Source organism: Nipponia nippon, unplaced genomic scaffold (genome assembly GCF_047370975.1).
Source record: "Nipponia nippon isolate SJK-2023a ecotype South Korea unplaced genomic scaffold, ASM4737097v1 scaffold_5, whole genome shotgun sequence".
NCBI lineage: Eukaryota > Metazoa > Chordata > Aves > Pelecaniformes > Threskiornithidae > Nipponia > Nipponia nippon.
In genome coordinates this window covers 63,298,573-63,355,007 of record NW_028262369.1, presented here as the reverse complement: position 1 = coordinate 63,355,007, position 56,435 = coordinate 63,298,573, and the positions used below count along the sequence as shown (strand labels likewise).

Sequence of the window (56,435 nt, the reverse complement as noted above, 5' to 3'; positions counted from 1 at the left end):
TTGAATTTACACTAGACCGTAGGAAAAACAAGAGAGTAAGATTATGTTTCCGTGAGTTCTGTATCAAAACCAAAAGACTGCTCTTGATTTCCTAGGTCTTTTTTGGATACTGATTAAAAATGGATTAAATAAGAGGTTCAGTATTATCTCATTATCTCATTAATAGTTTTTCAAAAGTACAGAATTTTGTTTGACATTGGCATTGTGCCCATGGACATAAAAACTCAGAAGAAATTTTAGTGACTTAAAATCATTAAGCTAACACCTGAAAGAGTCCTACGGGAGGTGTTTGACAGTTTGAGGTGTGCTGATAGTGATGGATAACCATGGACCAGACCTTCTAGAGTGAATTATCACTCTCTCAGAGAAGTCACGGTTAGCGGAAGGTGAGCGTGGAAAGTCAAATCCCTGCAGACGAGTTCAGCCCTCCTTCTCGGTGGAAGCACAGCCGCCTGTCGGGGAGCGGGAAGTCCTGTTGTACCTGATGGGACTTTCCTTCGAAGAACGGCGTTTTGCCTTTCTGGGACCTGGCGCTGATCTGTTACTTAGACATCAAAAAGGGCAGATATTTTTAGGCTGATACAGTTAATCCTACCAGCAACACACACCTAAGGCAAAAAAACTGAGTTGGCTGTGTATTGAATGGATGTGTCACCAAACATGTCTTCCTGTAATTAGGAAGGTATATAGACCGACAGTTGGGTTTTTTTTAGTTTAACACATCATTAACAAGAAACAAGCTTTGATTTGAAAGAAAAAAGAGAGAAGACAAACTTAAACATTAACATTGTTTTCAATCATTTAGGTTACATAGTTCTCACTCCAGAAGCTTTGATCATGTATAATCCTGTTGAAAGGCTGAATTGTAATCAGCCTCACATACATTAATGTTGCAATGCTGTGGCACTAGTGCATGGCAGGATTTTATTTTCCATTAGTTCATTCTTTGCTGGAAATATAAACACTCTATATGCTTAATAGTCCAAAAAATGAATGTTACTGCAATTTAAAATTGCCTGTTATTGAGAATTTTGCTTGCTATTTAAAAAATCTGAGTGCCTTAGGACCGTCTTTCGAATGCTGACATATCTATCTTCAACACCAACAGCATTGAACAATCAAAACAAAATCATCGCAGAGACTGCTTTTAGTAAAAGCAACCATGTTTTTTAACTTATCAAAATGGGTGTTTATAGCATCTGTGCAACCAGGACTGATTTTAAAATAGCTTTTCACTGAACTATGAACAATTTCGTATCTACTTCAGTGCAGCAGTGATGGCTGTGCAAACACGTATGTGGAACAAAGACAGTTATTTTCTAAGGAAAAAGCCCACTGTTCTAAAAACGCTGTTTTTAAGTAGCAAAAAAAGATGGTAGGAAAGGTTGCATTGACCTGAGTCATAGAATCCATGCAAATACGCAAGAAGTGAAAGGCACAAATAGACATCACTTTGCTTTCTCTTCTGAGCTTGTGCAGGGTCTGCTTTTCTGCAGCCCCATAGACCTCTGTTGGAATTAAGGATGGCTGTCGTTTCTAAAAATCAGGACCGCACATTGTAACTCTCTTCACAGACCCGTTGAAACAGCATGCTTTCATTGCCTAACAGCCCATATCTGATAGGAGAGAGACCATCGGTGGAAGCAAGACAAAGTGAAGAGAAGGATGATTGGAAGACTTCCAGCACATTGCGTGTACTGTTAAATTGGTGGCCTGTATGTGTGACACACTGACAGGGTCTGGCAGAGCTGTCGGCACTTGCAGGAAGAATCATTTACCCAGGGAACAGGCACTCTTGACTGCAGGAGAGGGCTGAATGCATGCTGGTGTGTATGAAAGGCTCCTACAAATCCCAGTCATACCCAGTATATCTGGTTCTGCCAGCAGAGAGGAGATACTTGTAAGGGCTTCTGCATACTAACGAACCACTTAATTAGTAATAACTATGAGAGGAACTGTGTACTCCGACAAAAGAATGGAATTCATACTGTTGTTAGTTTTACAGAATATAAATTAATGGTCCTGTTTTCCATCATATTGGGGAAAAGAGATCATATGCACACGGGCACACTCAAATATAAAGTATGATTCAATAATATTCGTTAGAAATAATCTTTTCATAATATTCTCGTAGGATACAGAAATACTACATCTGAAAATTTTTCATTTTATCCTTCTGATATCCTACGGTGGCGTTCTGAGAGGGAGCCAGAGAGATATACACAGCCATGAGTATTTTTCTAATTATTATGTTCTAATTCTGTGTTAAAATGGAAAAATAAAAGCAGGAACAGAAATTAAGTTTAGGGGGGAAAAAAAAAAAAAAAAAGAGTTTACCTCCACTCAGTTGTAAGTAAAAATGTGTTCACATCACAAAACCTTCTTTGATGCCAGCGGATGTAGTGACCGAGAGAAAGGTGTCTTTGTTGGACAACTCAGAAAGGAAGTCACGGGCTGAGTGGGTCTGATTAATGGGTTGAGATGACATACTTCCGAGTGATCACTTCTGTTTCTAGTTGAAGCATCGGAACAGGCAGGTATCTACTAGTGTTTTGGCCCGTGCAGTGTTACATTTTGTCTCCAGGGCTGTCAATTTGGCATACTTCATAGGTAGGTAATTGTGATGAGGGAGGCAGGGGGAGAGGGAGAGAGAAAAAAATCTCCTGCATTTATCACTTGATAATGCATTTTAATTCTTTGGCAACATATTGGGATACTTTTTTTTCAGCCATTTGCATTTATTTTGTAACAAGGCTTTCTTTTCTTAAATCAATACTGGGCAAAAGAATAGAAATAAAACATTTTTTGAAACTCACTTGTCTTAAATGAAGAAAAACGTTCAGTCTGAGAAAAAAAAAATCTGCAGGCAAATGTATCATCTACTTTACTTCTACCAAATCCTGCTGAAAGTATTGTACATAGCTAACTAGTGTGCTTACAAGGAAGGAGTATTTTTTTGTTGTTGTTTTTTTTGTTTTCTCCTCTTCCCATGATGCTGGCTTGGTTGTTTGTCTGAAAGAGGAAGCTAACAAAAGAAAAGTGATATTAAAGAAGACAATGTTTTCTTTATTATTATTATTTATACTGAAAACTGAAAATAAATTGAAAATAATGCAACATAAAAGTGTGTTGCCTTTTTAAAAAAGTTCACTGAAGCTGCATTTTTGGTGATACATCCTGAGTTTTCCCGCAGACACTGAAGTTCTATATGAAACATCTCAATGTACCTATTGGAGGTGCCCAAGTATAATTTAGGAAACTGTATATTCCCAGTACACCACTGAGAATAGTGTAAAGAAATACTTGCTTTCAGGGTTTAATTTCCAGCATATCTGGTTGTACAAACTGTATACTACTGCATTATGTATAAAAATACATTTTTTCCCTACAAGTAATGACCACAAAACACACACAGGGTGCAAACCTTATCTATACATAAATAAATAGTCCCAGAAGGGCTTGCTACTGAGGCTTTATTTTCTGATATTCAAAAATACATTCTCAGGCTCTTTTGTTAGATCTCTAATGTCATCATGCACCTAAAAGATATGGGACAAGGAACCAAGCCAGATCCTTATACATTAGGAAATCTGTACATGAACTCCACAGCACATGGAATTAATGGCTCAGAAGGTCACTAGAAAGGTGTCCAGTCACTAACACTTCATTTGTTGTACCAGTATTTGATACCAATTCATGTGTATCAGGCATGAATTGTAACTACAGTGCAGGTCTTTACTGCACTGCTTAATATTTTGTCCTCAGTATCACAAGGTTAGTTCAAAAACCAAGAATTAAATCAGTTCAATCTGAAACAAATATATTTGATCCATTTTCCTAGCTTAAGCAAAAAGGTCATTTACACACAAAATATTTTAGTTGAGCTGGAACAAACCAGACGGCTTTCAAAGACTGAAATGTGAGATTAGATTTCACAAAATAGCAGGAGGAGGAACCACTACCACCTCTTTCATCATTTGATAGCTCACACTATAAATCTTCAATCTCATCTCCTACAAGATGTGAAACTACTTGTCTAAATTTCCAGGCATTCTGGTATGAGGATGATGAAGGAACTAGGCGGAAGAAGGGCTCTTAAGCTCCTCTGTAGTAATTGATGAACTTGCTATGAATAGTTCAATGCATTCACCAGGACAAGCAGAGCAGATGCTGGCTGGGCTCAGCTGCCAGGTGAGTGAACCAGTTACTGTGCTTGATAGCTGTAACCCTTTGCACTCTGCCTGTGCACGAGTAGCACAGTGTCGCTGCAAGGTGGGGATGCCCCAGCCCCTTGTTCTGAACCCCGCTCTGGTAAATAGCAGCCCCCCAGAAATGGAGAAAGGGCAAAACAAAGTCCTGTCGGACAGGGGGTGCTTATGACCCTAAGAGGTACACTGGAGACCTGCTCTGAACCAAGCCCAGAATTTTATTTTCTTTCAGTGGAAAACTGTTGTTTTGTACATTGTACGATTATGATCACAAATTGATGTATGATATAAACTGCTGACATCAAGGAGGGAAGATAAGCCCTGTATGAAAAGAGTTTACAATTACTTTGCTCGTCTGCTATACTGGTGCCTGGAATAAAGATGAAGTACCGAGTATTAAAGACTAAGAGTCTGAAAGAATGAGAAGGAATATGTCTCCCTCATACCTGGGGCCCTGTTTCTAAAGGTAAGGAAATTGAAATCTATCTGCTGAATTCTGTCCTCGTAACCTGGTTGTCTAATAGCGTCCTGCAGCACTGTAAAGCGGTACAGATGTTAATAAGCTGGAACCTCAGATTCAAAATATGTACAATATGAGAAGACACCATACAAATTGGAACTACATCATCTTAAAATGATCTGAGGAGGAAGGCAGTGATGTAATTAAAGTATTTCAATTTTTGAATAGAATAAATGAGGTCAACTCAAGTTGCTATGTTCACTGCAAAAAAAAAAGGCATTAATTGTTAATTAAATAAAAAACAAATTCAGAGCAGATGTTTCTAAGTACTTTTTCGTGTACGGAGTTATAATGAAATAGTAGCCTTACCGAACACAGAATAAAATTACTAAGTTATTCAAGAAAGAACTAAAAAGAAACCACACAAACAATAGGCTATAGAAATAACCTGGATGTATTATTTTTAGATGCCTGAATTACAGCCATTAAAAAATGCTTTTCCAGATCTCACTCTGCCTTTAGTTTCCATAAATTAATAACACACATTCTGGCAGAAATAGAACTATATTGTACACTTGCCTCAGAAAACATAGGTAAAACATGTCTCCTCAACTGCACAAATTCAGGCTCTCGGTATACCGGTTCTAATAAAAGTCTGTGAAAGCAGATGTTTTTTTCAAGCATTCCTAACCAAGATAGTTATTAGTCTTCTCTGTGTGCTATACTTCTCTCTCAAAATGAGTTTCTGAAATAGATATCGTAACTTCTCTGATCAAACTTTTGGAAGCTAAATCATTGTAAGCTTCAGTTCATTTCCTGTGCCAAACTATGGCATTTCTCTATTTATTTTATATTAAAGTCATATAATGCCATTCATGTCCACTTAGAAAGGTTTAGAAGACTAGATATAGTCCTCTCCAGAAGCAATGGCAGTTTCCATGAGAACAGTGTCATTTTCAGTACAGAAGAAAGAACAAATCAGTGCCTCAATGACAGAGTAGATACTGAGATTACACACAGTGGGTTAGCAAAACCTGCTTGGATTTCAAAAGGGTAGTGCATGAACTGAGATTTTAAGAGTAGAGTGGACTTTCTCTGACTTCCTTATTGTCCCTGCATCAAGCATCATAAAACATTCTCTTTGGCTCACATACCCTACTTCGTACGTCTAGTACCCAACAGAAACACTAAACAACAAATTCAGCAAGTACTAAACAACATCAAACACTGTCATACAACCGTTTTCCAGTTTTACCTGAGCCTAGGTCAGCCCCTCTTCCATGCAATTAGGTCGTGTAAGAAAGGAAGTGATGCCAATGGCATCACCTTCATGTAACTCACTTCAGATCTTTCCCAAGGTCAACAATTTTTGTCATTCATGCTTCACAGAACAGACAGTGCTGCTTCTTGCAACACTTTGGGTCCTGTGGTGCAGACAGACACATAATCCCATTCTATAGCATTGCCTCTGTCATCATTGGCCTTCCGTATCATACCCAACCCTGCTGGAATACAGAAAATTTTCAAATGACAACTAACTTCCTATAGCCCTTCTCTGAAAAGGAGTCCTCTTTCCCAAGATCAGCGATGATATTCTGACATGCAGAATACTTCACTTGGCATACACATAGTGCATATATTAGTACCTATGCCAAAAGAAAAATTCAAACTATTAATTTGAAAATTAAGTTCTTAAACTTTCCAATTTTCCCTCAGAGATGCAAGCCAAAATGTTCTGTTGCCTGAAGGAGATCAAGAGCATCATTGTGATTTCTTTATTTTATTCCTCTAAACAATTATCATCTGAAAGGTTTTGAAAGTAGTTTCAAACAGAACCTGAGTACCCAAAGGCACAGCTGTGTTACTGTGCCAGAGAGCTATGCTCAGGCCATGCCCTTGCAGACTACTAACTGGACTTTTTCGGCAGCTCAGGAAAAAATGAGCATTGATATGATTGATACCTGGTTCAAAAAGTTTCACCATAGTGTAACCGTTGCAGAGTCTCCATCCCTGGTGATACTCAAAAGCCGTCTGGACATGGTCCTGGGCAACCAGCTCTAGGTGGCCCTGCTTGAGCAGGGGGGTTGGACAAGATGACCTCCAGAGGTCCCTTCCAGCCTCAACCATTCAGTGATTCTGTAAGGGCCCACAGTGTAATTATTAAAGGCTTAATAGACTTTAGTAGGCAACATGAAGTATTTTCTACTCGATTTTTCCCCTGTAGGTTGCATGTTTCTTCATTTATCAGGCCTTAAACTGTGTCTTTCTTCTCCCTTTGAATCTTCATGATTGCACCCAGACTGCCTGCGAGGCACATTTGGGTTGTATGAATGAAACTATTCAGCAGATTGAGACCATTTCAAATTTAAGATTCCCCATATGGAACTTGGTATCTTGACTCCTTGAGTGGTAATTTAAAAGTAATTATTCTGATGGATATTATTCTTCACGTTTCTTTGTGATAATTTTTCTATGTGTAAGTGATTTCCTCCTTATTTACTATATTTTACTGAAAGTTGCTAAGAACAGCAAGAAGCCAAACAAGAATAAAGGTCCAGTGGTACCTTCACCTACAATTACAGGAACTGATTATGTGCCATGTGACCCTTAAATGGGATCTTTTTCTAGCTCTCCAGAAGAATCAAAAAAACTCCCCTTTGCCTGCCAAAGCAACTTGGTGAACCAAGATTTCCAAAACCATTAAGATTTGATTCAAAAAAAATGTAAGTTCATATAATCATCAACTATGCAAAGTCTATATCCTGATTCTCTATATGAATACGTGCTAATTAAAGATGAAAGGCTCATAATATGGCTTTCAGGTAGGCATGGAAACACGATTTACTTTCTCTGCAATCCTTCAAGAAAACATAATGTCCACATTTGCTGTTGGCACCTGTCAAATGTGCCGCAGATATGAGCCCCTCACTTTTGATTGCCTTCATCATGTTGTGTTGCAGGAATGCAATTCTGAAACAGCATGGCACAGCAACAATCAGTGCAACACATCTCGAGCAAGTGCTTTTTGAAAACAGGCAAGTGAACATGCAGGCCAAAGGAAAGCCATGAACTAGCAGTGGTTCTTTCGCAGGGTCCAAAATGTTTCTGTTCAGATGAAAACTGAAACACTGGCAGTGTTTTCTTGCCCTAAAGTAACTGATTTCATCTAAACCGCATTACACAGTCCTACAGGAATTGGAAGGGTGAAAGCAGGAGGCAACTTCAAAGAAAAAAAAGATTTAGGATTTTCAGGGTAGGGTTTATCGCTTTGTTCTATGGCATTAATTATACATATCATGCATCTGATCTGACAGTTTTACAGTGCTTTGTATCTTTAATGAATCCTTTCCCTGGGAGGGAGGAAAGAGAAATTAAAAACTTGCCAGGGTTAAAACTCTGGAGGAGAACTCCCTTGTCAGGATAATTTTTTTTAAGTCTATATAGTTGCTGACCACAATTTTCAAAGCAAAAATTTGTGTCTAAAACTAGGACCCTAACCTCACACTTCAGAAACTTAAATAAGAGGCTTGATGTAGTGCTGAGGAGCTAGTAATCCCAGAAATGCCAGAGAACTGCTGAATGCTATGCAGTTTGAAAAATCAAGCCAGCTAACTGCAGATATTACATTTTCAGGTTTTCATGAAGAGTTAGTTGTTGAAAATTCTGATTAGTTGGAGAATAGAGCTCTGGTTATCTTACAGGAGGAAAAGGAAAATGGATAATTTCGATTTAGGTGCTAAAACTGAGGTCAGGAAAACTTGCTTCCCACCCAACTCTCAGTCTGTCTAAGTTTTGAAACTTCACCTGTAAAATGGTAATAACATTTTTTCCTACCTTTTCTGCTACACTCAGAAGGACTCCAGAGACCCGGTTCCCTTATTACATTTGTGAAACTTACATGCCCAGACACTATTTCAGTGTACACCAGAATAATACAACACCAGGTTAAGGGAACATAGATGAGTGCTAAATGCCTACTTCTTCATCAGACCTGATTACTAGAATAAAAATCCATCTTAGTTCATCATCTCCTTAGCCCTCCCTCTGCCCCTCCCTGCAGTCTGTCTCTGTTGGGTGTTCAGCCTGCAGAACTGGACCTGTAGATTTCCCCCAGGCTGTATGTTACACTGCCTTCTTCCATCTACACAAACAATAAGTGAAATAACGTGGCTCCGTGATTTTTGGTGAAAGCATGGCTGTGGGCTTTGGTTCCTTTGTTTGGTTTAGGACCTTAAAATTGAGGAGAATTTAACATTAGGAGCTGGCTGAGCACCTTCCTAGTGCATCACAGAAAGGTCCTGTCTCATCTGGTTTCGAGCTTAGTGATTTATGGGAGAGATTTTAGGCTTCTTAACTCACCTCCCAGATGTGCCATCTATTAATAGGAAGCTTGACCATCCACAGGCTCTTGCCCTATAATTTTGATTTAAGTGTATCTATCTCCGTCATCTGTGTTCCACCTCTACTGAAGAGCAGCGTGGGAGCTGCCGAGCACTGTTACCACACTCCTGGTTTGCAAAGCACGCGAGTAGGCAGGGGCAGCAGTCACTCCTAGTAAGAGTTTGCACTTCTTCCATGCACCTTGAAGCCTTGTTTTTGAAGCATCTAGCATCAACCTTCTGTAGTTGACCCTTGCTGTATTTAACAAGTATCTTTTGTTTCAGCGGCTTCTCTGCTAATCTCACACTTGTGTGAAATTGTTGTTGACGAGGTGAGACCCTTTGTGGAGCTGACTGCTGCAGAGGACCTTTAGCTTAAATGAAAATGACAGCACTTCAGCAAGGCCTAACGTAAAGTCTTTGACAGAATATAGATTCACAAAGAGAAGTAATTCTTGCTGCTGTCATAAAACATTGCTTTTTTCAAATGTCAGTACCGTATGGCACCGTCGTGAATAGAGCAATTGCTAGCACCATCTACCGGTAAACGCATCGAAGTGAAAACAATAGAGGGGGCTTTTATTTCCTTAGAGTCGATCTCAAAAAAAAAAACAAAACAAAAAAAACCCAAACAGTATATGATCATCTTTCAGATGTGCACTAGTCAGTGCCACACTAATGACAGCTCTCCAGTTGCATTGGTAGGGAAGGAGCCTGAAGAATGAACTACGAGGTAAAGCCTATTTGTTCCCTCGAGCCCATGGATGATACTTTACTTTTCAGCTGGCTATTCTGCTCTCCACACCTCTTTTCCTCTTACTGGGAAAACTGCATTAGGATGTGGTGCCCCAGGAGAGTAGCAAGAGTACCACATCCAAGTGCTAGAAATTTAGAGTCCTGGCAGAGGACTTGCCTGTCTGAGAGAATTCATGATAGATGCAGCTGTGTCAATGTTACAAAGGAACTGGGAATTATAAAAGAATTAAAAAAAAAAAAAAGACTGTGCTGTAGTACTGTGATTCATTGTAAGTCTGATTCAAATATTATCAAATAAGAACACCTTAATTTACTCTTTTGGGAATTAAAGCAAGCACTAGGCAAAGTATATTGACAGGGATGTTTGATACTTTGTAAAAACTTTTCTGATTTAACTTCCTCAGAGTGATGGTGGTGTAGTTGACTTAGAGATCTTAAGCACAGCCTCCTGTTTTTTTTTGAGCTGAGACATAATTTGAGTCAAAGCAACATGCAGATATATAGCAGATATATATTTCTTAGTTTAAGAAATCACAGTGGATACCCCCATTTTTCATTGATACTGATTGAAAGATAATTGTGAGTCTTGGATTAGGTTCTAACATCAGAAGAATAGGTTAACACTATTGTATTTGATCAATTTTGGTTGTGTTCTCTGCATAAATCAAGTCCAGAAGAGGTTTTAGCTAAGACATTTAATTCTGATCCTTTCACCTGACAGTAAAAACAGAGCCAGATCAAGATGATTTTATGCTCATTTATAGATTGTTGAAGCGCATCATAAAGACATTCACCAACACCTATGTCAGAATGAGAATGAAGTATTCAGACTCACAACCAGACAAATCGGGAAGTCCCAAAGCCCTTGCCCCACGTTTCTTCCTGAACAGTGCATGGGTCATCTCCACTCCAACCTACAAGACAAATGACAGCCTGAATCTGGTCTTCTACCTAAACGTGAAGATACATGACAACCAGTTACTCTCTTAAAGAGACTATCCTGTTTGAGGCAGTGGTCAGCAACTTTCAAGCTTCAATGATGCTGATTCATTACCACTTAAATCTTCACAATTTCTTGCTATCCTTTACCGGATAGAGGGCAGAAACTACAGCTAAATGCCAAAAAGCAAGAGCTGGTACAAACATGATGTAACACAGCAAAGTGCTGAGCCAAGTTCTGTTGAACCAGCCAAATTGCATCCCAGTGAACTATTTGAAACCATAAAACCATCAGTTCTGAGAAGCTGCATTCTACATCAGTGCCCAACACCAAATACTGCCAAGAAGTCTTACTATATTTCACTTTAAGTAACCCGGACATTTGGGAAGCTTCCTCAGGCAGCATGGACCCCCTCTGCCTGTTTCCATCAGCTGAGAACCCAGCTGTGCTCCCACAGTTCATTGTACTCACTCCTTGAGAGATTATGATACCTTGAAGAAATTTTGACAAAAAGGAGGTGATCCAGTCTATGGTTCTGTACTGCCTCAAGAAACAGCCCCTTGAAGTGTCATTCTGCTTCATTCAGGAGACAGTTCTCCTTTTCTTTCCTCAAGTTGATGTTTCTTGATGATGTTTCTTGAAGAAACCCACCTTTCATGCAATAGTTGTGTTGTAAATAGCTACTGGTTTAGGACTCATGATGAAATGACCACTAAAATCTAAGATCATAAAACTTCCCATCATATTTTACATGCAAAGTATGTATCTGTGTCATTGTCCTAAGACATATATGGAGTCCCGCTGCTGAGATCCAAATGTCAACAAGATCCAGGCTTGAATTTGGAGAGTTCACAAGTAAAATGATTTAAGCTGCCACAGAGCTTGTGTTGTGAAGTGCTTCCACTGCCTGTGCCTCGCTCTCCTTTGCTCCACCAGCCCCTCTTGGCTTGCCACTGGCTTTTGAGCCTAGTCCTGACAGCTTTGTAACCAGTTTGTGTTTGGTCAGTGCTTCCACATGTGTAAAACAACCATGCTCCACATCTGCCTATCAATCCTTTCGTTTACTCCTTTTTCCCTTCACCAAATATCAACACACCTCTCTGTTTCCAAGTTGCCCTCCCCTGGCATTCACTGGGGACATTGCCTTTGTTTTAGGCCATAGCCACCAGGATTATAGATGAATTTTCATTTAAAAGAAAATCTTTAAACTTTGTTTGATGAACACATACAACTGACCTGTTTCTTCCCATGCAAGAGGGCAAAAGACAATCTCATGACAGTTCTGGCAGTTCTCAAAGTCCTCCAGGAAATATCTAAGAAACAAGTAAACAAAAGAAAGTAAAATGGTTTGATCCTCTCTCCACCGAGATAATGCAATTTCTCCTATGTTTTGTAATTAATTTATATCAGAATTAAGGTTAGAAAACAAAGTAAATAATTCTGGCTTTTTCTCCTTTTTTCACTTCCTTTTACAATACTGTTGCAAACACTATTATTTCTTGACAATACCTGTATTTCTGCTTCAGTCTTTTTGGCTTTTTACATGGACAGGTATTCCAAGTAATGTTGGTTGTCTGCATGAAAAAGCCTAGATAGCCCAAGTTTTGTATTTGGTTTCTTCACTTATCCTTAAAAGCTAATTGGTTTGTTGTTTTTCTCCAAGTCCTACCCTGGATTTTATTAATCTGTGACTGCAAGAAGATAGTTTTCTGGTAAAAGAATAGGCATGGTTATAGTCTTGATTCTCTGTCACAATTACATGACTTCCTGTACCTCGTATTTCTGGGCCTGATTCTGACCATATAAATCCTGTAAGATGCTGGAGGTACAAGATGTCTCCATTTCCTACTGATTATTTTATGAAGACATTCAGCACATCACAGATTTAAGCTTTGTTGGTGCCAACAGCTCCCAGCTGGGTGACAGAACAGAACCATGCTCTCTGTGCTTGTATCTTCTTTAATATTATAATAATAATAATAATAATAATAATAATAATAATAATAATAATAATAATAATAATAAAATTGGGAGGCATTGAAAGCATCTAAACGCTTTTAAATTCATCAAAATGCAGGTGTTGGAAGTCTTCTTTTCTAAGGTGACTTGGTCATTAGATGCCTAGTTACTACACCACATCAGCAGGACTTACATACTCCTGAGAATTTTATGCAATAACTTTTTCTTCTGTTGCAGCAGTGCAGCAATGTTTATAAATTGCTGCAAAAGCCTTAGATGAAAGGACTTGTAAATGTAGAATACATTCTTAACTCTCATTAATTCATTTCATAAACTACCTCTATGACCCCCTCCTGATGTCCTTCTTATGTTGCTGCTGCATCTGGAACTGTCTCCAGTTACAGTTGGGATTAGTGTTAGATGAAGTGCAAATTTGAATAACCTGGCTATGAAAGGAAAGGAACAGGCTGTTCACAGGATTTCTGTTTGTGTTATTATGTATTTTTATATATCCTGTAAACATTAATGAACAAACAGGGGTTGACTGTCGGTCTACCTTCTTTCTGATTAATGAGGTTGCTCATTTCAAGCTATGATCTTTTACTTTTTCCTTCAAACCCTATTGCCTGAACTATTCATTAATTTTCCAACTAAAAAAATTCTTCAATTAACTCTTCTGCATCTTTTTTGCTTCTTTAACTATCCAAAGAGTGCTGGACAAGTACCAAAGAAACAACTCCCATTTCAGAAATGGGAAATTCATATTTATTTGCTATGAAGTAGAATACGTCATCTTAAAATTAAGTAATGCCAACAAAAATAATGCCATAGGATTCAAGTGTGATTGACCGGTTGCAGCTGCTTTAAAAACATGATCTTCTTCAAAACATGGTTTTTTCTTCAAGGAAAAAACCCAAAATCTTGAGGATAAGTTTATCCCTTATTTGATGTAAAAGAAAATAGTTCACTGTAATCAGTTTTCTTCATCTCACTAATGACTGAGTCAAATTCATTTCAGGAACAGATTAGACTTTCTCGTGATGTGACATACTCTGGAACGCTATTAATGTTTTGTGCTGTGCATACGGTGTTCATTTTGAACTACCTATACGCTGTTCACACCACTTTAAATGATTACATAGTAGGTATGTGTTTATATATAGTATGTAATCATCTCAAATGCTAGGATTGCAATATGAATAGGTAATAAGAAATAAACTACTTTGATTACATAGGTCTGTGATTAATTGTTTGAACTTTGGTAAATGAAAAAGACTTAATTAGTTAAAAAAAAAAAAAAAGAAAAAACACAACTCCTGAAAGTGGGCTGTTGTTATTTAAGGTGAATATATATTTTATGGGGTTTATGTGCAGAGTACAGCACTTTTTTGGGTTTTGTTTCATTTTTTATTCAATTTGGTTTATTACTTTATTCATTGATTTCCCATAATAATGTTTATGCTTATATACTGCCTTTCATCTGAGGCTCATGAAGTACTTTACAAACATTAATATATTATTCTCACCACTTTTATTTACATTGCCCTTCTAATGAAACTATCATAGACTAGCTGTATATAAATTACACTGAGGTAGCAACAGAAGTAGAAGCCAGGACATGCACCAGAAAAAAAAAAATAAAAGTTACTGGAATGAAAGCCCAAAATCGTACATCCCAGGTAGCTGTTCCGACTTCTACTCTGCCCTCCACAAAGAGAAGTAGGATTGTGGACAGTATGGCTGCTTTAGGGCTGAGTCAACTATACTCAGACATTAGTCTACCCTGTTCTTAAAAATTTCCAATTATGGATATTGCCTGCGGAGAGCACAGAATCTGTTCTCACACTGAACTACCCCTACTGTTAGAAACTTTTTCTTAATATCTAATCTAAATTAGTTGCTTCGGGTTTAGCTCATTACTTCATGTCTCATTCACTTGGACACGGAGAAAAATTATTCCCTTTCTTTGCAGCAGTCTCTTCTGAATTTGAAGGCAATTATTATGTAGCACCTTTCTCTTATTTTCTCTTCAGACGAAATAACACCAGTTCATTAAATCTTCACTAGTACAGTCATTCTCATTGCCTTACACTTGCCGTTCTCCAGTCTCATCCTCCATGAAATGTAGTGTTGAAAATGGACATAGGATTTCACCAGGGTGCCTTCACTTATCCTGCAGGGCATGTTTCTTCTTGTGCATCCAGGGGATGCTTGTATTTTGCACAACAGCTTGACAGTGTTTAAGTGTTTCTGCTAGAGATGCTCAATAAGACCCCAGATCTCCCCTTGCAGATCTGCCACCCTGCTTATTCTGAACTGGCACAGCTGGTTATCGTTGTACATGTTCAGCACCTCATATTTGTCCTTATTCAACTCCACTCTATTTTTCAGACCATTTCTCCAAATTATCAAGTTCTTTGAAATTTTTTCTTATTTTTGCCACAAGCCTGAAGCTGCCTAAGGTGGTATTGTCTGCATATTTACTAAGCATAGCTTTTGTTTCGTCATCCAGGTCATTGATGAAAACGTTGAGTACTGCTGCAACCAGAGTACATGGGATCCTGCTTGATAGTTTGGCAGTGAATCATTAATAACTTCTCTGTGAACATGGCTTTTCAGACAGTCTCATACCAACTTAGGGCAGTTTAATTACAGACACACTTTTCCCAGTTTACTTTTGAAGCTGCCATGTTATGCTTACAAAGGTCAAAGTACACAACACTGGCTAGTTCTACTATAGCCACTCTATTCTTTCATAGGAAGAAGTTGGTTTGAAACTCAGATAATTTGCTTTTGACAGATGTTTGTTGTTTCACACTTTCTTGGGTTGTTTTTGTTTTGTTTTGGATTTGGGTTTTTTTCCCTTACAAGTTATTTGATTGATTCTTCAGTATTTTTTTCTGGGAAGGCTGACTGATCTTTAATTTCTCTGATCCTCCTTTTTTCCCGTTTTAAAGATAAGGATTGCATTTGCCCTTTTCCAGGGTCTCAGACTTCATGAAGCCTCCACACTTTCTCGAAGGTAACCTTTAATGGCTCTATTTGATTCACCTCATTCTTAGCTTCCCAGTAAAGAGAGACCAAGTCCAGCCAATTTCAAAAATCAAACCTTGCTCAGTCCTCTCTGATGATTTCTTCTCCTGCTGTAGCCTCAAATCCTGCCTTTTTGCCACCAGTAATGTGCAGCTGATCTTCCTACTGACAGCTGAACTCTGATCCATTAAAAAAAAAATGATATGAAGTATGTTAGCTTTCTCAGTGGTACCTATCAATAAAATTGCTATCTAAAACTGTAGACCAGCACTCTTCATCATCATTGATACTGTCTATATTCCTTCCTGGTGCATCTTATTTTGTGCCCTAACGAAAAGGCTGACTACTGCAATAACCAGGATAAACTCTTACGGAATCCCACTTGATACCTCCTTCTACTTTTATCTTACATTGTACAATATATGTCATTATTAAACCACTCTTATCAGCAAAGAGCTATTTGTGAGACAAAAAACCTTTGGGCATCTTCATATTCCTTCTACTTCTTGTATTAGATTGTTACAGAAATATAGATTTGACAGGAGTCTCAAGCAGTTTCCATAAAAGGTTCTTTAACCACAGGCACTCACCACTTTCATTCTGTTTGACATTTAATAGATTTCACCTACGTGGTTACAATATATATGGTGGTGATATAACACTTGACATCAGTAGAGTTCAAAGCACTTTCCACATTGAACTTTTTAATAAGGCAACAGTAAGTAAAGTGACTTTCCTGAGGTCGCCCAGCAAGTTATTGGCTGAGCCAAGAACGCAGTCCAGACCTCCCGAATCCCAGGCCAGTGCTCCATCATTATGCCATCCAGCCTCCCATATTATTAATGCTCAGCCTAAATATATTCTTGTAGCAATTGATTTAATGCCATTAGTTTCAGACAGCTAATCCAAAGCTCCTTTAGTTATCCAGCCTCCAAGGATGTACTGGAACAAAGGACTTCAGGACTGATCCAGAAAATAGCATTATAACTTTTTCAGGAAGCCTAGCTACTTTTTTTAGTTGAAAAGTTATTTCAAAGGGAAATGATCACCTATAATTTTAAATCCACTGAAAATCAAATGGAAAGATCAGGCCCACAATGTTTTTCTACGTTTAATTTTCGGACTGTAACATTCAATAAAGATGTATGGTAGTAATTAATGGGATGAAGTCAAGATAGTGATCACGATACATGAAAAGAGAATTAAGGAAAAAATCCTTAGGGTCTTAAAGAGATAATAAGGGTAGGTGGAAGTGGGGACTGCAGAAAAATTACATTCATCCGCCACCTCTTGGGCCCAAGAGCAGATAAAGGTTCTGTGTGAATAATAGAAGTAGACCAGATTAGAACAAAAGAGAGATAAAGTATCTTCATATAAGGATACGAAAAAGACTTGGGAGTGCCTAAGTCCTTCGGGAATGCCTAGAAGGGCTCAGTTCAAAGACCTCTGAAGATGGCAGAAAAGTTGAAGAGCTCAAAGTTACATATTCATTAATGATGTGTGTGAGAACGCAGGGGAATCGGGCAGTGAGAAAAAAATGTGCTAAGAGAAAGATCAAGAAGAGGTACAGAAATCTTCATATCAAATAAGCCACGTAGTTTTCTCTGCTTTTGACTTTCATAATCCATCATGTTGAACTAGGTGGAGAGCAGAAGGTAAATACACTTTTCAATCTAGTATCTCAGATCTGTATATAGATTTTCTCACTCATCTGGATTTCTCCATGGTGTAGTTTCAAGTTGCCATAGCTTTCAGAAAGCTCTGCTTATGCTGTGTGTTCTCCAGGAGTATATATCAAATAATGGAATATTTTCTTCTTTCCATTTACATGGTATCTTTCCTTCACAGGACATTTGTTTTTCTTGTACACTTAGCCTTGTTGGTAGTCTTTGAATCAGACCTTATTCTTTATAGTGCTTTTTAATTGCCATTATATAACAATGCCAATTACTATGTTTTATGTCAACGAAATCTACCATATCTTTTACAATTTAGAATAACTTATTTTTATTACCTTTGCTCTAGCGTGGATGTCAGTGTTCTTTACAGCAAATCTAGTAATGTAATAGCTTCTGTTTTCCACAGCTGAATACATTAAGAGAATGCCTTGTGCTTCAAATACTCTAATGTGTACACAGACAAAATATAAAATAAAAATATAAAATACAAAATCAATGATTTAAAGGTAAAATTTAAGAATTGCAATAACATAGAATGGAAAAATAATGCTTTATCAGTTCTAAGCAGAAATAGCCCTGAACAAGAGAAAAAATTTCATTCTGCCATTTCCGCATATTGATATCTCAGTTTCCACATACTGATACCACAGTTTTACATGGATATAGAGAGACTAAACTTCTGAATTTTCGTTTACATTCAGATTCAGTGTCCACTAAGCATGACATCTTATACCGTCTGAATACATTACAGTCTCGGAAGAATAACTGAGGTTTGAGATGGAATATTTAGAGGCACAGCAGGTTTAACAAAGAAAACTTCTCATTATGTTTTGTACAACAAAGACTACTGTAGTTACCTATGTATCAAGCTTAGATTTAAATATACTTTTATGTACATAAGCATATATAAAGTATATGTGAATATACTTTTTATAAAGCACGTCCAACTATATTTTAAATATACTTTTCATGACAAAGCAGAAAAGAAAAGCCTGTGACTCACATTTAGGCTGTAGAGCAGGTTTACATGCAAATCTCTCAAGTCATTTACGGGAGATTTTTATCTGTAGGCAGAAAGCAAACACCTCTCAATACAAATCTCATGTGATTGATATCTTAGTGTCAGAACTCAAGCTCTGAATCTTCAGTAAATTGCTCATCCCACATATAATATGTTACTGTATATATATCTGCCATGAACCCTGTTTGAATCCACTGCGGCTCATATTATGTCAGACTGTTTATCACCATACTGGTCTCAAATCACAGGAGCAGTCAAACATCTGCTTCTTACACTCAACTGCCAGGTCTGAACTTTGAGTACTTGAAGAAAGCCATTATAAATCTCACACACAGTAATTTGCAGCATTTTATCACTATCCACTAGTCACTGATCATATTGCAGCAGTCCATAGTCCTTCAAGTCTTAATCCTTGTGATTTCTACTGGTAGTCCATCAGCAGCCTAACCTGCATCAGCACCTATCTCAGCAATATGTGACTACAGGAGCATTGCTTACACCTCATCCAAGAAAAGATAAAAAATTTGAGAGTCCTACTTTTTCCTTCCTAAAACAATGTGGTATCTCCTAACTTTGTTCATGTTTCCTAGTTCTCTGTAGTTCTATTTTCTGAATCAGCTTCCAGTAAAAGTGTCAAATGAAATAGTTCTATTGGACTTGACAGTATGATTTCTAACCGCTTGTTTTGTTTGCTTTGTCATTTTTCACCTTCAATAATGAGAAGCAAAAGCTAGGGAAGGTCACTTTTATTGCCATTTTGGACAACAGTAGCTCAGGGATGGAGAGTAAAACTTAGAAAAACAGCCGCACACTAAAGTATATTGCCTGTGCTAAATTGTGATGATAGAGGGGTGTGCTCTTTTGTATTGGCTTTGTTAGTGCTGAGTTGATGTCTTCTCTTAGCCAGGCGTAAACCTCATGGTTTTAACGGTTTTCAGAGAAGTTCATTTTGCCTTTCACCTGAATAAAATCCAAGCTTTCTTTCACCCGCCAGGACTGACACTCATGCAAAAACCTGTGCAAAGATGTATGTATATACTAACTTGAGCTGAAAATAGATGGCTATGAAGTAGCAAAAGCTTTTTGTGGCATATATGTGTTTGGACATTTTCCCTTTACATCAGTCATACTTCCTTTAACCTACCTGTAAGACGTTGTTTAAGAGTTTCTTCAACTGTTCTGTGCTAATGGAAAATTTGTACTACATCAGGCTGATGTTTCCCATTTAAGCTGAGCCTAATGCTTATAGAGGTAAAAGCATAAAATAGCCAGGAAGTATTTATTTTTTGTGAATTTTTTCTGTGGGTCAAACTTATGAAATGGTCCTAAGAGAATTCAGTGCATCTCCTGAACACATTTTTTCAAATATCCTTTCAAACAGCAAGCCACCACATATCTATAGATGTCTGCACTTTCTGCATCAAGGACTGTGTTGTATGAACAGGAATTGTTTATTTCTACAAAACTGAAAGTTGGTAGCATCAGCATTTTTAATTCTGTTCACGAAAGGAAAATGATAATGACAAACTCTTTTTATGGAAGTAGCTAAAGAACCACTGAAAAGAAAAAAACCTGAAGCTACCTTTCTCTTTTGAAAGTGGCATTTCTAAATGCCATACATCTTTTCAGCAATTGAAAATGTAATGATAGTAGAAAGTTTCCTTTACGAATTACCACAGCATTTTTTTCTACTGGAACATCTTTATCAGGTAAAGCTGCAGAAATTTTATTATTATACTAGTTCATAGATCTTTACCATCTTCCCCAAAGAACGTAACTCTTAGCCTACCATAAGAATTATCTTTGGCCAAACACAGTGAAAGGACACATACATGCCAGGAGGACAAAACGATGGCATTTGATGATATTTCAGATATGCTTGCTGTAACACCCAGCTAGGTGGGGTTTGTTTCTTTAGATGAACTTTCACAAAACACACACCTTCTAATACTAAGTCTGGAGCCTATAAATCTGTGAGAGAAATCTTAACTCAAGGCATGTACACTTTCTTAAAAGAAAAAATAAATTTTAAAAGAATTTTGCATATTATTGCTACAGTCTTTACTGGCAGCTTCTGATAGCCAAATAGTAATCTTACTGAACCAGAACTAATTTGTTCATAAAATCCAGGACAGTCTCAGCAGCACAGCTAATGCAGTAGCTGATGCTTATTCTAGTACAGACAGAAGTTTTTACATGGGGCATCATGAAAAGTTTAACCTTGAGTTCATTGAGATTGAAGAAAATAAAAGAGAACAAGAGATAAACATTAAAACTTACATAAATTAGATCAGGTTTTCTCATGTATCAATGGAGGCAACTTCTTGAGGACTCTCAAATCTGTTTCACAGCATTAGCACTTCATAAATAGTCTTAGAATTCTTTGTTTCCACTTGACTTCAAAATATATCCCTGATGGAGCATCTCCTCAGGTAAACATCATCCTGATTTTCTCGGTAAAACGTACCAGCCAAAAAAATCTTTGAACTATTCTTTTCCATTGACAGCTGAACAATTTGTTTCATATCGGAAGGACAAATATTTTACCATGACAGGTATTTTTAAAGCTAAGTCAAGGCCTGACCTTGGTATCTGCAAATGTAATATATATTTGCAAACTAAATTATGAAAGCAAAATTCAGTAACTGCCATCTCCAAATGCCCGATTCACTGTTTGATATTTAGAAACAAACTAAGATTTGTAAAGACAAGTGCAAAACTGTGGGCAAAACACTAGCTCACATGAAGAAAGTCATTATTCTTCTGAATATTTACCCCTTACCTGACAAGTCAGTCCAAGGATTTAATGTCCAAACAACACACCATCTTATGTATAATTGCTAACATTAACGCCTGTGTTAATACCAAAGTATGTAACATTGTGATAGATTTAAGGTCTTAATACATTCATCCCTTTTTTTGTTTTGAACAAGAAACTGGAGCATGCCAGGTTCTGACATTTGTTATTTTTGGCAAAACACAAAGGTTTGTAAAGGTTTGTTATGTGCAGTGAATTAAAATGCAAATCTCCTTGGTATAATAAAGGCATATTGTACACAGTGCTGAAAATTTACACAATGTACAAAAATAAGTGAATAAATGGTTGCATTCTTAACCTATTCACTGAATTTTGCTCTTCTAATTTATTTTTCTCATCCATGCTATTGCTAAAGGAGTCATTTATTGAAAGCTCATTTCATAGTGAAGACCAAAACTATTAAGAAAGGAAGCAATTCCTTCCACTACTTTGAAAGACAACAACTTGACATGCTGTGTATACTGCCTGAATTTAAAGATCTTTAGTTTGTCTTTCAAAGAAAGATTGTGAAAAAGCTGTCTTAACATACCCCATCTTTTAATCACAAGTTATAATAATCATGAGAGAGGATATTGCTGGCCTGTTTCTACTGACTGTATTTAATATAAAATGCATCAGTCAGCCATGTCGGAAGAATTAGACTCCAACTCCCATTTGTCCGCAATATCAAATCAGCTGGTAATGCAAACAACAACACAACACATTGCAACTTGTAGCTCAAGTTTCGGATTGCAAAATAAAGGTATGAAATAATAACTGACACATTTAAGTTTAGGATAGTTTCAAAAATAGTTAATGCTGCATACTGTAAAGAAATATTAATAGAACAGGCCACTTAAAGATCAGAGCACCTGTGGGTTTTATCCCTGCAATTTGGCATTATATATTTGCGTAACAATGAAATATGTCACCTAAGATATTATTTTTTCATATGGAAGCAGTCTTTTTCATTTAATTTAAACTGCTGTTCAGCTCTTAGGGGACCATGGTAAAAGTTGCTTACCTTTCTACAGATTTATTTCTATGTCCAGTTATAGCTGCTATTTTACACTGTTAAATCTCGTCCTCTTTCCCCTCCTCACCCCCTTTTTACTCTTACAACAAGCACAGAACCAGCAGAGCAAGGAGCATGCGAGCAGGTTGCTTGTCACCAGAGCCATCAAACTTGTTTACTATGATCGGAATAATTCTATTATTATCCATGTTAGTTCATTAATGATGAATGATGCAAAAGGAGACAACAATTGAGTTGGGCTCTCAGATCTCCTTTTGAATTTCCATGAAGGAAGCAAACAGTTCTGTGAACAATAAAACCACTGAAAGCAGGTCCCTGTGGGTTTATGCCTCATGGTTCAACTATCAGTTGTCCAAAACCACTATTCTCATTGAACATCTTCAGTGAGTGAGAAAAAACTTTAAGAGAGTATTTCTGTGTGGATGCTCTAGTGTCTGATGAGCTGAACTGCCAATAAATTCTCTCATGTTTTGGATGTCAGTTTTCATTGAACGTGCAGCACCTTAGTGTTTCTGAGACATTTTCAAATCTGACTGAAATTAGCAAGTACATAAAAAGTTCCTACAGGGGGGCTGTGTGCACAGATAGTCACAAATAGACATCCACAGGCAGACATTGAGCAAAGTCAGAAACACCACGGTCTTCAGAAAACTGGGTTGAAAATATGAGTGGAAAACAGTATTTACAAGCTGAGGCAACCCTGGAAGCCAGTAGCATTTTGAAGGTCATACTGAAGGAACAGGAACAATGCTATGAGACAAGCCAACAGTACCAGCACTCAAGACCAAACCTGTTGTGCCTTTCAGAAAACAGTTAGATTGAGTCACTCTCCTAACTAAGCCAAAAAGTGAAGAGGATAACTGGACAGGCAGGAATAAATATATACATACTAGATTTCAAATTCTCCTTAATAGGAGGAAACCATGAAAACCATTTTGGAGGCAACATAAAAGTTACAGAACTAGAAAATGTCTTACAGATTACCTTTTTGTACCTGATACTACATAAAAGAACAAGCTTTCCTAATAAAGCATCCATACGCTGCAGAACCCCCCATTCTTTCCATTTCTTTCTAAAACAACATCTTACATAAGACAAATCAAATGCTTTCACTGCAGTTGGGAATTTGGAGAAGACATTTTGAACTTCTAAAAGTGTAATGGCATGTAATTACAAATTACAACATACACCTTGGACAGTCAAATAGTCAACAAATTAGTTTCATCATTTCTTTACATATTTCAATAAATGTTAATTTTCTGCAACTAGTGTACCCGATTTTAATTCTCACACACTGTAAAATACAGTCCAGCCAAAGCTACTGTTGTCTACATGATTTTCCAGTAATTCACAGTAAGATTGATGTAATAATCAATTTTTTTTAAGCAATTTTGTTTAAGCTGCAAGCATATGAAGCTTTTGTAATGAAGTGTAAGACAGTTCATAATCCATTCTTTTCCACAGAAACATGGAAAATAGCTCTTCTTCAAGAATAAATTTTAAGGAGATAAAAGAAAAAAATCAAGCGGTGCAGGTCCTCAGTGAAAGCTGAATACGTGTGTATAATTTCACCACAAAAAAGTCATATCAATCATTCAGAAAAATGAATAGCATATTTTCATCATTTCAACTACAAAACTGCAGGGCAGACATCAAAAAGCTGATGTTCTGGTGATGTCCGTTTCTAATTTACAACTTTGAATCATTTTGGACTTTTTGGTGCTATTTTGCATAAGATCAGCACAGAAACATTCTCCAACAGTTACTCAGACCTCGGTGGACTTATTTCTAAACATACCTTTGCAGGTGAGACTCTTGGTTCCCACAAAGTGTTGTGTGGATTCTGATGATGTGATATGAGCTTTTGTTGATGATTTAATTGCCAATATGTTGTCGCTGTTGGCAGAATGAAAACGATTTTTCACTGAGTTCATGGTCAATCTTCCTATTGTCTTCCTAAGAACTTAAAAATAACAAGATAACATTTCATGTGTTTGAAGTAACATTTCACTGATTAATGAACATTAATAACAATTTAAACTTAAATTTTCAAATAATATATATACATGAAGATATGTGCATACATATTTTTATGCGTAAAATTCATACACCTACCAGGGTGAATGACTAAAAATTACATACACACGCATATAAATATACAGAACTCACATATAGGCATCGTTTTTCTCCACAGCTAGAACACCAAAATGCAATAAATCCATTTATAATCATCCTCCAAGCACAAGAAAAGTTTCCCATAAATGTTGTCATTTGACCTTTTCAGAAAAGGTCACCAAAAGGCCATCGATCTCTCATTGGATTTCGATTACACACACTTTTGAACCAAGGATCTTTACATTTACTGCTCTCATTTATCACAGAATGTTGATTACAGGAAACATCCAAATTCTGACATTTCAAAGGTCAGTTTGCAATTTTTAAAAATTCCCCTCCATTATTCATTTTACTACATGCTCTGTTCCACAAGTAATCCATTAGAAACACAAATTTTCTTCTTGATCTAAATAAGTTATATCATAAGCTCAGATTTGAGCGGAATTAAAAAATACTAAAATGAAAGAAAACTGATTACGCTAGTTATTCATCAGGGGAAAACATTTTGATAAACATCTTTATATAGATGTAGGGATGGTTCATTGGGGTTTTTTTGGGAGTGGGGGGAGTTGCTGCTCTTGTTGTTTTTACTAATTATACTCTAGATAAAGGTGTAATACCAAACTTGAAAATAAGTGCTGTGTGTAGTTTTCTGAGTTACAACATTCCCATGCATAATGTCAGTAGCATTACATCTCCCCAGATTCCTTGAGTTCTTCAAGTTCGTGCTTCGGTAATGTGGCAGGCATTTCTAATCAGCTCCTACATTCTGTTTCAACATTTCAGCGAAACACATTCTCTTTTTAAATGCTCATAAAATAAGTGTCTTCTCCCATACATTTTAGTCATTTGAACTGTAATAAATGTCATGGATTACACAGGAAAAATAAAGAATTTATCCAAAATCTTAATTTGATGTTCTGTTGCAATAATAAAGTGAAATAAATTTTGATAGTTCTGAGCAGTAATGTGATGCTCAATTTATTAGGAAAGGGGAACATTCATCTGTGATTTATTTGTTTTTTAATGAGACACAAAGGTACTTGCTTCACTTACCAACAGTAATTCTGGGATCTTTGTACAAAAGTATTTCTAATCGAGCTTGAAAATCTCACAGGTGTACATCTTCATATAGATGCAGCTACTGGGAGGACCTATAAAAGGATATTAGAACATGAATGGCTTTTTACGTGATTTATCAACTATTTGATACATGCAAATACCATTAAGTACATTTGCAAATTCACCTCCAGGTTTTTGTTTTTTCCCCCCACTGTCCTACCCACCCTGGGATTTTGCCACAAAATTACATTGCCCTTTTAATTAACTGTGGATATTAAACTTGCAAGAGAAGGACTGATCATTTCTGAAGTGGTAGGTCCCTTGCTCCATAGCTACTTCACACAGATGAACCCTGTACAGCTGTTGACCTCAGTGGCCTTGTTTGTAAAGTGCTCGTTCACATACATGGTCCAGACCAAACCTGGTGAGCTCCACTGCCTCGCATTAACCAGGCATTTATATGCATCTCAGCAGGTATCAACCTGTTAGAAGAAAAGCTATAGGACTGGAGTAGAAATATGCCATTCTTAAACTTCGAGAGTAACAAAACATGAAATGTAACAAATTGTCTCTCAAAATTGTGTTCAGAAATCCTAAAGCATTTTTTGGTGCACATTTTCATAGGTTGTGTTGACCTGTGGTATTACATCTTGACTTTCTTTCAAGCATATATATACTCTGAGGTATATTTTGATAGAGCCTATATGGGATATCAGGCCTTTGCCTAATGCAGCGTTGCAGAGTAATGATATACTTAATCCTGAATAGCTGAATAAATACCAAACAAAATCAATCATATAACTCTGGTATTGCCCCCGGGACTGCAATAACATATGCCCTTTCCCTTTGGAATATTTGTTCAGTGCACTTTAAAATGCATAAAACATAGATCTGCTCAAGAGTAGTGTTATGACTTTTTGTGTAGGAAACAGTTTCTATATCAACATTTCATACTGGCTGCCATTCCTGAAAGCCATTTTTATTTGATTGCGAAGTGCACAGGTAAGGTCCATAATCACTAAAATCTCTCAACTGTTTTAATGCCATAGAAGATGGTAACAACCGTGAAGTGCCATGACCAAGATGTGTATAAACTGTTGCTTCTGAACATACAGACTCACAGATGCAGGATCAGACCTTTGATGTGCCCATGTAACTTTTCTACAAGGCATGGAAAAAATCTCCCTGCATTAGTAAATTCCTACATGTGAAAGATCAAAACAAAAGAAAAAAAAAATCACGTGCTTTCTATTCCCACAGCCCAGAATTTTTCTTTTATTTGAATTTTCTGTAGAGCTGCAGCATGTCAGATGGCTGCTCTTGTGTAAACCAAGAATTGCGCTGGTCCCTCAGGTCCTTCAGATATGAGAAATGAAAACACACTTTTAAATTACTTCCTTCTCCCTCACTTCCATGCCCTGCACTGATTATGGGTTTTCCTGCTTCGTAATTCAAATGAAAGAAGGGTGAATTCTAAACCACAGCTGGCAGGATATTGTACTCTATTTCATTAGTCTTTTTAATACAGATTAATAATAATTCTCTCATGTTTTGATGGGATGATCATACTTCCTTATGCATCATGAGAAGCACTTTCTCTAGACTAAGTTCCAACTAGTGCTGTATGATCATCCAGGAAGAGTTATTAGGAGTTCTTTTATTTCTCTGTGTTTGACAGACAAATGGTAAGTATATAGTAACATAATAGGGAGACCATATGCTATTCTCTCCTCCCATAAACTCTCCTTTGCTTTCCGCCTGCACTGAACCATGCAGCCCAGCTCAGTGCACCGAGATGCAGGGAACAGGGAACAGAGACATTAGGAAGGAGATTAAAAAATTGAAAGAAGCTACATTTTCCACTTGCAGATAACATTTTATCCACACAGATTAAACACGATGTACTTTACATGTAATATTTTCTCAATTCTCATTCCGAAATATTTAAGATTTTCTAGTGTTTGCAATGTTGCTTAGATTGCTGTTAATCTTAACAATATAAACAAAGTTAGGCAAACGCTAATGAGCTATACCTTCATTATGTTATACATTTGAGCAATGTATTTATTCATAGCATTACAGCTGTTAATTATGCATTAGATTGAGTAGTCTGGATTCACTAGCAACACCTTGATACTCTATGAAAAGTTAACTTTAGAATTGAATGGGACAGCTATATTTTTCCTGAACTAATTTGCCATGTTAAATGTAATTGAGCAAGAGGAACATTTCCTACATCTAATATTCTAAGTAGAATTACAAATGCAAACTACCTGAAAGGGCTGTTTGATACTCACCGCAATAGCATAATGCAATTCTTTTTATGTCCCTTAACTCAGTCCACTTTATGAAGTGAATTAATTTGTACTGTAGATATATCAACTGTCTTGCATTGCATTCTACATGAAAACTATTGTTGTTAGCTGAGTAACATTTTCCTCTTGCTGAAATGTATTTACGCACTGAACTGGTTTTAAGGTGTTTTCATTATCATGTTTGATAGGTACTGGCTTTGATCTCATAAATATCTACAGCAGAAGGAGTTCTTTGGAACACTATGCCTCAAAAGATGTATTACAGACGAAAGCAGAACAGACACCTAAGTGTCAGCTATAAAGGAAAGAAAGGAAAGCATGCAATGTTATAAAAAGGATGAAGTGCTCCAAAAATATAATGCTGTGTAACTGAGCTATCCAGTCTCCCTGTTCTGTTTCATATAGTTCCATTTCACCATTATTACAATTAATTGAGTTAGGGCAATTTTAAAGCCTCGCAGGTACTTTCAAGATACACAGCTGTAAGATACAACCAACTAAAGATGGAACAAAAATCCCAGTTCTCCAAATAGAAGTCTAGGTCTCAACTGAAATAGAAGTCACTACTGGTTGTATAAACCCTAAATCTGAGTTCATCTAAACAGTGGAATATCTGGATCTGGACCTAATTTCTGAAAACCTAATTTACCTCCATTTCCCTCTACTGCAGAATCATGCAGTGAAACTAGCTACACTGAAAACTGACTATAGGAAAAGACGTAGTTTCTTATTCAATGGGGTGTCCCCCATTTTTCTATTCCAAACAGAATTTCTGATGACTTATGAAAACCATATTTTATTTTCTAACAGCAGTAAGTACCACTGAGATAATACCCTCAAGAAGAAGGAATGGTCTAGACCCTCGGGAACATAATTTATTTTTACTGTTTTCAAAACCCTTACTGGTCTAATAAAATCCCTGGTTTAAAGCATAGATATAAATGTAGACACTTCAGTAAGCTTTTTCACAATCCATGATGGGCCAAAGCTCTCAGGAAACCTTCATTGCCTGATACAAGCAGAGAATTTGGCCTGATATCATCAGAAAGAGAAATTTACTTTGAACTATTCAGTATTGTAAAAATTGCTGACAGTTTATAAACATATCCTATATACTGTAATTCCAGGGTTGTTTTGTTTTGAAAAAAGGTCTAACTTCTTATAACCACTCCAACTGATTGTATTCCTTTCACAAAGGCCTTTATTTAAAATGGCACAACCAAATATGCCCTATTAGAGAAGCAAAAAAGTTCTCATTTATAAAATTCCTCTTTGCCATAAATGAAGTCCTCATAAGAACTTTCTGATCAGAAATCATATGCTTACAATCCATTCTTCATAGCCAGAAGGCTGTATACAATTCTCTAATTGTACTTATGCACTGCTTTAGGACATGACAGGTGTATGCAGGAGTTATATTCAGCAAAACTCCTACATGCCACTTGGGTTTGGTTCAAAAATTTTTTTTTAAATTTGAGAATAGGAACTTTTTGGACAGGTTCAATATTTATTGTGTGAATAAGCATTTTTGAGGCAGGTACAGCCCCCCCCACTGCTCCATATACCATAGAGAGCTCACATACGTAACAGAACTTGCCGACTATCAGTTTAGCCAAGATATTAGCACTGTTTGTACCAACTAACACTGAGTGTCAGCATTAGATAAAGCACTTAAGAGATTATTGTGGAGGATAGTCTTTCACGATGCTGAAAGCAGACAGATTAAAAGACTGAGCATATCTTTCAAACTCAACCGTTATGTAACCATGCTTTGTCTATTGTACACTCTCCTTATGCATTTTCTTTTTACGGCTTTTCATCTTGTGCAGCAGACAGAAAAAACTTTAAAAAAAGAATCAAGCTGAGGCCAAAGATGGTTGAGCTTTGAAAGATGAGAAGATTGTGGTTCCAGGGAGGGTAATTCCAAAATTGTCTTTAATGGATCTACGATTTCAGAATGTAAGTACCTAAAACACTGGAAACACCCATGGACTTAATTTGAACTTCAGTGTCTCTGAACATCTGTGCCGGAAATTTTTTTTGAGAATCTGTCTGCTCTCCTACTTTTTATTAATCCAGAAACATTGTCAGAATTGCTTTTTTTTTTTTTTTTTTAAGTGATCCTTAGGAAACTATTCCTTCAATAAAATGGTAAGTTCTAGGCGCTAGTAGCCCAAGAGTTAATTTATCTGACTATTGCTCACTACGTGACTCGATTTCAGCATCTAACCAGGAAAATCACAATTGCTTTGTCACTGAGACAAGGTTTACTTCTGAAAGGCCAGAAAGAGTTTCATACCCAACATACCTAATTTCAGAAGACTACACAGAGAAAGATCAGATTGTGCATAAAGACAAGATTGCTAACAAGTTTTGTAAGCTTTTCGTGTTGTGCTTTCAGTCTTCGTTAAGTGAGAGGACAAGAAAAAGGAACTCCAACCACAGATAATTATGTGGTCATGGAACACAATCATAAGATTATGGACTTGCAGGCTTGCAGCAGTAGCTCTGCTTCATGTCTGCCTGTTGACACCGGTATCATTTTTAAACATGAGCTGTGAAAAATTGTTTAATGGCAGGTTAATTTCATTTATTCTTATGCAGCCTACTATTGTAAAGGAATAGCAGTAGGCCTGAAGTCAGAAGGGTGAGTTAAATTGCCTGCTTTTTATGTATTTTGTATCTTTTTTTTCTGGGTGGAAAACTGTGGTATTTCTTGTGGTTCAGCCTTGTTAAACTCTTCAGTGAATGTAGAAGTCTGTATTCAGATATCCCAAGAACGAGGCGTACTGTGTAGTTTCATCATAAGGCCATCTCTGATACAAGGTGTCTATATACTTTGGCTTTCAATTCTATTAAAGTTTATTATAACAACCCTCTATAACATCCCCTCACAGTGGGAAGAAAATTACTGAGCTCGGCAGAGTGGTTTTCGGGAGATGGTGTGGTACTTAAACCAGCTGTGCTGAGCAGAGCGTCTCATACGTTTGCAGCTCTTTACCATTTCAAGGGTACTCATGGGCTGTGGTACCACTATTTTCCATTTTCACTAAAGTAATTGACACAAGAATAGATTCATGTTGTGCCACTTGCTGTTCTTACAGCCTTTGTCTAAAAAATAAAGACTCAAGAGTATAGTATCTCATTTGTCAGGAAATTGGTAGAAAGTGTACTTTCAGCTTTTGCCATATTCTGTAGTTTGATTCTCAGCAGTTTTGATTTTTTTTTTTTTTTTTAGGCTACAAAGAGAAGAGAAATGGTAATCGGAAATAAATAAAGATTTCACACCACGAAATACCTTGCACATGAGCGTATTACAGAGGTCACAACCACAAAGATTGTTCTGGTAGTGGGGAAAAATGGACAACAGTATCTCTTTCATATCTAACAATTTCCTCCTAATCGGCTTCCTTAGGGATAGTCTCTTCACCAAAATAAAAACCATTTTCTGTTATCAAGGAATCTCACTCTAAAACCACAGTTTACATTTAATGCTTACTTTTTATATGCTGTCAAACCAAGATAGGGATGTACTCCATTAACTTTATGAATCAGTAATAAAATAAAGACCAAGGTACAATTAACTAACATTCAAAATTAATAGCTAGTATATTTTTAAGTAATTTATGCTGTACTAATCCAAGAAAAAAATACCTGAAATTTATTCAGATTTTATGTCCTGAATGAACCAAATTGTTGAAGAGCAGAAGAAGATGAGTTGCTCATGGACTGCGACCACACTGACAAACATTAGCCAAAATAAATGAGAGGCATTCATTCATACAGAAGAGGGATTTAGGATGGAAAGATGGGAATGGCCTTTGGGCATGGCTGCTGTAACAAGCAGAGCCCAATATGACACTGATGGGACCAAATTCTAACAGTGCACATTAGCATTAGCCAAAATTAAAACCTTCATAGGATAGTCTGGGTAGCCAGTGGGCTCACTTACGCATTTGCATTTTAATTGCATTACAGGAATTGTTGCTGACTGGCATGAAACATTTGCTCTTGTGGATTGCCAGGGTGAAAGAGCAAGAAACTGGCAACGCTTTTGTTTCCCCTTTTATCTAAAAGGTCCATCAGGGTCTCTAAGACCTAAAATTCCCATTTCACAGGAGCAGACTTAAAAACCCTACACCAGCTTACCTGAAATCCACATAGCTGACTGCACCTCTCTTCACCTTTTCTCATCATTCCCATTGCTTGTCTCTTACTGTAGATATTTTTGTTTTCTATCTTCACTTTCTCTCAGAATAATCAAGAGCATATGGCAGCCTCCAAATATTTGCTTTCAAAGTAACCTTGAGGAGGAAAAAAAAGCACTGACATTTTATGGACAAAGACACTTTTAAAACTTTCTACAATAATTTCCATTGAGCTTACTGAATCCGCTGTCTCTCATGTGATTGACTGATTGTTTCCCATCAGTTCCATCAGTGAAAATGATTTCCAATATTTTTCAGAAAAAAATACAATGTCAGTAGGGCGCAGTCAAACACAATGGCTATGAATAACTCAATAGACTGAATTACTCTTGCACAATTCTCTTTGCCCTGCAAAAAGAGACATTGCAGTATCAATTAGGTTCAGCAAACATTTCGTTCAAAGTAAAGAAATGGAAGAATAATGAATTTCTTTGGAGCATGGTGGCAGCATAGGTAACAGTGCAACTAGAGAGAAATGGTCTGGAAAACTCATTTACATAAGAAATTGTATCAGGTGAACTTGTATTAGATCTGATCCTGTAAGAGCTATCACTATATATGAAATCATAATTCTTGTGAGCAATTCCTCATTTGAATAAGGGCTATTTGCAGCAAATTATTGCTCTGGGCTCCATGACTCTCTAGAAAGGGTCAGGGAGAACAGAAATGATAAATACAATGGACAAGTGCTGAGTACTCAGGCCCAGTGAATTGCACACTGTAGCTGTATTAAGTGTTAATTTGCTGCAAAAGGAAATATCTGAATGCTAACATATTTACCTAAGTCTGTCTGTGTATCTTAAGTAGTTTTTGGGTTTTCATTTTGTACAAAGTTACCCTTAGCAATATATTAGTAAATGGAAGATGTAGACATGTATAGTCACATATTTCTAGTTCTTACAGACATCACAGGACTCTCAAACAATGATTTTTATTAGAAGCATTGATGTACAGCTCTCCAAGAAAATTTAAGTAGGGAAGATGATGGAGATGATAACAAATAGGTATGTGCAAGGTTAGCATATGGAAGGAAAAGCACAGAGATACAGAAAGAAACAAAGGTGAGTAAACTGGGAAAAAAATAAAGGGAAATCATGAGCTGAAGAGAGAAGGTTCAAGAGGCATGGTAGCAACAAAGAATAATTTGAAATTGATACAGATTCAAGGATACAAAATGGATGTCTTGAAGTTACTGGGGAACAAGAGCACCCGCTTACACCGTAATGGAAACTCTATTAGTGAAGACTCCCTTTATTTCCGAGATTGTCAAAATATACCTTTTTGCAGTCATTTCCTTGGGGTTTTTTTAGCATCTTGTGTTGCAACATGTGCAGATATTTCTTCTGTGATTTCAGTACACCCCTCAGTAGCCTTCCAATGAAATTACTTTCTCCTTACAAGAACAGCATCGTTCAGTGACTGGGCCAACAACTTCAGCTGAAAACAATTCCCCATACATTGCCAAATCCAAAATGCCATTATCAATAAAGGATGAAACCAACTAGCACTGATTTGTTTCTCCAAGAGCTTGGTGTTACAACATCAAAGGGATTCCTAATAAATGTGCCAACTTTTGAGAGAAATAATTTTCCATTCTTCAAAACAATTGCATGTTATAAACTTATATTTTTCCCAATCAGCTTATATTACTTTTTTTTAAATGAATCATAGTCATTAATGAGTATTTCTCCAAAAAAACATTAAACCTTTGAGCGTGTGTTTATAATATAGCACATACAGATAGATAAATACAAATAATATTTGCTCGTTTTTAATTTTTATATTTCAGAGCATTTGGTAATAGAAAACATCATTAGTGCTGAGGACCTTTCTTCTTGCTTTGCAGCTTGAGGGATCTTTTCATCCTCTGTTTCATTGTGGGAAACTGCATAAAACCTTTTTTCCTTTGGCTTTTTTTGAGGGGAAGGAAAGACTTAAGAAAGTTTTGCTCCTACAGGAATAAAGGTACTTTTCTATCATGCTTCCAGCATAGAACAGCCATAGTAAGATGAATCTTAGTTTCATGGAGATACAGTATTGTATTCCCTATATTGACAATTCAGTTTCCTATCTAAAGATCATGGTGGTGTTTGCCATTAACCACTAGTTCGACTGTGTGACTGTTTAAACTAAATCATACCACTAATGATCTTCCACCCTATCCTGGGATTTTATATCTACTTAAGCAGCAATTTGCTTTGACTTTACTAAAAGTGTCCGCATATCCAGATACTATTTAAGTCTGTAAGAATATTTCTATATATTATATATTGCCTCTTTGCTATGTGTCCTTTTTAGTGTTCAAATGAAAGCCTAAGCAGCAGATCAGTTTTATTGCAAATTCATCCAGACCAGTTTTCTGACTTCAACACTGGCCATTAGCTAACTATTCATTAATGGACCAATAACTTGGGCACCATTCCTAAAAGTACCTCCTGCAGGCAGCTTTATATAACATCACTGAAGTGACAGAAAAAGCACAAAATTATTACGCTTTTGAAAAGAAGATGCTATTGAAACAAACAGCCCACCAAAACAGTGACAAATCTCACAGTCCAAATGTCTGTGTATGCTAGACCTGAATACAATCGTCATGTTAGGCTCATGCTTAGGATACCCAAGGACAGCAGCTCAGCATAAGTTTTAGGGGTAACAGATGAGAAATAAAGTAATTAAATACTAAGACTGGTCAGAAGTGTTCCATTTTCTAAAACTCAGGTTCTGAAAAAATATCATGGAAAAATCTGTTTCTACAGAAAACTGAACACTCATCTGAAAACCTGAAACTGCCAAAATAGTTTACTTTCTTGAATGGCTATCGCAAATGATTTTTAGGATTCTTCGGAAAACTTAGGAAAGTTTAGATGAATATTTAGATCTGCCCTCTCAATAAAAGAGTTGATTTACTGGCAATCTGAATATATGTATACACATATGTATATACACACACACGTATATATGGATATATATGTATATCTTATAGCTTCTTGAACCAAAAGGTAGAGCTTTGAATCCTACAATCATATGAACCAGCACTGTTATTCCAGTTAGTGGAATAAGTCATAGGCACAAACCCACTGTCTGACTACAGTTTCCATTAATAAAACTGTTCCCAATGCAGATGCCAGAGTGAACAGAGTGCTCAGAGCTGTTAGTAAATACATTGAATTAGAAAACATCTCTATAGGAACAATGCATCTGAGCTAATCAGATTAGAGGATTATATTTCCCACTGCAGCAGTTCATATTATGGTGACACAGAAATGTCAAGGATAACAGAAGTTACTGCTGAGGCATTTAAAAAAATGAAATTAAAAACTGTGTCTTTAAAACAAAAAAAAAAAATAGAAAGATTCACAAAACAAATTAAGCAAGATGATGCAGAGGTAAATAAACTCAGTGTAGAAATTATTCAACTGAATTGAAAAAAGTCATTAAAAGGTCAGGTCTCATAGCATTCTGTGTGACACACCAAAAATAGGGGATCCACTTTCTAACCTGCAGAAAGGGGCATTTAAGATAAATTTCGTCGATTTACCTCTTTGTAATTCAAAGCTTTCTAGAAGTGTACTTGCATCTAGGGAAAGTTACAGAATGTCTCTTTGTGGGAAAACTCACTTCATCTTGCTTTCAAAAGACTGGAGGTGGGGTGGGGGGGTGTCCTCAGAAAGAAGATCCACATGTAAAACAAGCCTAATTGCCTAGACACAGAAATGTCTTGTTTTGAAACCTTATCTCATTTTCTCAAACTATGTTCTTGCTCATTTTCATTGTGGCTACCATAACACCAGTATTTGTTCCATCTTGCAGTTCTTTTTCGTAGTAACTGCACAATAAATAAATTTTGCATTAAATAACCACATCAGCGGTAAAGAAGCCAAGACTGCAAGTTTTGGCATTTTACTGCTGCCAGCCACAAAAATTTAAAACATGCAGAAAAAGAAATACAATTACAATGGAAAAAAGAATACCCAAATACACTAAAGACAGAGCTCTGTCATTAGTTCTTGTTAACTCTTTAGTACCTTTGCATATTCTTGCCAGTGCCCTGAAGGATTCTTGTTTCCTATTGCCTCACCTCTGTGTCTCCTGGTTGACTAACTCCCAGCAATAATCTCCTTCCCTTATATTCCATTTCACTTTATGTCTTCTCTTGCTTTCTTACTCCACCATCTCTAACTGCATCAATTTTCTGCATGCATAAGCTACCTGATTGATAACTCCTGCCCTCCCTTTTCCTTCCGAACTTAGTGTTTACTTTATTTTTTTCACTAGGTTACACCTAGTGCCTAGACCTTTTCTAAGCCTGCTACTGCAGACAGTGCTTTTGCTACCGATATGCTTTACCTCAGCTGGAGCACAGGCTCTGCACCTCTCTCTCCCAGTGTCTGAGCCGAACGTGGGCACTACGAGCTGCTCCTTTCCCCTCTGAAACATCCAAAGCTTTTACTGGCTGAAACACCACCTCTCCTTCCTGCAGACTATGGAAGGGAAAACACTGAGATATTGTGAAGTTTCCGCTTCCAACAAAGACAACGAGCTTTTCAACCCCAAGTCAAACTGAGAAATCCGTTTCTCGGATCTGAGGACAGAAAGTAATTTAGTTGAGAGTCACAACTGCAAGACTTTTTCTATGCTAGGCTATAACTGTCTTTTTTAGGGTTGGAAGCATAGATTATGCCTGTGGCCTGTGTTACACCTATGATACTTTTTTCAGCCTGGACCACGTCACAGTAGACCTTCATGTAGCGCACCAAACTCTGTCTAGAAGAATGGCATTGTACCTGATGCCTGGTGCCTCTCTGTACAACCCCCCAGAGCCCTTCCACCCTGAGACACAAACACAGATGCCTTTTCTTTAGGAAAATCTATTCATGTGTCTTTGTGAAGCAGAGCAAGAGCCAGAAGGGGGACTTAGCTTCAGCATTGAAATATCCAACTCCTTGGCGTCCTATTGTCTACTACACTCCTGAGTTAGAGAGATCACTTTACAAAACTTGGAGAGAAACTGAAACCTAAGGATCAAATCTCAGAAGTCAGTAGACTGAGTAGAGGCCCATTCAAATTAGTTATAAGACACCACCCTCCCTTAACCACCTGAAGAATTCAGATCCTGTTGCTCACCTGGAAGAGTACACCGCCATGTCTTTAGGATTGCCACCAGCAAACTTTGTCCTGGAGAAAGACCAGTAGTAGCCCAAGGGAGACTTTTCTCACAGCACAGCTTTAACAGGAAAAAAAAAAAAAAAAAAAAAAAGAGAGAGACACATCTATCTCTGAATATTTCAGAACCATCTACAGCATCTCCAGGTAACTGTGTGAGCCCTAAAATCAGAGAGAGATCTGATCCTCTCTTTGCACAAGACGTGTGGTGTCGTTAACCACCAGGCAAAAGGAAGTGCCACCTATTGACCTAAGCCATTTGGGCTCTTCTTTGTATGAAATAAACTTATTAAGTACTTCTGTATCCAGCCCCAATTCAAAGATCAGCCCTTTGCCTTCCTCTCCCACTAGCGTCATTTAAAAGAAAGAAAAGCTCTGTGCCTTTCAGTACATGCAGAAGACAGATTTGGGGAACAGATATAGGCATATTTGACTGATTTTTCATATTAAGGGGAACCTGAAGAGATGTAAAAATGACATCTGGAGCTCTTCCCTCCATGAGTATTCCTTAAGCATCTGTTAGTGAATCGAATGATTATGTTATAACCTTGTTTGCTAGGTGTGATTTTATATTGTCCCACATTGGTTTATGTGTTTGGGTATTTTTTAACTTACGTATAAGTTAGATGTATTTTGTCACAGTTGTGCTGTCTCTCAGCAAGACAGCCATTGCTTACAATAAAACATTGGGCTCTATCTCTGTGTGTTAGACGTTCATATTAACCCACGAATTGAATTACTTTCTTTTATTCTGCTGAATAAACAGAATATTTTGTTCCATTCTAAAATCTTGTCTCAGAACTTCTCACAGACATGGCAAATTGCTGTGGGATTTTTGTGGCAGGCTGATTAGACCTCTCTTTCCTCACTTGCAGCCTGGTGCATCAGTGCTGTATTTTAACTCTTGTACGTGAAGAGTCACAGCTGGGGATGCGAGCTGTATGGGCCAGATGCCTCTTGGCCTTACTCAGCAAAATGACTACCAACTTCAATGACAATATTACGCAGTTAATGAATGTGAAATGCAACTCTATTTTACTGTGGTTTCCGTTAGGGCCCCGAATACACAGGCACTTACACATATACTTAATTTTATGCATATGGACCCTGATTTAGTAATGTAATTAAGCACATGCTCAACTTAAAATATGTGAGTGTTCTCAGTGAAGTCAATGGAACAATTTGAGTGCATACAATTAAGTGAATACATGAGTGTTTCCAAGGTTGAAGCTGGTTTTCTTTTCGCAGGTAACTGACACGGCAGAGGTAGGCTTTTAGGACTCTTTCTCTGATTGTGCCACTACAACCTATAGACAAAGCAAGAAGGAAATTTGTGACTTGACAGGTAAAGGCTGAAAACAACTCAGCAGCTTTAAAGTGAATTAAAACTGTCTGAAATATATCCAATCAATCATATAAATAGTAGAACATACTCCTATAAAGGGAGTTATACCTGCCTGTTCCTACTCATTGCTCACAAGACAAGCATCAAACTGTTTGACCTTAAAAACATTTGACAGAGACAGGAGAGAGCTATTTGTCCAAAACTCATATCTTCTACAGTTTTCTTAGTTTGCCACCAGAGATTTCTTGGACTCAGACAACTAGCTTTGAAAGCTCATGGCCAAAATTCTGTCCCTGTCAGCAGTACAGGATAGAGGGATATTAATGGGAGTAGAGGATACAGCTTTTCCAAGCCATCCTTCTCAAGGCAGGCTTGTTTGAAAGACCAGGAAGAGCAAGCTCAAAACCACTCCTACGCAATTAACCAAGAGCACTTCTCACCTCATTCAGTGTCATAAGGACCAGGTGGCCATGCCCTTCAACCTGCCAACCCTACTGCTGTCTGTCATCTCACCTGCCCACATATCTCCAGTCAGGGAGGCATTTGAAACACCTCCAAACATTTTATTGTGCAAGTGCTTGGCAGTTTACAGGCAGAGTTGCCTTTACTGCAAGTTCATCTAGCCAGGGTAGGGCACAACAGAACCTTGTCCTTTATATAAAGCTATTTATTTTATATATACTTCTAAAACAATTGTTTTCCCTCTCACCACACATACACCGTTAATATAAGAACCTGCTTGTATTAGCCTGGGCTACAGACATCTTTGTATGAGTTTGTGACTTACTCTGGGATAGAAACTACCTGAGTGCAGGTAATTTTGCACAGCTTAGTCCTTGGACTGCCCCTAGAGATAACCTTCTACCATTGCTATCCTATTCAATCTTTCACAGACAGGGTATAAATATATCATTACGTTTCTCATCTGAAAAGATTCCAGCTACAAAATCTTTCAAAGACACTTATTTTGCCAGCATGATGTCATCTCAGAATCCTTTGTTTTCAAAAAGTTACAGTCTAAGGTTTTAGATACAGGGATTCTGGGACAAATTCTCCCCAAACTGGGATTGCTTTAGGCTTAGAAAAACAACCTTAAAAGATAAATCCATCCATAGAAGGAATGAGCATAGGAAATTCATAAGCAACATGCAAACAGTATATTAACCTTTACCACAATCATCACACCTATGGCTGACTAAGGATGTGGCTGAGACAACTGTGACCTCCCTGGGATTTCTCTGAAAGCCTGGTAACCAGACTTTGTCCTCACAGCCCCATAGGATCCCTGAGATGGACGCATGCCACTTAGAGCAACACTTAAGCTATTTTAACAGCAGAATCCAAGTGGCACACAGTGACTTCTGGAATTGGGAAAGTATTGTGCAATACAATAGTATTAGGGCAAGAATCTCTGCTCAGCTCCACTTTCAATTTTCCTTTTGTTTCTGTTGTTTTGAAGCTGTATATAAATACTGCTCTGGAAACTGTGTCACTGCAGACCGGTCATAGTCTCACCATGTGAGTCACGGACACCTCCTCAGCCTGTCAGGAGAGGAGCAAATATTTCTGCTTTTCTTTCTGTTTTCAAGTCTCTGATGTGCTCTTCCAATTAATGCCCTGTTCGTGAGCTGTTACCAAATAAATCTGGTCAGACGCCATGTCAGCATAGTTTCACAGACTCCAGAAAATTTACTTCTCCTTGTCTGGCTTGAGACCACTCTGGTCGGTGGAATTACACTGATTTTAAAAAGAATCAACCTCCAAGTGGAAGCAGTTACAGAAAGCCTAGAAGGTGTAAAAATGAATAAAAGTGATAGGAGTTAAGTTCACTACATGCCACTTACATGAGTATAATGCGTAATAAGCTACTTTTTAAAAAATTTCAACAAGGATGAACATACAATTTAAAAAAAAGTCAGCCTATTTATGCAATTAATCATCAATCTAGAAAGAGCACCTCTTCCCAGGCAAAGGTGTTGGAGTGAAACTACTGGAATCATTCAGCAAACAATTAGATGATCCTATGGGGAATGATGCACTACAAAGGTAATGAGCCACCTAGTTCTTACTTTCATAATAAAATTCTCCTGCTGTTCTTACAGAAAGACTCTGGGGAATGCAATATCCAGCAGGTACACCAAGACTTAAAATATACTCTGCAGAAAGCTAGTTGGCCTTTGGATACAATAGGTCCCTAATGTATAAAATATACCATCTGTATTTAGAAACCATACCCTCCATTATGGGCATTATTTAAAGTTCTGTTTGACTTATTAGAGACTTGGGTATATGCTAAATGCCTTTCTTCACACTGCTGCTCTTCTGAGCTGAAGAAAAGAAGTGATGACAATTAAAAAAAAAAATGCTTCAGATGACCAAATAGACATAATAGCTCAGCTGACAGCTGCCTAGGGGACACCCTTGTTCCCACCGCGGGCACACTCATCCCCAACGTCCACCCCAGATGGGGTCTGGGAGAGAGGAAAGAGTTAACCTCAAACTCTGGACCCCTTGATAGGAATCCTACCTGACCTGCCTAACAGTTTTGCTATCCTGAATTTGGCAAGTGCTAGAGCCTAGCTAGGTGAGAAGGAAGAAAGGGATTAGGTGCCTCAGGGCGATGCTCAAGGAGGGCACAGCCACAGGAGGACAGTTTACTCTGTTAGTATGTTCACTTATTGCTAGCTTGCTCATTCCTTCCTCAGACAATGCAAATAACACCATTTTAAGACACTTTCTGCTAAGTCTGAACATGAATGATTTATTCCAACACTGCATTTGTTTTCCTGTGTACAGCAGAAGCAACCCCGTATGGCAAGTGATTTGTTGTAATAGATGGGAATTTGAAGAACATAAACAGGCATCAGTACCTAAGGGACAAGAAGCACCACAAATGTTAGTGAAGGACATCTATTTTTATGTAGGGTGTAAATCAAAACCTATTGACAGGAAGAAATTTTGGATCTGTCTTTGCCTGTGTGGCAACTATAATTGGTTAATCATCACTAAAACTTCCATGGCTTCAGGATAGGACTGCGGTACTTTGTCTATTATTTAGACACTTAATTGTAGTGAGGAAAAATACAATACTGCATTACTTTTAAAATTACAGTATAACTACAACATAAATATGCATAGATACTCGTATTTTAAATAAACCCAGAAGGGAATTTTAAAGGTATACCAAAACCACATGTATAAAGATAATATGCAAGCAAATGAGAGAGTTAAAAGGTCATTTGTAGTTGCTGCTTCATTTAATTTTACATAAAATAAACATACTTTCTACAAATATCATCTGTCATGAGGGACAAAAAGGAAAGAAAGTGAATTTTATTTCTGAACTTAGAAGACAAACATTTTTGATGAGGAAAAACATCTGCATTTCACTGAGGTTGTTTATAGCTCAGCAGGATTTGGTTCAGTCTAAATAGAAGCAACACTTACTTTACTGCGTGTCAATATCTTTTTGTTGTAATTGTAACACTGCTGAAGTCATCTGAGTTATGATAAGAGAAAGCTTGTTCTATGTCTCCACGTCATTTCAGTATAACATGGGTCTGTGTTTTATTTCTAATAGTACCAGTGCATCTCGGTACCTTTTGCAAGAAGCCCATTTCCTTGCTTAGAAGTCAGCTGTACCAACACTGGTCTGCTGTGCTCGGAGAGGAAGGCTAAAGACTGACTGTCTCTAAGGGAGAAAGAAGAATTCCCCAAGAGGGAAGAACTCCACAGTTTATGTTATAGATGGGAATATGTAGCACTACTCACCTGTACTGATTGGATTTTGTGTCTTTCAGACGTTTCAGAGACATGTTCAGCTCTACTGGAGAGTGGAATTTGGATTTCAGCAATTTAATAGTCTGACCCAGATTCATTTATGTGTTTGTGACCCACTGCCTTCAGTCAGCACATGTGGGCATATGAAAATGTATGTAAAACAAGCTTGCAAGATTCAAACCTGACAGTTGGTTATTTCACAGCTGTCAATACGCAGTAGGCATTTTGTAGCAGTAGAAGTTGACTTTAAATGAATAAAAAATGACCTAGCTTTAAGCTTATAAAAATTAATTTATTATTGAGGCATTGCTTAAAAAATGTCTCATGTTTGACACGATTAGCTGCTGGAAGAAGCAAGTTCTCTTACATAAACATTATTATATGCTATTTGTAGGTTTGGGTGTTGGTTTTTGGGTTTTTTTTGTTTTGTTTTTTTTTTAATTTTTAGTTGACAGTCCACTGCCTGAAAAAATTAGTGGCTCACCACTGTAAGCCAACAGGGAGTCAAAGCTCTCATTCACATTATTGTCAAATGCAGTGGAAAAGCAAACCCCCTACAAAGTGGCTTCTTGGTAGAGGATTGTGCCAGACTCCTGATTTCAGTTCATAGGCTCACACAGTTATTTTCTTTGGCCTGCCAAAGTTAGGTTTGAAGTGGCATGGAAGAATGGTTCAAGGAAATGAAAGTATAATTGTTCTGTCAATTATATTTCTGACTCTGGCAATCACATGCACATTGTAAGAAGCAAGTTCTTCAGTCCGTTTCATTATTTTTCTGTTTTGTTTTCTTCCTGGGAAGGAATAATGTCGTCTCATTTGCATAATTCACTATAAGGAAGAAATCCCACATTTTTACTAGGAAATGGTAAATTCTGAATTAGTTCACTTCATAAACACAAATCAGTAGTTGCTACGGGGTGAGGAAGGAAAAGGTCTTGAGGACTATTTGGCAGAGGACTGCATATGAGATAGTTAAATGTTATTCTTCACAAAACTCCACATCTATGACAGTGACGTAATGCTCTCAGGGTAACCCAACACTTAACTCTAACATTTCATAAAAATGATCCATGCATTTCAAATGAATAATGGGTTCTGATTTAAGGAAGAACAAAGCTCAAAAAAAGAAAAAATAGAGTGCTTATTGAAGCATTATTTTGGGCAATGTTTTGCTTCACTGAAAATTAGGTTCAAGTAAAGCAATAACAAACTTTCTTTGGAACAGAATGCCTTCCTTTTCCAACATTTCCCTTTTCCAAGGGAATCTGGTTTGTTGCTGTTTTAAAAAAATACAATTTGATTAATTTGAACTCTGCAAAACAGGAACAACTTTTAAATGTTTTTCAGCTATCCTTAACCATATGCAGGTATTAGAAGACACAATCAAAATAGTTAATAGCAACTTTCCTTTAGAAGACAAAACAAGATTTTGGTAATGATTAAACTGCCTTGGATTAGCAGAAGTTAAGGAAACCCCACAAGCACAGTGGAGTTTCCTTTCTTCCTTGACTTCTCACACTAGAAACACTTCTCTATCAGCATGAAATATCTTTTTAAGCAGCAGAGGCCCAGTCCCTTGACGATGTATTTTCAAAAGGCTGAGTTAAATAATATCAGCAGTACAGAGTAACAAAGATATGTTGGAGGTTATAACATGGGCTTGAACACATTCCAGTAGACTAGGGAATGAATCCTTTTCTCCTGGTCATTTCAAACCTACCATGACACTGCAAAGGTGGTGGAATGGACACTGGAAGCTCTGCAGAGCTTTGCCTGAATCTCACCATAAACACAAATATGTTTGCTTGTATTGTCTTCTTTTTATAGTCTACGTGTAGGAGTCTGCTTATGTTTTCTCACATTAGTTCACCTTAATTTTTGCCATTGACCTCAACAAATGTATTTTTGGTTTAACACTTTGCGGGGCTTATACTTCAGGGCAGGGGGGACTGGGCAAGAGGGAGATTAAACTGCATAAACAGAAATAAACCATCCTAATTTTGTTCAGGTGGTTGCAGAAAATTATCCTGTGCTTCAGCAAGTGCTATTTGTGCATTTAGTTTCCAATAGTACAGTCCTAGCACACCAAGTATGGGTTTGCAACTTGAGAAACTGATTATAATAAACCTAACTGAATTCAATGTTTATTACAAGATACTGTGCCTTGCACTGGTCCCACTCTGATCTTCTGTAACTCACTAAGATCACCTCCTTGGATCTCAGGAAAAGGCTTTGTTCTACTCTGTGGTAATACCTGATATACTTGACCTGAATGGAGACTTCAAAAAGTTTTCTCATACAAATGACTACAAGCTAAATAAAAATATCACATATTTCCTCCCATTTTCTTGTTTTTCTTTTGTTCTTCAAAGGCATTATCTAAATATCCACTAGTTCAGATACTCTAAAACAATAACATGATTTAAGACTATATTGCTCAATGTAGTTTCACTGCTGAGTTCATTAGTGCATTAGTTTAACTGGCAATGAACAAAATTCTAAACAAGTAATTCCTAAAATTAATAGCAGGAAGATTAAATATATGAAGTATCATAAGAACTTCAAGTTCTTAAACTTGGAAGTGCCACTTACTTCTCCCCTGCCATTAGTTGCATATGCCAAGGGCCTCATTTGGATTAACTTCAGCTCTATAATGCATCCGCAACATTAGCTGCCTCAGCCAGACCGATGAACCACTTGGCTTTATTAAGTTTCTTAGCCATTTCCCAAAACTTGCTACTTAGTCTTTTGACAACTGTTCTCATTGCTATAAAAATAGGTCATGCAATTTGTTAATACATAACATTTTCTGCTCATTTCCAATTCTGTACTCTTGGGATTCGCAGGTGAGGAGCTTACGTTACAGGTCATGAACCATTACCATGGTGAAACCCTCCATGCAGCATGAGACCATGCATGGAGATCATTGTACAGGGCTCGTGAAAATTTCCTTAGGCAACACTATAGGAAGTCTAACTGTAGTTCGGAGTAATTTTAACTGTCAGTTAAAATCTTCCCATTACTACCCAAGACTGCCAAGAATTTCTGCTTGGCCATCCCCAAAGAAATTATTCTTAAGCTTTCTGGACCAGACCCAAGCATCAAGAATCAAAGCCCCAAATCTTCCTTATTCTCTACCTTTCCTTACTAAATAAAGATGAAAAACAGCAGTCTTGGTTTTACTAATGCAAATTCTTATTTGTTCCAAAATTGTTTGGATGCAGCGGGAGCTTATCATGAGGCAGTAAAATGCCTCTTGATCACTGGCTTCCATATTTCTTCCTACCTTTTGCAGTTCAAATTTGTGTTGAGTTTCATAAGCCTGATGTCACATAGAACTACATTGTTATTGCCAACAATGTTTTATGGGTGAGAGGGAGCTCTCTTTTAGTTGTTTTTGGCCAGTTTCTGTCTACCATGGAAAATGGACGTGAACGGGAGAATCCTGTATTACCTACCTACTCTTGTTAACAGAATAAATCTGTGCTTCCTTTTCCTCAAAAACCTCACTGAAAATATCCCTTTTTCATGTCCTTCATACTCTTAGTGATTAGGCAGAATTTATGCAGATTTTTCTCTTGTGATACCTAACATGTTTACGTCCTGAAAAAAACTCTGCAGAAAACAAGAGAGAAGTGCAAAGACGACAAGGAGAAACACCATTGGAAATGTTTTCCAGCTCCCTAAGTGTCATGGTTTAACCCCAGCTGGCAACTAAGCACCACACAGCCACTCACTCACTCCCCCACAGTGAGACAGGAGAGAGAATCAGAAGAGTAAAAGTGAGAAAACTCATGGGTTGAGATAAAGACAGTTTAATAGGTAAAGCAAAAGCCGTACACGCCAGCGAAGCAAAACAAGGAATTCATTCGCTACTTCCCATTGGCAGGCGGGTGTTCAGCCATCTCCAGGAAAGCAGGGCTCCATCATGCGTAATGGTTACTTGGGAAGACAAAGGCCATCACTCTAAACGTCCCCCCCTCCCTTCTTCTTCCCCCGGCTTTATATGCTGAGCATGACGTCATATGGTGTGGAATAGCCCCTTGGTCAGTTGGGGCCAGCTGTCCTGGCTGTGTCCCCTCCCAACTCCTTGTGCACCCCCAGCCTCCTCGCTGGTGGGGTGGTGTGAGAAGCAGAAAAGGCCTTGACTCTGCGTAAGTACTGCTCAGCAGTAACTAAATCATCCCTGTATGATCAAGGCTGTTTTCAGCAGAAATCCAAAACATAGGCCCATACTAGCTACTATGAAGAAAATTAACTCTATCCCAGCCAAAACCAGGACACCAGGTCTCATTTAAATTATTTGCTTTCTCATTGCTTGAGACAACTTTGCCCATTCCATGAAAAAATCTCAGAGCTCACTTTGACTTTAGCAGCAACTTTCCTAAAGCTTTCTTATCACTGCAGTTATTTTAAATCTTAACAAGTAGCTGAAATCTAATGCCTTTCCCTCCACTAATATAAAACCCACAATTATCTGCCAGTTGGTTTAAGGATTTAACATTCTTATGAAGGCTTTCCTGTCAACTTTTCATATTACGTTTGAAAATTAAATCCCTCAAAAAAATAAAATATAAATATAGCCTTATCACCTTCTACCATGAAGTTAAATGATACAAATTGTTTTCTTGCCATCCTTTTTGCACAAATAAATAGAGTGGAATTCACAGCTCTGTTTCCAGTTCTCCTTTGACACAGGCAGTGCCTGAGACTTACCAGCTGGAAGTCTGTCAGAGCTTTGAACTGTTCCTTCTCCTTCTTCTGGCTTGGTGAGTCAGCACTTGCTATTAAAGGTAAAGAATTACAGAAGAGGTAGTTTTCTTCAAAGCATGAGAAGGAGGCAGGGGGGCTGTGGGTTTTTGGTTGGTTGGCTTTGGTTTTTCTTTTGTTGTTTTTTGGGGTGGTTTTTTTTTGGGGGGAGGGGGATGTTTCTTTTGGTTTTGTTTTTTGTGGTTTGGTTTTTGGGGTTTGTTTTTTTGGGTTTGTTTTGGTTTTTTTTTGTTTTTTTTTTTTTTTTTTTACACACAGTAAGAAAATGACTATTTATGCCTTGAACTGATGTCTCTGACCTCCCTTGGGCTCCCCGGCCTTTTTGTTTATTTCTCTTTAGACAAAGAGTATGTGTAATATTAGATAAGAAAGGGGAGAAGGGAACTGACAAAAATTGACACTTTTTCCAGAAAATCCAATAAACAGGCATCTATAACGCAGACATTTCTGAGCCACCTTGTTGAGCACCATTAAATTCACCTTTATGCTGCAAATCCACTGTACCAAAACATCTGAGACATGCCAGCAAACTGAACCACAAAGGAGTTTCTGTCAACATACCCAAGCCTCTGAAAACTAGCCTAGTGACTGTTATTTATATTTTAAATCTTTGACAGACACAAAACAAACTTATGTGGTGCAATATATGCAAATGTGCTATCAAATACTGGTGCCTTTCAGATTTCAAAGCATGTATATTCTTGTGCTGTTTTCCACATAATCTGGCCTCAGATAAAGGCATCAGTAATTTTGACTTGATTACACTATAATTATTCAAATACCTTTAATTTTATACTCTGGGCTAATTTCCATATCCATTGTTATCATTAAAAGAGATTGTTATAGATAATATATCTCATGTATTTCCCCTAATTGAAAAATGCAGTTCTTGAACAATAACAGTTATGACAACAACAATCCTGTCTAAAGGCTACTTTGGCAATATAGCTGTAATTATTGCAAACACAAACTATGGCAAGCCACCATAATTAATAGCAGAGCAGAAGGACAAGCTGCCAACAGTTAACTTTGTCCTTTTTGCCCAGTTTCTGTTTTATTCACTATGATCCAATAGACAATGTTGGAACTTTGCCAGGGAGCTCACAAAGTGAGCTTATTATTTATAAAACTCTGTAATATCTAGGCTGTATCCCAAGTAAATGTAGTGTAATTGTCTTGTACTGAAGACCCTCTGGAACCAGAACCCCCCCAGCTGGACCATCCAGCAATCGGTAACACCCAGCACAGCCCTGAGTCATGGTGCAGCGTCATCTTCTCTATTAAAAGGTATGCTTTCCCCAAATAACCTTTCTTGTTGGCTGATTCTTGCTGGATATGGCAAGCGAGGAGAGGTAGAACAATTCACCAGAAAAAGTGCAGCTAGGGCAAACGAAGACAAGAGTTACTTCTTCCCAGATCTCCCCCCAAATTGGAAAGAGAACCAAGAGGGGAAAATGTCAGACGAAAAGAATGCACGGAAAAGATGAAGAAGTGTGATAAAGGTTAAAAAATGGAGATTGAGACAATAAAAGAAATAGCAGAAAAGGAGACAAGAAAATAAAAGAAGGGGGAAATTAACTGTGAGAAAAGGAGCCACATGCTGAGAAGAGGAAAACCAAAGGATAGTCAGAGACATAAAAGAGTGCAGACGCACGAATTTCATATTTGCCAAACACCAACACAGCTCTAAGGAAGAGGTTCAGGTGCCATGTACCGGAATAAAAGAGAGGATGGAAATACCAAATGAAATTATGAAAATGAGAAGAAAAAACAGTGTGAATAAAGAGCAGCATTAAGATTAAAAGCTCTTCGGGGGAAATATTGCCTTTTTATTGTGTGCTTTTGCAGAACTCAGTAGAATAAGATTTTTAACATAACTCTTTTCTCCAAGTGCTACTTCAGTACAAATAATTAATAACAATAACAGTCAAAATAATTCATAAGACTAATGACTTTACAAATTATTTTGTGCAGTTCTCAAGGGTAAGTGCTCCTTTCCCTCAACTCACTACCCAAAAATCACCAGCAAATCTAGCTGCTTCCTTTGACAGCTCATCTTATCTTTCTCCTTTCCTTATTTCAGCTTGAATTATGGACCAATTAATACCCTTTCTACCTTATAAGTGAAGCCAAAGAAACCCCCTACAGTTAGCTCTGTGCTGAAGCTGACTGCGTGTTTTGTTGAATTTGTAATGAAAACGTTCCTGCTGGCACTCGGCACTGCCTTTTCAAAGCCAAGTATTTTGGATAGGTAAATAACAAATGCTGGATTTGTCAGATTTCTGGAACATTGGCGTTTTACCATGGATATTGCAGTGTCTGATTACCACACTACAGCGTGAATATCTCTTTTTAAATGTATGCTTTCAAGAAAATGAGTTTCTCTACAGTCACATTTGATCATTAACTTATACTTACAGAATATGGACCAGTTCCAGCAGAGCCTACTCACTTTTTCTTCATACTGATGTTCTTCTCTTCCATTACATACACTGGGTTGATTTTTTAGCAAGAACAAAACCACAGAGAATGAAAGCCCAGAAACTATTATCTGGTCTGGTTGCAGACATGAGCCATGCTCTGAGCTGTCTGGATGTGATTCCACTCCAGTCTAGATGTGTGCATCCGTGGCTTCCAGCACATGCCAACGGCCCCACCTTCATCAGATGCACCTGCAGTCTGCAGTGCTCTGCCAAGCTCCATCCAGTAGCACTGCATTTCTAGCAGTGAGCTGTCAGCTGAACATGGGAATGATCCTATACATCCGCTATCCACTGCTTTTGTCCATGTTCTAGCTATCCAATAGCACTCTGTGTTGTGAGAAAAGGGAGAATTGGATAACCTTAGTGTTGAAAGCCTTTTGTTATGTTTCCGTGAGCTCCTTTTAGTTTCTTACTATCTTGATTTCTAAGTGAAAATATTCTTCAGGTGCAGTTTCTCAAAAAAAACAAACCCAAACAAAACCAAAAACACTAAACCAACCCAAACACCAGAACATATCATCACTTTCTCTTATAGCCCTTTTGAAGTAAAGTAAGTGGACTAGCAAGGATTTCTCTTTCTTTACAGTGATGCCACTATTGTGCATGTGAACGACTATCTTCCCAAATGCCAGTTGTGAGATAGCACTGTTGTATCTGATCAGTGAAATTTTAATTTCTGTAGATTAAATAATTGTAATAGAAATAGAATCAATACAGATTAAAAGGCAGGCAGGCTACTAGAGTGATCTCTAGGATCCTTTTCCATAGTTCTCTCCATCCTTCCGCTGTTGTTACCTATTGACTAAGATGTAAGATTGAAGGGAAAATGGAAGGCAGTGGAGATTTGTATTTATAAGAATAAGTTATTTTGTTTGCCTGTGCATTTTCCAACGTTGTGGACTCCAATTCTTGAAAAACTGGTGAACATATTTTAAGAGAATACATGAAGAAAAACTAATTCATGTCACCTTTGTACTGGTTTTGCTAATATTTTACCTTTCTGCTAACTGTGACCCCAGCATATATATATATATATATATAGTAGAGGTTTGGGGGTTTTTTGGCAGAGGTAGAAAGGGATCTGAAATTTCACCGATTCTGTTTATAAGCAGAAGCTGAAAGAATAGATGGACCATCTATCTGTAGGCAAAGAGTTTCCTCAATTCATAGAAGTAACTTGAAGAGATTTAGAGGAATGTCACTGTGCTGAAGGTCAGTTGCCACCTCTGCTGTTCTGGGGCCACTGCCACCACAAGAGATTTTTAAACTTAAATGCATGCATTTTTAAGTCACAGATTCATTATTTCTAAATAAAACCTCACCACTATCTCAAAGAACCCATTTTTGTGCTAGCAGCAGCTACATTGCAATAATATAAACTTTTACTAGTGTGCATGCTGATCATGTCTCAGCACATTTGAATGAGCAAGGCTCCCCTGTAATTGCAGTTTTGTTATAAATCCAATAAATAATAATGCAACATGAAATTACATTTGCTCTTTATGCTGTCATATCACGTCATAAATTCATATGGAATCATTTGTCTAGTCTCAAACTAAAGGACCCAGTCAGCAAGCCACCCTCCAGTTTTTCCTCCTGTGTTTCTAAACAGTGTTCCTTAATACCATTGGGAGAGCTAAAAATGAGCTGGGGGGGGGGGGGTGTTGCCTAGGAGGCAAAATATCCTCACATGTTCATAAAAATAAGTGAAAACAACAGATCTGCATCAACTTTCCTTAAATAACATCAGTCACACAATGTCAGGCAGCAGTACTCGGAGACAGCTGGTCCTTATTTGAAATAAGGAGGGGAAAGACAAGAAAACAAAAATCAGCATCCTTGAGTACTGATGTGGTTCGTTTTGTAAATTGTAAATGTCTCTAAATAGGTCCTACAACATGGGACACAGATTTAGACAAACCTATGATAGAAAACCATTTCCAAATTTTCCTACATCAAGAGAAAATATGATTTGTAGCAGCTTCTGGCAGTATTAACAGGAGCTAGTACCAGTTATATCCAGCAAGTAATTTATAGCTAAGCTAGACTGACACTTCAAGGAGCACCTTTCAGCAACAGGGAGGAACTGATCAGTTCGAGGAATATTCTTAACACTGGAGCCTCTGCCTCACTTTCAAAACTACTTTCTGATGTAGGCCTCCAGTGGGTGATTGATCTGACACTAGGTCCCAACAGTCCTTGACAGCCTCCCACCTCTACTGCAGGCAGTAAGCAGCCTGTTGTCCGCTCTTCAGAGATTCAGCAATTAACAATTCATTTTATCATGCAATATTAACAGCTGTAATAACAAAGCCAACCTGAGCAGCAGCAATATGAATAACAACAAAGGAAAAAACAAAACCTGCAACACTCAGAAGACAATTAAAAGAAGCTGGTTTCTTCAGAAAAGTGGAAGTTGGTTATTCACGGATGAAAATAGGGAAAAGAAAGGAGAAAGGCTGGAGCCAGAAGAGCTGCCTCCCCATGTCAGTTCTGGGCTGAGAAGACACAGCTGGTTTGACTTCTTTGAAACCAAATACCAAAACACATTTGCATTCAAGGCAAAACAGGTGCACATAACAATCCTGCAGCTCCCCATACACATTTCCCAGCCATGGTAAAGGTGCCATGTACAGAGACCACCACCTTTACCCAGCCCCTGGGGTGGCCTCACTTGGCAGCGAGGTTGCTAAAGGGACCTGTTAGGGAAAAAAGAAAGCGGGAATAAAAGAGCTTGGCCGGTTGGCTCACTAGATGGGATCACTTGATCTGTAAGCAAAAATCACAAGGAGGAAGGGTCTGAATATGCCACAGAAGGTCACAAGTTTCACTTGTCCCCTGGTTTCTATTGCAACTACATCAATATTTTTCTTTGAGTTTGGCAAAGGTTTTAATAAACTATCGATAGGGCAGGAAATTTCAGGTAGTTATGTCTTCAGGCTGACACAGCCAGAGGCCTGAACTGGGGAAGAAGTGGCTGACCATTCTCCAATCCAACAAATGCCAGCAACAGGCGAGATTAACTCCTCAGTGGAACAAAAGACACGAAAACAGGGGGTTAATTTTACATATAGATACAAATATAGGATCGCACAGCTGCAGGTACAGAACTGCCCTTTACCAAAATACCGCTGTCCGGTTTCCTCAGCCCACTGCAGAGCTCTACAGGCATTCTTGACTTGTTTCACATCCTGAACTCCTCCTGGAAATTATGCATGCAGACCAAACACTGAACTGAATGCAAGCGATCTGCATTGCAGATAAGGGAGCTAAAAGATATGTTTGGGAAGGAAAAGTTTAACTGATTGGCTAAATTACTTGACTTAAATACTTGTCTCCAAAGATTATATTATTTAATCCTGCTGATATTTGCGTGGTGATAGCTGGGTTTTATGCTTTAATCTATCTGAATTAAAGTGAATAAAGTGGATGATAAATCTCTCAAAATCAAGCTGGACCTCCTATCTCACCGATTTTATCTTTCCTTTGGGACTCAGTGCTATTTTGATTAGATACTTGCCCTTTTCCCCAAATTCCATATTATACCAAATTCATTACAATGATTGCTGTAATCTGTGTAGCCCTAACTGTAAACCTTTTCAATAAACGTCTTCTGCTTTGTTTCTGCCAGGTTGTGTAACATCACCAGGACACATAGGAGGGGACAGTCTCAGGCAAGAGCCAGCCCATGAGATCACTTTGCCCATCCGATCCCTGCTCCAGTTCTGGTGGAGTTGAGGAGCCACGTTATCACTCGTGGTGAAGGCCATATGGATGATATAAAGGAAAAGGCCCTGACCCAAGGGAGCAGCAATCATCTTTGAAAAACCTACAGAGATCATAATAGTAATAACTTACTGCTTTAAGATATATGGAAAAATGCCAGTTTCCTGTTGCCTGGGAAGGAAGAAAAAGGGAGGGGGATTTTGTGAATGCAGTAGGTATTTCAGTTAGAAGAAATCAGCTTTATAAAAACCACAGAGTTTCAGAAGGGGAAATCTTAAAATATTTCCCATGAAAAGGTTAGTTAAGATTTAAATAATTCCAAGTTTAACTCCATTGCCATCAGAAAAGTTATTTAAAATTAGCATTTTTAATCAAATCCTTAAAAAGAGACAGAGGGGGTCCTAGTCCTGCAGCATTGCTCCTTAGTCAAAGCATTCAGAATTCAAATCGGACTATTAAATGCAAAAAGATAAAGAATAATGCACAGCAATTACTTTTGTTCACTGCTTCCAGCTTTGCTTTACAGATATAAAATATACTTAAAACTAGCACTTTATTATCTCTAAAGTTACTACTTGTTTATAGTGAAATCCTGGATATGCTTTCCTAACCATAACTGGGGCGTGGTAGAAAGTTGAGCTCAATTGACAATGACAGGCTTAAAACTATAAACATAAGATATTCCATATATAACCAGTGCCTACATTTTATCAGGAAATAATAGGCTGTATACACCTCCCTCTCCTTTGCTGAACAGATAAATCAGCAGTGCTATTCCTAAACCTTAAAACCAAATAGGTAAATAATCTGTTTAATTTTGTAATTAAGAGTTTGCCTGGGGCATTAATATGTGAGATTAAAAGCCTTAATTTCTGAGTATTAGAAGAGTTATAAGTAGCACAACTCTGCAAGCCTCTGACTTGGTTGTACTTTTCCTGACTAACTTTAATCAGTTGCAGGAGTCACTGCTCCATGTTCATTGCACTGCGTGTAAAACAGCAAGTGCCTTTTGCCTCGCTGCAAAGTGTGGGAAGAGGAAAAGAGCCTGTGAGGTAAAGGAGTCCATAAACATCCAGTGGGCTTAAAAAGCAAGAACGCCTGCTGCAGTCATGCTGGATGAGTTGGAAAGCAAGGGTCTGGTAACTGACTGGTCTGTGCTGACTTCCCCAAACAAACATCTTGTGCCCAAATTCCCAGGAGGAGAGTAAAATGAAGCAATTCCTCAAATTATCATTCACAAAAGAAAAATCCAGACCCTCTGCAGCAACTTGTATTTCACAGCCATGTGGGCATAACACTGACCCAGGAGAAAAAACATGGGGACTAACTGTCAGCCAAGGGGCAAAATGATAAGGAAAGACAGGACGTGTCCCGAGGAACAACCAAGAAATTAAGGCAGGCTCATTCACACACTGGACAGCCCATTTAGGCACTTAATCTCTATGCTTACTTGCACTGAACGCCAAGCTCAGTGATGAAGGCCAAGCATGCCTTTCATCACCTTATTATTCCTTATTAGCTTTGCCCCTTTATGCTGTGTGAGAGGAAGATGGTCACCTGGTTAAGTATTGCTACAGCTCCAGCCATACTGCATTTCTATTTGCAGATCTTCCAAGGAAGAAGAAACCAGATGCTTGGGGGAAGGGAGTACTCCTCTCTGTTCTTGAAGAGCACACAGATCAGCCACCTTTGACATAAATTCTAGTGTTGCTTCTAGCCTAGAAGACAAAACAGAAGGAAAGAAAATGGTGACTTGTCTTATTAAGGAAGGACTGACTTAAGAGATTTATCAGATTTTGATCACTGGAGGATCAGGTATTGATTCTACCTTTATGCAGACAAGAAACAATCAATGGGCTTCAGGATTTGACTCTAATAATTACATATTGAGAAGTGCATTGGTTGGTTTTTTTTAAGTATTTTCACAGTTTTCCTAAGAATTCCAGTGTTACGGACTACTGCCTCTTTGTGGAAGAGCTTATCCTCTGAATCAATCAGACCCTCAACATCTCCAATCAAAAAGTCATTACACTGTATTGCTGTAGCACTCTGCTCCTCACCAAGGATTAATAGCTTGGACAAAGCCTTGTGCTAATGCAATTACAGAGTTTCCAGTTTAGACGAGGTCTGCATCTGAATGGCTTAAAATGCAAGCAGGGTGTAGCTGGAAAAAAAAAAAGACTATATAGGTCTTAAAGGTACGACAAATGTAAATTAGTTATAAGTACAAAAAAAGCTAGGGAAGACTCATTTTTCTTTTGCTTTCATATGTTTTATTAATCAGGACCAGTCTAGCAGGGAAGCACTTTCAGAAAGCATATCAGTCAGCAAATCTGACATTGCCTCTCACTGAAAGACCAGGTTGACGTTATGTTGCAAATTAACCTCCAGTATGGCAAATGAGAAACACCCCAACTCAAAAATAGTCACAGAATTAAAGGCTGAAGAATGATTCAAAACTCAGTAACATCACGTATTCTGTAACAGCCCACAAGCCGTGACAGATGTGCTACTCTGTGCCCTCATAATGTCTGTACCACACTGAGACTTTCCAGCTAAGACACCTCATACTCCGTGACTTGTCACTCACAACCAGAAGAGTTGCATCAGTGCTTGCTAAACTAAAAGATTTCTATAAAATGACAATCAGAGCTCTATTTCCTCCTACAAGAGCTAAGCTCGCCGCTTCTTCCATGCTTCCACCCCACAACAGCCTAAAAAGTCTTTGAACTCTGGATGTGAACTTGGATCCCAGTACTCACGTTTGTTAAAATAAACATTAAGTGGCCTATGGCTGATTTACCACCAAAATCCAGCAGGCACAAGAAAGTAGGTATGCCGGTATTAAATTGAATCTGATTGCATTTCCCTGGGTTGCCCAGAAGCATTTCACTCACATTAGCACTGCATTCAGGAGCCCACAAAAGGGGGAGTTAGAAACACAATTTTAAGAGATTTTAAATATTTATAGACTGTGGTTTCATGAGTACAATAAAACCTATTGCACTTTTGGGGCATCTCCATTGTTCGGGTCTTCAGCTCTGAGTTTTCCATTATTAACAGGAGATGGGCAAGTAATTTAATGGTTCTTTTAAACACTATGAGGAAATTGTTGAAGCAAGCCCATATAATCCTGGAAGGAATTTGTGCATGCTCTTCTAGATACAGTTTGACTCTTATCTCCAAAGATGACACGATTT

The 56,435-nt window shown here is 37.8% G+C and overlaps 1 long non-coding RNA gene across 1 annotated transcript; it reads right to left on the bottom strand.

The window, feature by feature from the left end:
- Positions 1-10,638: 10,638 nt before the first annotated feature.
- Positions 10,639-32,311, bottom strand: LOC148052286 (uncharacterized). The gene is made up of 8 exons (XR_015698927.1): positions 32,147-32,311; positions 31,910-32,064; positions 25,440-25,537; positions 24,067-24,231; positions 18,418-18,478; positions 17,750-17,858; positions 11,980-12,056; positions 10,639-10,717 (listed from the first exon to the last, which is right to left on the bottom strand). It is a non-coding gene; the product is annotated as an uncharacterized LOC148052286 (long non-coding RNA).
- Positions 32,312-56,435: the final 24,124 nt, after the last annotated feature.